This window comes from Meriones unguiculatus, chromosome 18, assembly GCF_030254825.1.
Source record: "Meriones unguiculatus strain TT.TT164.6M chromosome 18, Bangor_MerUng_6.1, whole genome shotgun sequence".
Classification (NCBI taxonomy): Eukaryota; Metazoa; Chordata; class Mammalia; order Rodentia; family Muridae; genus Meriones; species Meriones unguiculatus.
Genome location: NC_083365.1, coordinates 27,124,937 through 27,197,025, shown reverse-complemented (window position 1 = coordinate 27,197,025; position 72,089 = coordinate 27,124,937). Strand labels below are relative to the sequence as shown.

Genomic DNA, 72,089 nt, shown 5'->3' with positions numbered 1-72,089 from the left:
GCCAGAGTTTTTAGTTTTGTTGTTCTCCTTGGGGAGCTCCAAACCCTTCCAGGTCTTTCTGTTTTCCTCTTCTTTTATAAAGATTCCCTGCACTCAACCCAAAGTTTGGCAATGAGTCTCAGCATCTGTTTTAATACCCTGCTGGGTAGAGTCTTTCAGAGGCCCTCTGTGGTAGGCTCCTGTCATGTTCTTTGTTTTCACCTTCTTCCAATGTCTTTTCTGTTTGCCTTTCTGGAGAAGGATTGACCATCTTACCCAGGAGCCTTCTTATTACATAGCTTAGGCTAGGGTCAGATGGAAGGGGAGGAGGACTTCCTCTATCAGTGGGCTGGGGAAGGGGCATAGGAGGAGATGAAGGAGGGAGGACAGGAATGGGAGGGGACAAGGGTGAGCGCTACAGCTGAGATACAAAGTGAATAAATTGTAATTAAAAAAAGAAATGTAAATGAATAAAAATTTTTTAAAAAGAAGGCTCCTTTGGATTATAAAACGTATTCCAGAGAAGTGAAATCAAACAAAAAACAAACAAACAAAAAACGACTGAACACAAAAGATCTTGAGTCAAATCTGAAAGAATGGATCTAAGATTAACATGCAGTGATGGAAGAAAAGTATTTTCCATCCTCTACAAATTCAAGGATTAAGAATGTATTTTCCCTTCTTTCTTAAGTTTCCTTGCACTCTGCCCAAAGTTTGGCTATGAGTCTCAGCTTCTGCTTTGATACACTGCTGGGTAGAGTCTTTCAGAGGCCCTCTATGGTAGGCTCCTGTCCTGTGTCCTGTTTTCTCCCTCTTCCTATTTCTGTCTCTTTTGTCTTTCTGAGTGAGGATTGAGCATCTTACCCAGGATCCTTCTTCTTGCTTAGCTTCTTTAGGTGTACAGATTTTTGTAGGTTTATCCTATATTATATGTCTACTATCCACTTATAAGTGAGTATATACCATCAGCTGCCCAAACTGTGATGGAAGTGTGAGTTGGGGAAGGAACTGGGACTGCAAATTGCAGCAACACTTATTTCAGCTATGAACTTGCACATACTTTCAGAAGTGAAGTTTGTTCCCTTGTGAGTAGAATTCGGGCTCACAAGTGCAAATCTAATTCTTTTGCTGGAGATGACACAGAGAGGTCAGGCATCCGTCCTGTCAGCAGCAGGTAAGAGTCCCGAGACAGGAAAGACTTAACAATTAGTTTTAAACATTTTCCACACTACTTCAAGACAGTTTTTGTTGTTGTTGTTGTTGTTTTGTTTTGTTTTGTTTTTTTGGTATGGGAGGAAAGCTTGAAATGCAGTACAGACTTTTTTTTTAAATTATATGTATAAATATATAAATAAATAATTAGGAATCATCTTATTCTTGGTTTACTTATTCTTTCAGTTAATCACAATGAGGCTCAGACCTGACTTATGCATTTTCTCCTGAGCTGAATGGCATTGCCTTGTAAAGATAAGACCCTAACCACAGCCTTTAAAAAGAAATCTGCCTGCCTGCTGCTCTGTGAACTTCCCGTGTATCGTATGCAGGAATATGAGTGTAGCACCATTCTAAGCCCTCCTTACTGATAATTTAATGCTGCCTCTAAATTTAATGCCTATTGCCTTTGCACCAGAAAGCGGTTTTTACTGATGATAATGATGATGGTCATTAGGGCCTTAGAGACTTTTAAAAGGATCCAAGGATGAATGAATAAATAAAAACCATGATGACTCACTCTGCACCCGATGCCATTAGTGGAACGCACAGCTCAGCACTGCTCCTCTCCTGCATTACGGCACTATTTAAATGTATGTTAAATTTCTTTTTTAAACAAAATGAGGATAATTTATTCAGAGAATATTATGAGATTTCAGAATGTCAGCAATCAGGCAGGCTACAGAAAGGAAATTCATTTTACCACACTGACGATTTTTTTTTTCTCTCTAAAATTAGTCTACTGGAGTGACAACCAGCTTCTGGCAGGCTCTACGCTCACTCCTTCTCAAGCAAGAGGAACTTGTTCCTTGCCACATTTTCATTGATTTCTTTGTTTTATGTTTGAAATCTATTAAAGAATGTTCAGTTGGATTTCCTTCTAATATTGCTTTAAGTTAAATGGGTGAAAACAGCACACTGGATTTCAGAGTACTACATTAGTTAAATTAATATGGATCAATAAATATTTAATTTTCATGTTCATAAAATGTGAATGTATAAACCTTGCTCTTGAATACTGGCAGGCAGGTATAAAGAAACATATCCTGAATTATTTTTATAAAGACATGTAGTGTTTCCCTGAGATGGAAGTTGTTACAAGACAGTGTAATCAAAGCCATCACATTTCTCAAAGGATTTGACTATGGGAAACCCCCAGACTGCAAAAAAAGATTTAGTTATGCTCATTAGGCACTGTGATCATGAGGAGACTGTCTGTTTTCTTCCATATGAGGTGATTTCAAAGCTGGGGATAGGTAAGGATATGCATGCTAAATAGCCATTTCTTTTTTTCCCCCCCACACCCCTTCTTTTCCCTTGTTGATGCAAACAGTAGGATGCTGAAAGGGACATTGAACCAGGATGCACATAGTTAGGATTACATGCCTTACCATCTGTGAAGGAACCAGGTGACCACACGCACCTATGCTTTGTTCTCTTTTGTAAACAGAAAGGAAAAAGCCCACAGTGTCTGTACAACACACTTGTTGCTGTGCTATTTAGTCTGCAGAGGAGCAATCACCAAGACACGTAGAGATTACAAAGACGTTCTTGCATTAGGAAGATTCAGCATATTGAAGTTTATATTTAAAGAAAAGTGAGTGGGTAGTTATTCACTGTAGAAATGCCAAGTCAAAGAAATAATACATTTTAAAAAGCTAACTTCCACACAAGTACAAGTCAATTTGAAACTACTGGCTTTCGATGCACCTACAGCAAGGCCTGGAGTGCAACTCTGAAACCTATTGAGGGTCTTCACGCAGAATTTAGGATAATATGATAAATTAAGATTAACCACACTGAATGAATTCACCTAGCACTATTTACACAAGGCTCTCCAATGAAAACCAAAACATTTGTTTAGCCAGAAAGAACTTTCTCTTATCATTCATTTTGGAAATTAACTTATACATAAGATGAAACGTTCTAGTTCTCAAAACTGTTTGCTGTAATAAAAATGAGTCTCGAGTGTCTCACCAAAACCTTCCTTCTCTGCCCACCCATCCCAATTCTGACATTACAGGCCTTCAGGTTGCCATGTCTGGTTTTTTAGATAGGTGCTGGGATATGAACTTAGGTCCTACTGATTGTACAACAAGCCCTCTGACCCATGCACCATCTACCCAACCCAAGAAAACCATTTCACGTTGTAAACGTAACTTATGGCCATATATGAAAACTCAGCTTATAAATACCGTAAGTACTTAAGTGTGTTTTTATTGGTTGTGACAGATCCCTGAAAATTTTGATTCAGGCAATAGAAAGAATGAGATAACAACAGAAATCCAGTTTATAACAACTTGAAAGGCTGACAACTCGATACGTCCACAAGTAAACTTCTTTCTAAATGTGTCTTCTAACCTTGGGAGGTATCATTTATATGCGTCATTGACCAAGACTGAAGAGATGAATCCTGTTTTTTTTTTTCTCTTTTGTCTTTCTTTTTCTTCTTCTTCTTCTATTATTATTATTATTATTATTATTATTATTATTATTTTACAATTATTCACTTTGTATCCTGGTTGTAGCTCCCTCCCTCCCTCCCTTCCCTCTCCTTCTTCATTAGTTCACTGACAGGGAAAGTCCTCTCCCCTACTGTCTGACCTATCCTATCAGGTCCCATCAGGACTTCGTGGATCCTCTTCCTCTGTGGGCGGGCTAGGTAGCCCAACCAGGGAGAAATGATCAAGGAGCAGGCAACCAAGTTCATGTCAGAGACTGTCTCTTCTCCCCTTACTAGGGAGCCCCTGTGGAGACTGAGCTGTCTATGGGCTACATTTGAGCAGGGTGTTTAGGTCCTCTCTGTGTATGGTCTCTGCAGTCCCCCCTGGGCCCATCTTTTTTGGCTTTGTTGGTCTCCTTGTAGGGCTCCACTCTGGGTCCTTCTATTTCCCCCCTTTTCCATAAGACTTACTGTGCTCTGTCCAAAGTTTGTCTGTGAGTCTCTGCATCTGCTTTGATACCCTGTTAGGTAAGTCTTAGATAGCATCTTCAACAAATGGTGGTGCTCTAACTGGATGTCTACATGTAGAAAATGTAAATAGATCCATACTTATCACCCTGCACAAAACTAAAGTCCAAGTGGATCAAAGACCTCAACATAAAACCAGACACACTAAACCTGTTAGAAGAAAAAGTGGGGAAGAGCCTCAAACTCATTTGCACAGAAGACAACTTCCTGAACAGAACACCAACAGCACAGGCTCTAAGATCAGTGATCAACAAATGGAACCTCATAAAACTGAAATGCTTCTGTAAAGCAAAGGACAGCCTATTGCCTGGGAAAAGATCTTCGCCAACCCTACATCTGACAGAGGGCTAATATCCAGAATATATAAAGAACTCAAGAAATTAAACACCAACAAACCAAATAATCCAATTAAAAATGGGGTACAGCGCTAAACAGAGAATTCTCAACAGAGGACTACCGAATGGCAGAGAAAAACTTAAATGCTCAACATGCTTAGTCATCAGGGAAATGCAAATCAAAATGATTCTGAGATTTCATCTCATACTCCTCAGAATGGCTAAGATCAAAAATTCAAGTGACAACACATGCTGGAGAGGATGTGGAGAAAGGGGAACCCTCCTCCACTGTTGGTGGGAGTACTGGTACAACCACTCTGGAAATCAATCTGGCCTTTTCTCAATCAGGAATAGTGCTACCTCAAGACCCAGCTACACCACTCCTGCGCATATACCCAAAAGATGCTCAACCATACAACAAGAACATTTTCTCAACTATGTTCCCAATAGCTTTATTTGTAATAGTCAGAATCTGGAAACAACCTCGATGTCCCTCAGCAGAAGAATGGATACAGAAATTGTGGTACATTTACACAATGGAATACTACTCAGCAATTAAAAACAATGAAAACAGGAAATTTGCAGACAAATGGATGGAACTAAAAATGATCATCCTGCATGAGGTAACCCTGTAGCAGAAAAAACACACATGGTATATACTCACTTATAAGTAGATATTAGCCATATAATATAGGATAAACACACTAAAATCTATAGTCCTAAAGAACACAACAAGGAGGACCCTAGGGAAGATGCTTGTCTCATTAAGAAGGGAAAGCAGGACAGACACTGGAAGTGGTAGAAGAGAGGGAACAGGACAGGAGCCTTCCACAGATGCCCTCTTTTGTCTTTCTTAACTGATTTCCTGCCTCCTCTATCCCAACAGCCAAGGAAATCTTACAAATATGCCCAATTCCCGGTGTCCCTCACCTTTGCCTTGTTTTAGACGGCTGCTATCTATCTATCTATCTATCTATCTATCTATCTATCTATCTATCTATCTATCTATCTATCTATCTATCTCTCTATTTATTTTTGACCACTGCTATTTATATGCTGCTTGGATTTCTGTGAGATTCCTGGCTTGATCTGCTCAGCTCCACCCATTCTCCATCACCTGCTACATTTCAGCCTCAGTCATTATTTCTTAAAACACATCTACATGTTTTCACTGTTGAAGTGCTTACATGCTTAAATCACTCAGGAGAGTTGGTCTAAATTCCAAACTTCTGAACACGTAAAAGGCCCTGCACCAGTTTCTCCAGTTACGCCAACCTGATAAGCCAAAGGTACATTTCCCCTTTATTGGTCTCTCCTAGGTATCCCAAAGTCTCCTAACTGTCTCTATTGCAACCATTTAGCATTCAACAGATACTGCGTAGGTGTTGTGTCTGCTGTATGCCTGATACTCATTTAAATAGTTAGGCTATGTATTTGGACAAAAACAAAAGCCTTCACCTCCATGAATCTTGCATTGTTTTAACGTTTAGCTGGCTGTTTTGCCAGCTCTCTTCCTTACTCGATGAAGGAATTGTAGTACCATTGTATTTTGTTTGACGCGATGTTTAGCTAGTAAACAGTCAATGAAAAAAAGAATAAATTGAATCAATGAGAAGTGAGGAAATATGATGAGTTTTTTAAATTAGAGATCATTATGCTTTTGAGGTTATGAAAATCTTGTTTAGAATAAAGGAACGGATGGAGGGATGGCTCCATTCTCTATAATGTAAACTGCTCTTGCAGAGGACCCAAGTTTGGTTTCCTGCACCACACAGGCAGCTCACAGAGACCCATACCTCCAGCCCCAGGGTATCTAGCTCCCTTTTAAGGACTCTGTAGACACTTGCACTCAGGTTTGCAATACCCCTTCCCATATACATATAATTAAAATAAGTCTTTGTAAAAACAAATAAAACAATAATTTTTTTTCATATTTTAGTATTTGAATTTATATTATTTGGGGATTATAATTACATATAACTCTTCTCCACCATATTTTTTTTATCCTGGTAAGCTCTTTAGTTTCCAGGTATATCTGACTATTTTCTAACTATCAGAGTCTATAGAGGAAAACAGTCAGTATCAAAGGATAGAAACAACACATTGCTTCTGAAATGGAAAAAAATAAGAAAATTCAAATGTCAGGAATTCGCTCATAATTCTATGGATCCAAGATTACTTGAGAGAGAAAAGAGACAGACAGAGAGAGAGAGAGAGAGAGAGCACATTTCTTGTCAATTTAACATGACCACACTAAAATTTCCAAAGTGTTCTTCAACATGAGAAAAAAAATAATTTTGAAGTCAAGGAAGGTTTTTAATGTTCTGAAAATACTTTTTCCTGTAAGAATGAACTCAGAGAACCCAGCTTTGAAAAAGAATACATCAAGTAGACTTGAAAATCCAGGAGCTAAAAACTTTTAAGATAAGCATAGCAGGGAAGCATCGTGGTAATAGGTATAGTAGGGATTTCTGAGATTCAGTGTGGGTACCACAATTTCTTTGCAAGCAAGCGTAATTAGAACGTTCTTTCAAATGGACCTTAAGATGCATAATTTCTGCCTGCCTTTTACACATGTGAATGGGTATTTACCCAGGTTTATAATTTTCTGTCTCCTTGGAGCTTCATTCTTATACACCCACGCTATTCTTTTGCAAAGCCCTGTTGGTTATTTCATTTCTGCGGAGATCACAAGTTCTCTGGATTCTGGTGACTTATGCTTGCCTCTGCCCCATGAGTGTGGGTAATAGCCTTTTTGTATACCAATTTGCTTACACTGCAGTCTATGCTGGTAATACTGTACATTGCCTGACCCCTGAATGGAAAAATAATAACAAGTTAAAATAGTCGTTTTACCTGAAGTCGATAAGGCCATAACACTCACCCCGTTTTCAATTCACAGGCTCAATTTTCATCCACTCACTCTCGACTCTGAGAGGAAGGAATAATGACAGGCTACGGGCACTTTATTTCAAAATTCACTCACAAAGTTATTGACAAGCATTTTTCACAGAAACAGCTCTTCTCTCTGACCCTTGTGAGCTGTTTACATGAAAAATGCTCTTCCTTGTAGATTAATGAGAGTGGAGCCTAATTCCATACCAAACATGTGGCAATTGCGTTAGTGGCCCTGTTTTTGATATGGGAACAAAAATAGGGATAATTTGCCTCAAATTGCAGTCACTTCAGTCATAATAAAATCTCAGAGAGTACTGTTTGCTTTCAACTTTCATTAGGTAAGCTAGGCTGTTATTAAGGCACCAACACATAAATGTTATATTAGCACTTAACAGGAGCATAGCCGTCTCCTCTTGGAGATAAATTCTCCCCTTGTCAATATAATTCTGGTCCGCTTGCAGTAAAAGAGTTTGAAAAGATGAAATAGTAAAGCTCTGAAGTAGAGGAAAATACATGCCTGCTCATTCAAGCTTAAAGGCCATTTTGTAACCCAAGGTGCTGGGTTCTATTGAGGATATAAGACCAAGAGAAACTCTGTTAGGTCAAGCCAAACATTGAGACAAACTTTCCCACTGGGCGAGATTGCTAAATCAGGAAAGTTTACATTTCTGTACATCTTCAGCTGATGTTTTAACTGTGCAGAAGAAATGCTGGGTCTAAGGTGGAGTTCATTTCCAGAGAGCAGATGATAACTATTCTGTGTGAACCACTGTGAACCACTGTGCATATAAGCACCCATGAAATTTAGTACAGTAATGGCCCTCTAAAAATGTAAGGTATTTTGTAGCTCCACGGAAGAGCCATTTAAATTAGATATGTGTTTATCCTTATTCTCGTTCCATTATTCTTCACTCTGAGAATTGAAAATCTCTTCTATCATGCCACAAAAGACACTGTCATGCTTGGGAAAATGAATGTTTAATCAAAAGTATGGAAAAGGAAGGAGAGTTAAAAGCATGGCTTGGCCTGACTTGATCATCTTATATCTTTTCTTCTAGCCCATTATCCTACCATCGCTCAATAATTATATAGTATTTTCTGTTACTTAGCTTGCTTGGCTGCACAAAATTGCTTGTTTCATCTCCTGAATTCAGACCACAATATTTTCAGGAAGTAAATGGAATATTCACATGACTACTGTCTTTCTTTGTTTCTAAGACCTTATTGGAAACAATAAGCAGCACATGATTCTCTCTAAATGTATTGACGAAGAACTTCCTAGATTAATATTTCATTCATAGAATTGAATGACCATACATTTTGTGGAAATGCTCTGTCATTCATTTCTTTTTTTTTCCTAAAAGGATAGTCCACTTCTATCCACCCTTCCTTATATCCCTTGCAGTCTGATAATTCTCAAAATGACATGTATCTGCTAAGTGTGACATGAAACACATCTAAACCAGGATTTCAAAGTAATGGATTAGCAGGGATTCAGTAGAAACCATTTTGAAAATAATCGGATATATACATACATATACATATACATATAGATCATCTAAAATCAAACAAAAAACATTTCAACTTCAATATCAAACTAAACTAATTTTCAATGTGAAAATAATCCTTTACAAACATAACTGATGATAACAAAAATTGTTTTATTATATAAAGAAATGTTATTAGTTTCAAGAATTTCCAAGTTACTTTACAATATAATTGATTTGGGACTGTGTACGGTGAAACACATCTTTAATCTAGTACTGAGGAGGCCGAGGCGAGTGAACCTCTGTGAGTGTGAGGCCAGTCTGGGCTACATAGGGAATTCTATGCCAGCCGGTGAGAGCTTGTCTCAAATTATAAACAAAGACAACAACAAGGAAAAACACATAAGTGATTAAAAACTAGTGTATGGTCAGAGGCTATCATTTAACTAACACATGTACTCAAGCATAAGATCGGGACACGGCTGGGATACAGAGTTAATAAAATGTAACTGATAAAAAAATAAAAAATAAAAAAAAAGATCTTTCCTAGCAGATAATATAGCTGACGTAGTTTGAATCCCAGATAATTAGCATAGGCTTGCTTTCTGATGGTTATTTAAGAAATGATTTAAGCTAACATTTTTCTCCAGGTCAGTTTACCTCAAATTTTCATTTCATTTACACACCCAAATTCAAGTTTAGAAATCTATTCTAAGAAAATGATTGTTAATATTACCACAGAAAATTACTGGCTATATAGAAAATGTTTATTACAGATAACAGAACAATATTATATTCAAAATGTATCATATTATATAATAAAATACTGGTGAGAATATGTATCAACATATTTAATTGTCATTGGCTTTGGGTAGAAAGAGGTGATTTTTATTTCTCTTTTTACATCATAATGGATTTCCAAAATTTCTTTAATGAGTATACATTATAATAATTGGAAAAACATTACTTCAGAAAATAAACCAATGTCAAATATATTGACAATTTTAAAAAGTCATAAATTGGGCTGGAGAGATGGTTCAGCAGTTAAGAGCACAGGGTGCTCTTCCAGAGGACCCAGTTTCAATTCCTGCACCCACGTGGCGGCTCACAACTGTCTGTAACTCCAAGAATTAATACTTTCATACAGATATACATTCAGGCAAAACACCAATGTACATAAAATAAGGATAAATAAATTTTAAAAAGCAATGAATTAAAATGGTAATACCAAGAAAAACTTAAGTATATTGTCAGATGGCAATTACTTACATTATACTGAATATGAAACAAAGCCTCAAGCCCCAAAGCCCCCTTCCATCTTTGTTAGCCTTTTAAATTTAAGACACGTGATTTAGAATACTGAAGCATGGTCACATACATGTCTGAGTGTCTAGTGAGCTTTACAGTACCTCCTTGGTCAGATAATAAACTTGCCTGCTTTCTTGAAAGAGATGTATCTTCTCCTTTTAAATCAATTAGAGATATCAATTCAATAAAATTTTAATGTATATTACTCGTGCCTGCAGTGAAATAGGCATGTAATATTTAAAGTTCTGCTCTTATATACATATTCCCTTTGAGAGAGCATTATGAAATAGAAATGTGCTTTTGGCTGCAGCTCCTTTGTCATGTCTGAAAGATACTATCTTGGAGGAGGCATCCTGGGCCTCTGGCTCTCCCACTCTTTCCATGTCTTCCCTTGTCATGTCTCCTGAGGTAGAGGGATTGCTCTTCATATGGATCAGTTGCAGCTGGGCATTCCATAGTCACTTATTTTCTGCATTTTAATCAGTTGTGTATCTCTGTAATAGTTCCATCTGCTGAAAAGGAAGGGTGAGAGCTACATTTATGTGTGAAGATATGTATGTATGTATGTATGTATGTATGTGTGATGTATGTATGTATGTATGTATGTATGTATGTGTACAGACACACACACAGGCATGAGTGCACTTGCAAGTGACTGTCACCCCTAGTTGTGTGTTCTCTTTCACTGTTACAGCTCTGACCTGATTACTTAGACTCCAATACTGACTCCACCACACCCTGGCTTCATGATAGTCACTGGATTTGATCTTCTTGTCTGTAGCATGAGGATGACACTAATTTACTTCTCAACCTTATTATAGTAGTAACATGAGCATTTCTGATCTGTCTGGGTCATCAGCTTATGTTTGGGTACTGTCATGTGTACTTACATTCACGTGGTTCTAATACATTATTAAATGCCTTTCTACTTGGCTGATCCCTGACACACTCAGCAAAATTGTTGTCCTTCTCATTTCAGGAGTTAATGTGGCACCAATCCAGACAAATATGAGCAATGAATGGCAGCACATGCCATAGTCAGTGTCAGCGTCTTCACTTTCATCTGTCATTTACCTAAAAAAAATCTGTTTTAAGGATTAACTCAACACTAAACATAATTTTAATAAATTGTAATTACATTCAATAACGAATGTAATAAATTGAGATAATGACCTACGTGGCAAAATAATTTGGCAAAGGAATGGCATGCTATTTTAATCCTCTCACACTGGCGTGAAGAAAACTTACAGGTGCTTAACAGATAAATGATGCTCTGTGTCAGGCTGAGGCCAAATACCATCACACACTGGGCAAAAGATTTTAGATGTTCAATAAAATGGTGCAGAAATGAGTTATCATATAACATACTATGGTATAACTATGCCGAACAGAACACAAGTCAGGTCAAAGGAAACATCATTTCTTTTGTAAGGCGATGTGCCATAAAAGTCATATCTTTAAAGTATTAATTTGCAGTATCTCATTAGCAATCTGTAGAAGTAAATGCATAACAAGATACTTTGCTTAATGATGTTTATTAGTAAACATTATAAATATTAGTGCTAAATGATTGCTATTCTAAATAAAAAGTTATACATTTGCGAGTAAGCCCAAAATAATTATCATATCAACCCAATAAATCATGCTTTCATTACACTATGTTCATTTTACAGGTTTTTAAATTTTAACCTTCTGTCTATATTATTTTTTATTCATTATATTTTACTATCAGTTGTGTGTTTTAGGTAACGTATTGATAGTCTATGATTTCTTATATAGAGGGGATATTTAAATAAAAATACAGACCAAAATTAGATAGCTGTACTAACTCCTTTCTGACTCTCGAGTTGAACACTAAGAAACACTGCAGTCATGTAAGCCACTTAACTTTGCTGAGAGTCTCCAAAGGTAGTGTGAAACTTCAGCTGAAATTTTAATCCATTTAGTTTCTTTTATTTTAATTTTTTATTATTATCATTTGTTACAATTTATTCAATTTGTATCCTGGCTGTGGCCCCTTCCCTCATCTCCTCCCAATCGCACCCTCCCTCCCTCTTCTCCCCCTATGCTCCTCCCCTAGTCCACTGATAGGGGAGGTCCTCCTCCCCTTCTGTCTGACCCTAGCCTATCAGGTCTCATTAGGACTGGCCGCATTGTCTTTCTCTGTGGCCTGGCAAGGCTGCACCACCCCTGCATCCCCCCAGGGGGAAGTGATCAGAGTTAAGAAGGAGATTTGCCCATGTAAATTGACTAACTCCATGTTTTCCTCCACTTTTGAAAGTCATTTAAGGTTCTTAAATTATCTTTTTTTTTCTTTTTTTTTAATTTTTCATCAATTACACTTTATTCATTCTGCATCCCCCCATAAGCCCCTCCCTCCCTCCTCCCTCCTCCCTCTGCATGCATGCCACTCCCCAAGTCCACTGACAGGGGAGGTTCTCCTCTCCTTTCTGATCTTAGTCCATCAGTTCACATCAAAAGTGGCTGCATTGTCCTCTACTATGGCCTGGTAAAGCTGCTCCCCCCCAGGGGGAGGTGATCAAAGAGCAGGGCAATCAGATTATGACAGAGGCAGTCCCTCTTCACATTACTATGTAACCCAATTGGACTCTGAACTGCCCTGGGCTACATCTGTGCAGGGGTTGGTCTCCTTGGTTTGCCTGTGGTATATATGCAAGATTAGAGTCTCACAACAGCGTAATGCAGCCGTGACCATTCAGGCCTTTACAGCCATTGAAGCAGGACAGTCTCCCCAAGCATGGGAGCTAAAATGTTACGCTCAGGATGCGAGGCTAAGCACTGCACTCAGGGTCAGCCGCTTTCGACCCAGAGAAGAGCATGTCTGATTGCATGCAGGTTGATGCCCCAGGTCCCGCCTCTGAGAAAAAGGTATCGGACGGGTCTGATGCTCTTTGGGTGGATGACACCTAAATGAACATCTGTACAAAGTCCCAATTTATTTCTAATATCAGAGATCAGATCTCTACTCTTGCCTGATGCGTCTAAAACAAAAAGGGGGAACTGTAGAGAGCTGCGTAATGCCGCGCCTTAAAGATGGAGCTGGTTTCCGCCTTCCACCTTCCCGATGGTGAGTGCTCTCTGTCACAAACAACTCCATATTTGGCTAAGGTTGAGGATCTGGCTTGCTTCCATGTATGTGGACTTATCTGCATTGCCCACGTGGCACGCTGGGGTTGGCTACCCAGAGGCTATTTAAGCTGTGGGCTGGCTTTAACCAGGGTCAGATGATTGTTCAATGTTCCTGAATAAACTGCATTGAAAAAAAAAAAAAAAAGAAAATCCAACCCATTCCTTCTTGTAATTGCTTACCAATGTAACCTGCCTAAATAACAGGTAAGAACTTATAGACAACTATAATATTCTGAAGTGACAATAGTGAACTATTAACTACTTTGTTTTAAAATTAGAAACAGCCCTTCAGTAAAGCTAATGGGATTTTCAAAAAAAAAAAAGAAGGAGATTTGCTGTCTTGACTGTCATTGGAGAGCAGCAGCCAAGGCCCTGCGCTACGCCATGACTGTGGGCCTCAACAAGAGCCACAAGGTGATGAAGAGCGTCCACAAGACTGGGCACCTCGGATGCCTCACCAAGCATATGAAGTTCATGCAGGACATGATCAGGGCAGGTGTGCTGCTTTGCACCCTATGAGCTGGGTACCATGGAGCTGCTCCAGGCGTCCAAGGAGAAACACGTGCTCAAGTTCATCAAGAAGAGAGTGGGCATGCACATTCACACCATGAGGAAGCAGGAGGAGCAATGTGTTAGCATCTATGAGGAAAGTGGTGTCCAAGAAGGACTGATGCCCCCTTCCCCAATATTGTGCTGACAAAAAAAAAAAAAAAGGAATGAAAGAAAGAGAAAGAAAGGAAGAAAGAGTTTTGTAGGTCAACAAGATAGAAACTAGAGAAATAAGGAAACTAACTGACATGAATCAAATTAAGCTAACAGATATCTACATACCATTTTACCCAAATAGAAAAGAATATACATTCTTCTCAGCCCCACATGGAATGATACCCAAAACTGATCATATAGTCGGACACAAAGCAAGCCTCAACAGATAAAATTGAAACAATCCCTTGTAACCCATCAGATCACCATGGATTAAAGATGGACTTCAATAACAACAGAACAACGGAAAGCTTACAAACTCATGGAAACTGGCCAACTTTCTACCCAGTGACCACTGGATCAGGGAGACTTTCTAGAACTCAATGAAAATGAAAGCACAACATACTCAAGCTTATGGGACACAATGAAAGCAGTGCTAAAAGGAAAGTTCATAGCACTAAGAGCCATCATAAAGATCAGTGGACTTGGGGAGGGGCATGGGAGGAGCTGAGGAAGGGAAGGTGGGATTGGGAGGGGTGAAGGAGGGGACTAAAGCGGGGATTCAAAGTGAATAAACTGTAATTTATAAAAAATAAAAAATTATGATCAAAAATTAATTATTTAGAAAAAGGAAATCGGATAGATCTTGTACTAGCAATTTAACAGCACATCTGAAAGCTCTACAACAACAAGAAACAAATACACAAAAAGGGGAGTAGATGGCAGGAAATAAACTCAGGGCTGAATTTAATAATTTAGAAACAAAGAACAATACAAAGAATTAATGAAATCAGGAGCTGGTTGTTGGAGAAAAATGAAGATGGACAAACCCTGAGGCAAACTAAAAAAAGGCAGAGAGATAATATCCAAATTAATAAAATAAAAAACGAAAGGGGAGACATAACCATGGGCACTGAGGAAATCCAAGGAATCACTTAGTTTTACTAAGTACTCCACAAAACTGGAAAATCTAAATGAAATAGATGGTTTTCTTGATAGATTCAACTTATCAAAGTTAAATCACTATCACTAGTAACTACTTTGTTTTAAAATTAGAAACAGCCCTTCAGTAAAGCTAATGGGATTTTCAAAAATAAAAGGAGATTTGCTGTCTTGACTGTCATTGGACCAATGTAAATAGTCCTACAACCCCTAAGGAAATAGAAGCTGTCATTATAAGTCTCTCAAACAAACAAACAAACAAACAAAAAAATCCCAGGGCCAGGCAGTTTCAGCACAGGATTCTACCAGACTTTCAAAGAAGAGCTAAAATCAATACTTACTCCTTAAACTATTCCAGAAAATAGAAATAGAAGAAACATTGTCAAACTCATTCTATGAGGCCAGAGTCAACCTGATACCCAAACCATCCAAAGATCCAACAAAGAAAAAGAATTTCAGATCAATTTCCCTTATGAACATTGATGCAAAAATACTCAATAAAATACAAACCAAATCTAAGAACTCATCAAAAACATTATCTCTCATGAACAAGTAGGTTTCTTGCCAGGGATACAGGGATGATTCAATATATGAAAATTGTTTTTATGCAATCCAACATATACACAAACTGAAAGAAAGTAAAAACCACATGATTATCTCATTAGATACTAAAAATCCTTTGACAAAATCTAATACCCCTCATGATAAAAGTTTTGCTTAGGGATACCAGGCATATACCTAAATACAATAAAAGCAATACACAGCAAGCTGATAGCCAACATCAAATTAAATGGAGAGACTTAAAGCAATTCCACTAAAATCAGGGACAAGACAAGGCTGTCCACTCTTTTCTTATCTATTCAATACAGTACTTGAAGCTCTAGCAAAAGCAAGAGGACAACTAAAGGACAGTAAGAGGATATGAATTGGAAAGGAAGACTTCAAAGTATTGTGAAACAAGACGTCAAAGTATTGCGAAGACAAAAATTCCACCAGAGAACTTCTACAGCTTATAAGCAAAGTGGCTGGATGCAAAATTAACTAAAAAAATCAATAGCCATCTTTTATACAAATGATAAATGGGCTGAGAAAAAATAGAGAAACAACACCCTTTACAAAAGCCACAGATAATATAAAATATCTTGATGTAACTCTAACCAAGCAAGTGAAAGACCTGTATAACAAGAACTTCAAGTCTCTGAAGAATGGATTTGAAGAAGATATCAGAAGATGAGATCTCTCAAGCTTATGAATCAGTAGGATTAACATATTTAAGATGACCATCTTACCAAAAGCAATCCACAGATTCAATGCAATTCCCATCAAAATCCCAACACAATTCATTAAAGACCTAGAAAAAGCAATTTTCAATTTCATATGGAAAAATAAAAAACCCCCACAATAGTGAAAACAATCCTGTACAATAAAAGAACCTGTGGAGGTCTCACCATCCTTGATTTCAAGTTGTACTACAAAGCAATCATAATAAAATCTGCATGATATTAGCATTAAAACAGATAGAATCAGTGGAATTGACTCAAAGAAACAGAAATAAACCCAAACACCTATGGACACTTGAGTTTTGACAAGGAAGCTAAAGCCATATAATGGAAAAAATAAAGTATCTTTAATAAATGGTCCTGGTCTTATTGATGTCTGTATGTAGAAGAATGCAAACAGATCCATATTTATCACCCTGAACAAAACTTCAGTACAAATGGATCAAAGACACCAACATAAAACCAGACACACTAAATCTAATAGAAACAAAACAAAACAAAACAAAACAAAAAAAGAGTGGAATAGCTTCAAATTCATTGGGATAGGAGACAACTTACTGAACAGAACACCAACAGCTCAGGCTTTAAGATCAGAAATTAATAATTGGGACCTCATGAAACTGAAAAGCTTCTGTATTGCAAAGAACACTGTCAATAGAACAAAACGGCAGCCTAGAGACTGGGAAAAGATCTTCACCAACCCTGATATTAGCTCTCAGACAGAGAGCTAATATTCAGAACGTAAAAACAACTCAAGAAATTAAACACCAATAAACCAAATAATCCAATTAAAAATGGAGTTCAGAGCTAAACAGTGAATTCTCAATAGAGGAATATCTAATGGCAGATAATGTTCAGTGTCCTTAGTCATCCGAGAAATGGAAATCAAAAAGACCCTGAGATTCCATGTAACACCTGTCAGAATGACTAAGATAAAAAATTCAAGTGATAGCACATGCTGAGGAGGACATGGAGCAAGGGAACACCTCTTCGTTGTGGGTGGGAGTGCAAACTTGTATATCCATTTTGAAAATCAATCTTGTGCTTCCTCAGAAAATTAGGAATAGCTCTACCTCAAGACCCAGCTATACCACTCCTGGGCATATACCTTAAAAATGCTCTGTCAGACATTTGATCAACTATGTTCAGAGCAGCTTTATTCATAATAGCCAGAAACTAGAAACAACCCAGATGTCCCCCAGCTGAAGAACATAAAAAAAATATACATTTACACAATGGAATACTACGCAGCTTTTAAAAACAAGGACATCATGCAACAAAAAAACATGCAAATGAATGGAAGTAGGAAATATCCTGAATGGGGTAACCCAGACCCAGAAAGTACACAGTATGTACTCAATTGTAAGTGGATATTAGGCATGTAGTGATGGATAACCACACTACAATCCACAGACCCAAAGAAGCTAAGTAACAAGGGGGGCCAAGGGGATATGCTTGAATCTCACTGAGAAGGAGAAATAAAATAGACATCAGAAGTGGATAAAAAGAGAAAGAACAGAGTAGGAGAGGGGATGGGAAGAGGAATGAAGATGGGGATCAGTTGTGGAGAGAGCAGGGGAGGGAGGCAAGAGGGCTGGGAGAGAGAAGGAAAACCAATGGGGGCATCTCTGGGACAAACTGGAGACCTGACACAGGGCAGGCCCTAGGAGGATAAAGGGGTGACTAGCCGAGACTCCTGGAGAGGGCAATATGGACTTCCACAACTCTTCCACAAGACTTCCAGTAGAGACCACCCCATCCAACAAAATCTTCAACCCAAACTTTACCCTGCCTACAAGATGTGCTGGTATAAAAATGGAGCAGAGTTAGAGGAATCAATGTCCAAGCAATGACTGGCCTAACTTGAGGCCTACCTCATGGGAAGGTGAACTCCTGACACTACTAAAAATACTCTGCTGTGCTTGCAGACAAGAGGCTAGCATAACCTCTCCTCTCCAGGTCTTTCTATCTCCCTCTTCTTCCATAAGGTTTCCTGCACTCTACTAAAAATTTGGCTATGAGTCTCAGTATCTCCTTCGATATACTGGTGGGTAGAGTCTTTTCAGAGTTCCCCTGAGGAAGGCTCCTGTCCTGTTTCTTGTCTTTTCCTATTTCCGATGTCTATCCTGTTTGCTCTTATGAGTAAGGTTTCGTCTCTTCTCTAGAGTCCTCCTTGTTGTTTAACTTCTTTAGGATCATAGATTTTAGTATGCTTATCATATATGATATGAATAATATCCACTTATAAGTGAGTATATACCATATGTGTCTTTCTGCTTCTGGGTTATCTCACTAAGGATGATCTTTTCTAGTTCTCACCATTTGCCTGCAAATTTCATGATTTCCCTGTTTTTAATTGCTGAGTAGTATTCCATTATATGAATGTACCCAATTTCTGTATCCATTCCTCAGTTGAGAGACATCTGGGTTGTTTCCAGATTCTGGCTATTACAAATAAAGCTGCAATAAACATGGTTGAGAAAATGTCCTTATTGAATGGTGGGACCTCTTTTGGGTATATGCCAAAGAGTGGTATAGCTGAATCTTGAGGTAGCATTATCTGTAATTTTCTGAGAAAGCACCAGATTGATTTCCAAAGTGATTGTACAAGGTTACATTCCCACCAGCAATTGAGGAGGGTTCCCCTTTCCCCACAACCTCTCCAGCATGAATCATCACTTGAGTTTTTGATCTTAGCCATTTCTGATGGGTGTATGTTTTCTAATTATAGTTACATCATTTTCTTCTTTCCTTTCTGCCTGTTCTCTCTCTGTCTCTGACTCCAACTTTTTCTTTGTTTGTCTCTCTGTCTCTCAAATTTTCTTTCTTTAATTGTTCTTACAAACACCCCCCCACAAGTCCTAAGTAGAAACAAAATCTGTTCATTCTATTCATATCACACACACATATGTATACATACATACATATACATATATGATATATATGATTTCAGAGCTGATCATTTGGAATTGGATCACCAATTGGGAGCCTATGCTATGGTGAAGATTATTTAGTCTAATGCTCTTGGCATTCTTTCATTGTCTATAGTTCTTTGTTTAGGGTTGAGGCCTTGTGAGATTTCCCCCTGAGTGGCAATTTTTGTCATCATTGTTTTGATTCTTTAGGCAGCTCTGTTTTGGGGACTTCATTCTGACATTGCTCGGAGACGCATTCTCACAACACACTTCCTGTTTCGCTGGCTCTTGCAGTCTTTTACCCCCTTCTTCTACACTGATCCATGAGCCTTAGGTTCAGGAGTTGTTACGAACACATGTGTAATGCAAGATACAGGAAAACCAAGCTGGAACAGAGCTAGAAAATCCTCTTACTTAGCTGGTTTTCACAGCTTTGAAAGGTGAAGGTTGCTGGGAAGAAAAGGCATCAATGGCCTCTCCCAGGACTTTGAATCCATTTAGGAACTCATTGAGAACTTCAAAGTAGAACATAATTTTACACACAGACACCACACACACACACACACATACACACACACACACACACACACCAGTTCAGGTATACAATGCAGAACAAAGACAATGCCTCCTACAGCTTCAGCTCATGTCTCAGGAGGCAGGAAAGCTGAGGAAGCATCAGCTGTACCACCTGAGTTTGTGCCTTTGAATTGATACTAAGTAACCCATCACTCATTATAGGCTTTAATCTCCCTTGCTGATACCTTTTAATTTTTAAACAGACCTATTTTACAAATCATATCCTCTTTCATGTGTTCTCCCAGCTATAGAATTAATTTTGCAAGCAAAATATCTAAACAGTAAGCATAATAAGAATGAAACAGGTTAAAGCTCATTAGCAGCGGGGAGCAGATGTAGTAAAACTCTGGCAGTTCCTCTACATTTCCCTCTCAGTGGGGACATTGCACCAAGCTGTGAGTTAGTTGTGTGGCACAATGCTTGGCTGCTATTTCAGCAATTGCACCTCTCTTGCTTCAAGAGCAACACTAAGAATTCACTTTGATTTTTGATTTTTCTTTGCAATAATAACATCTACAAGGACCCTGCAGTTAAAACAGAAAGTTAAGCACTGACTGCCAGCTAATCAGGAGACTACACACACACACACACACACACACACACACACTCACTCACAAACATACTCAAACATACACACATTCACATGCACAGATAATCTATCATTATATATAGAAAATAATCTACATATATATAAAATAATCTATAATTATTTTCATATATACATAAGAAAATAATAATATATTATAAAGTCATTTTATTGTTAAAAATAGTTTCTTGAAATATAGAGACCCCAGAGTCTGGATAAAACCAGCAATTGCCCAGTTAGTCTTGCTTGGTATGTTATGCAATATTTAATGTTCAGTAGGATGAATGTTAGATAACAGATAAAAGATTACTGTGTGAGGATGATAGCAGCACACTGATTATGATGTAAAGTAAAAGCCAATGGATTCTGTTATAGGAGGATGCAAGTTCTAAAGAATGTAGTTCTAAAATAGTGGTGTGTTTGAAGAAATATAGACGTTTCAACAAGATCAAGTAGATAAAGAGGTGCGATTAGCAACATTTTATTGAATTTTCCTCTAAACATTATAATACCTTCTAGAGAGTAGAAGTACTCATTGTATGTATCAAAGTATTGTTGGGAAGATTATCCTCTGTGTGTATTCATCCAAACTGGATATCCGTGATATTTTGGGAGGTCCTTATTTTCAGACATGATTATATACTGCAGAACCAATTCATGGTGTTTTCTATAAACCAGACTGCAGCAAGAAAAAATGGAAAAAATTATACATTTACCTGCTTCACTTTACAACTTAGTATATCCCTCTCTGATTCTTGATATTTGTTGAGTCTGTAGATTTAGGTTTTATAATAGATTCGTTCAGCCAGGTCTGGTAGTCAGGACACATTTGGAAGGATGACATTAACAGCTCTCCAGGTAAACTACTCTAAAAGACTCAGAGAAATGAAAAGTAAATTTTTGAAGCACGATTATGGGGAGAGTTTGGAGCTATACTATGAGTGTTCTATTTTTCTAATAAAGTTCAAAATTCTTAGAAAAGTAATGGGATCAACCTTAAATGCCAAAGCAGAAATAAATGTTGAGATAAATCTCAAGTAGAGGTTAAACTTCTTCATTAAAATTCAAATGCCAAGGTCAAGAGTAAGAAATTGACCTACAAAAGGCTCACTTATATACTAAGTTCATTGGACTGTTCTGAATCGCTTGGCCCATAGTCCAATGTAAAAAGAAGAAAAATAGTTTTCACAGTATCTCTGAAACAAGCCCTGTGTGAACACTGAGATGTAAATGGCACCCAGAGCCTATATCACCTAAATCGTGGCTTTGGAAAGTAGTGTCAAATCTTCAAGCATAGACGTTGGTACCACTGGGAGTGATCACAACAGTAACCTGGGCCTGATACATTCTTGAGTGTCCACAGGGTGGCAGATCATGTTACGGCGCTAGCATTGCACCATGCAGGCACAGCTCTGAACACAACTGTTCTTTCTTCACTGGTTCCTGTAGATACCCTGACTCTGTAACAATTTTCGCTGTGGTTTTCTACTGGAATTATGGAGTATAAACCTTGCAGTGACTACTGCCTTTCAGTATAACTAGAAAATGAGTGGGAAGAAGATCACTGAATTAAAATAAAGAAATGTGTGCAGGTAAACTGACAGGAAGCATTGCTTCAGGGAGGTAGAAAAACATCGCATAACAAACGGCATGAAAAGCATGTTCTCTGGTAGTCCACACGTATGTAAACCTTCTGACATTATGTCTGCCTTTGTGACTAAGTCTATCAGGGCTACTGTCTTCTTAACTGAACATCAGGAAAATGATAATAATAAAAAGAAGAAGGAGAAGAAGAAGAAGGAGTAGAAGAATGAGAAGAAGAAGAAGATGAAGAAGAAGAAGAAGAAGAAGAAGAAGAAGAAGAAGACGATGACGACGACGACGACGACGAAGAAGAAGAAGAAGAAGAAGAAGAAGAAGAAGAAGAAGAAGAAGAAGAAGAAGAAAACACTTCACATCTTTGTCTATTTCTGCAACTGGATATCTACCGGAAGAGCTACTAGGAACCTGTCTCAGAAATGTCCATGGTCTGTACAACAGTGGTAGGATCACTAAACTAGAAAGAAAAAAGGGCCTTTCAGACTTGTTTATATCTTCTTAGAAAAATCTGGTGGAAGGACAGTATACAATCCCTGAAAAATATGTTAAATTCATGACCTGAGTAGTGTCTTTTAAGTTGTATTCCAGAATTATGTTTGGTTTTACAGTATGTTTCCCAAACAATGAAATGACTGTCTTTTATCAAATATGCATTTAAATTCCCTTGCATTCTCTCCATCTTCAGTTTGCATTAATTTTTGGTATTTCCATTCTGCAGTTGGAACCACAAATGTACTTTCATGCTTCCATTTCCCCCATCTTTCTCAAATCCATTTGATTCTGGGAGATAAATGGCCTAACTTAGAACAATCCAAATTACTATCCCATTGTACTGTTCGCTTTTAAGTCTTTGGACTGGTGCATTCTATGGTGTGGTAACTAAAGATGCTTGCTGCTAAGCCTGGTGATTGGAGTTCAAACCCCAGGATCCACATGGTAGGATAGGATTGACTACTCCACCCTAGTCTTTGACTCCACTCATGCACCATTTCAGAGGCATCAACACACAGACACAGTTTAGATAATAAAACAAAATACAGATGAGCTATGAGAAAGTTATGGTGCTGTATATGTGTAACCATAGCACTCAGATGCTGAGACAGGAAGAGTACCAAAAGTCCAAGGCCAGCCTGGTATACATGGTCCATTATAACTGTCTTTTGCCAGAGTGTGTAATATGACATAGCTAAAAAAAAAAAAATTGGACAATCACCTTATCATTTTAATTGTATTTGCTAAGCTCTGTCGGCCTCATGAGAAAAGAGTGAACAGTTTTTCACTTACTAAAGAAAAGTCATGCCAAAATGGATTAAATCAAAATGAACTGATAATATTTTGATATGCTTACTTTCTGCAATATCCATTTAACAAGTCCTGGTAGGTAAATTCAGTTTTATGCCTTTTGTTTTCCAATATTAGCATGTGAAGTGATATATGCTGACGGCATTTTCTTACGTATTTTTGGTTGTTCCCCCTCGCTCGTCTTTCTCATCCCTCCACCCTCATCTCTGTTTGAAACCTTCCCTTCTGCTCTCGGTGTCCTTCCCCTGCCTTCTTTAATATTACACGTGTTCTATTGCCCTCTCCACCCTATTCCTGTATTTTTTGTTATTTTTTTCTTTCACATATTACTCTAAATGGTCATGGGAATTCTCATTTCCCAGAAAGAAATTCAAGGTGTAAGAAATAAAAGGAAGAAGAAATGCATTAAGTAAGATGGTGCCGTCACTTTTGTTCTGTCTCTAATAGGCAAAGAAAGGTCAGGGTTAAAATTCTCCTAACAGTTTGGTTTTAGAAATAACACCTAGAGAACTAGCCCAGGACTTCTTAAATACACCTACAAAATTTATCTCGCCCTATGAATAACGAAGACGCTATCAGGAGAAGTTAACTAATTAGTCAATGCTAAACCATGGACTGAGGCACCCAGATGCCGGGGACTTTCGAAAGGGGATGAGAGATCACAAGAAAGCCCACTGTGAACCTGATGAGCAAGCCAAGGGGAGAAGGAAACAGACAGGAACGGTTCATAGACGCTCTCAGAAAATGCGGTACCGCAGTGCTCCCTCCACGCTCCGTTTTGATGTGGAGTCTTCGTCGGGAGTCTATTATAATTGACTTTTGCTCAGAGCCATCCAGTATGACAAGGTTCGGATGAAGACTCTGATGCCAATCAAAAAGAAGGACAAGAAAACCTTGTTAAAAACACTCATTTACTTCTTAACGGTGCTTTTTTTTTGTATACTTTTTAATGCTGCCCTCTAGGATTCATTTTTATTTCCTCCCAAAGTTTCTTATTTTTATGAGTCTTCTTATTCATGTTGCCCAGAAACAAAAATGCCTGCGGTTTCCTGACATTGGCTCTTTTAAGATGTGCTCTATTTCCCAGTTTTGAGCCAAAGTCAAAGGGAAAGATAATATATGAGCACAAGGAGACCTGAAACTTGATAGAGAATCCCCTTTTTCCAGAGGAGAGTGAAAATACCTTTTCCTCATTAAAAATAAAAGCCCAGAAGCCACTAACTGACATCCGCCCCTGGAAACCTACTCAATAGCCCTGTTGTGTATAAAGAAAAAGAAAAAAGAAAACAACCACAACAAAACACATCATACCTAACAATGAACTGTTTCTGGGTTGTGATTTTCTTCAGCTACAGTGCATGATGTTTTGTTTTGTTTTTTTTTTTTTTGTTTTGTTTTTTTAAGAATCTAAAGTAACCAGTTGGCTACATAATTGCCTACAGGATTACAAAATTTATTTGTTTCAGATTCTGTTAAAATTAGCCAAAGCCAGCACTAACTATACTCCATGTATCGTATCCAGGCATTTACTTTCTCTACTTCAGTTAGCCAGCCTCACAGCCATCTTGAACCACTGTTAATAAAATCATTTTACCCAGGAAGAAACTGATGTTTTGAAGGATAAAATCAATCGTGGTAAATCGATGGCAACAGTGTTGCAGGCATGAAACTTATCCAGTAGAGCTCAGAGTTAAGGAACAGTTAGGATGCCTGTCTGTGCCTATGAAACTGCCTGGGACTTGTGGATTCTGATTATTAAAATGGCTTTTAAGTAGATCGGGCAGTAAGCAGGGATTTATGGGTGGGACTCCACAGATTACTTAAAATAAGGACACTTATCTTGAAAGTATGTATCCAAGCAGCTGGTAAAAAAATGCCCAAGCGATGTTGTTTTCTGACCCACAATTCCCTGGAAACAGCCACTAGCAGGCTGTCAACTTCTCTAGACTCTGTTCTGACTGACTGGTTAACACTGGCCAGGTCAGCATCTCCGAGCCCAGTCTCTAAGCATTGTGTGTGGCTTCTATGGCAATGTCCTTGGGGCAGCTGGCCTTCTTCTTTGGGAACTTCAGCTTCCACGGAAATGTGATAATTTAGGAAATGTGGGGGAGGCAGAAGACCCCCCCCTCCCCACAAATGTGGACTGACAGGCAGCTCATTGGTCCGGTGCTGCAGCAGACTCAGTAACGTGATTTCAGATGGTGAGTTCCGGAAAGAATTATGAACCTTGATTTAAAGAGTATCCTTCAGTTAACAGAGTAGGACTTTCAATCATATAATGAGAGTCGCTGGCAGAAGAGAACCTGGTGTCTGAGTGCAAGCACGGTATTTATGGCAAAGGAGCCACGATGGTTCTCAAAATGCGCACTAGAATATTTCACCTTGTTAAGTAGATCACATCATAAAAATGATCACAAGCAGCAGGCATAGGCGCACCTAACCAACCTATAGTCTTTCAAATATCTTAAGTGTTAGCAATTTGGTATTTTGAATCACTGTTAGTCATTTATTTCAGTGATAAGAGAATCCCTGATAGAGCATTGTAAGCTTAATAATAAAGGAATATATAGGCACGGGGGACCATGAGATTGACAGAAAAATGTTCCCTTTTCCTAAAGAGAGAGCAAGGAAAAGCAAGAGAAAAGCCTTTCCTTGTCGAATATTAGGGCCAGGAAACTATTTGCTGAAGCTCTCTCTGCCCGAAGCCTACTTCCTGGAGCTGTGGGAGGATGTGGGTAGAGCAGCAGAGACGTTGGAAGGAGAAGAATGACAAGGGGTTGAGAGGGCGAGATATTAGCATAATCTTCCCATGTTTTGAGTAGCTAAACTACGACATACGGGTTCCGGTTCTGAAACTGAATGTTGTCTTACTTATAATGTACTTGACCACATACTAGAGGCAAGTCTGCCAAAGCCTTTATGCCCTATATACTTTTTCTCTTATCACCAGTTCCTTAAGACAAAGATAGCGTTGACACTGAGGTATCTGATTTTGTAGCACATTTAAAACCATTTAGGGCAGGGGTCTAGAGAGATAGCTCAGGGATTAAAAGTACTTGCTCCTCTCTCTGTGGATCAGAATTAGGGTCCCAGTATTAGACCCAGAATTAGGGTCTCACATTGGCTGGTGGCTCACAGCCAGCTGTAAATCCAGCTGCAGGAGAATCTGATGACTCTGGCTTCTCTGAGGGCACATAGGCTCCTTCGTGTGTGTGTTTCACACAAATTATTTAAAAAAGATTTAAAAAAACATAATTAAAATTTTTGATGGAAACACATTGCACAAAACTTTGAAGCACTGGTGGAACAGTGAAAGGAAAAAAGATCCAACTTCATCCCTTTTTCAAGCACTGGAAGTTTCGCAGGCGTATATAAGGTGTCTTGATCAAGTCCTCCCGATCCGCACTCACTTCGGGGCTTCTGTACCTCTACCCACACTCTTCCCTTCTTCCTTCACGTGCTCCTTTTGAAAGTCCGTGCTGCCAGAGTATGCACGGCTGCCGCGCCATCTACTGGAGCACAGGCCACCTACCCAGGACGCCTCCCTGAAGCAAACTGACCCTTCCTCCAGGATCCACCAACTATCTTTGAGTGCAGTTCAGCTAAAGAACAAGCAAAGTAGTTCCAGGAAGCAAATTGGGGCTTACTTGAATATGTTACCATATTCAACAGGTGCCAACCGCTTTAAAACAAAACATCGCTTTGGAATTCCTGGATGACTTCTCCATTGTTTCTGTACTCAAATTTGGATGCCTCCTGTCACCGCCATCCTAATTACACCACAAATCCAGAGCTTCGCTAGTGGAACAGGTTGAGCTAGGCAGCAATTTTCATTTAAAAAAAAAAAAAAAACTCAAACAAAGACCCCTATTCTGTCCTGTGATCAGAGGTTTCTAAAATTCAGGGAATGATTGGGCAGTAATTCACAACACAGTCGGCCATCTTAAGTGCAATAAAATGCAAGCACAGGCTCTGTGTACGGAAGGACATTTCTATGTAGTGTGGCAATGGGTCACTTTAAAATTAGAATTAAGTGCTGAACAGGGAAATCCAGGGCGAAGATGTCAGCAGTAATGGGGGAGGGCTTTCATAAATAATATCAACATTTATTTTCATGCAGGGCTGTGCTACAATATATTAATCTTGGCATTTTGATCTACTGGTTTTGCTTAATATTTACAAAAGGCCAATTATGTAGAATTTTACATCTTGTAGTGGAAATTACATGAACTCTCAGTATACCCTCTCCTCCCCCAAAAGAAAGATACTAAACATGATTGATGGTTATGGCTGGGGATATGAATGCTACAAAAATGAGCCAAGGTCGTCAGTTCTTTCGTAAAAATGTAAGCAGAGACCGAGAAGATGCTGATGACTCTTAGGAATTCATACCTGAAGATCTGGAAATCCTGCTTCAGGATTTGTAACTATTTTTGGATACTTTTCCAGTGTTTCAAATAAGAGATGCCATTCTGTAGTTGTAATATTTTTCTAAACTACTTTTGGTCATTCTGTGAGAGATGGCCATGTGCTACTCTGATATATATAAAAAAAAAAAGTGAAGATACAAAGTGGCTTCCGGTTTCCCTTTCATTTTACCCTTCTCGCCACCATTCAAAAAGAGTTATTAAGTCTCTAGAAATAGCTGGGCTTCTCCTGAGCAGCCAGCTTGCTTTTATCCCACGAACACTGCCAACTCTGTCTCGGACTGTGTTTGCTTTTTGCATAGACTGCTAAAAAAATCCTCTATTCGAAGCTGACAGGGATAGAGACCTCATATACGTATGCTATACATCTGAGCTCGGTTGGTGTCATTTTATCGCAAGCTAACCAACATGCGGTGATCATGCAACATGAACCAGGTATTGTCAGTTTCATAGCACAGAACTTTTCTTTATATTACGTACTTCTCTAAGATGTTGAACATGGATACCAGGCTCCTAATTTTTAAGCCTACAGATTGCAGCCACAGAGTCACATTTTTTTCCAAACTAGAGAATTAACTCACTTCATTTCTGGCAAGAAAGATGGTTTTCTATAAATTCCAATCACATCATATGGTTTGGTGCAAAATGAACTATCTATATGCATGAAACTAATTGCTTAATAGCCCTACTAACATATGCTTTCTGAAAAAAAAAATGTACACACACACACACACACAACAAATGTAATTGGTGAAATCCTTTGCTCCAGAGTCTTAGCAGAAAAGTTGTAAGTAAACCAAGAAACTTGCATATGAAATCAGTCATTTATTCTACCCCGGGCATCAAGAGCACTGAAGTACCATTCATCGCAGAAAGCTACATGGCTCTTCTCTCTCAGAGAACCAACTTCATTGTGCGAATAAATACGAAAAGTGTTAAGCTTTTTCTAAGAGAAACGAAGGTGTATTAAAGGCTCAGAAATCTTTATCTGAGAAACCATCGGAGAAGAAAGCTGCCCCGAGGAAAAGCTGTGTTTTGTGTCCCAGTTGGGTTTCTAGTGCTGTGATAAACAGTAGGAGCAAAAACAACTTGGGGAGAAAAAAAATTTTTTTTTCCCACTTCACAGCTAATAGTTCATCATCCAGAGAATTCAGGGCAGACATTCCATTCAGGAACGGAAGCAGAGGCCTTCAAGGAATGCTGCTTACAGACTTGCTCCTCATGGCTTGCTTAGCCTGCTTTCTTAGGCAACCGCCTGCCCAGTGGTGGCACCTCCCTCAACAGACCAGGCCCTAGCACATCTCCCATTAGTCAGGAAAACGCCTTACAGACTCTCTTGCCTACAGACAACCTGAGAAAGGCTTTTCCTCAACTGAGGATCCTCTTCACAAGTTCTTACTTGTGTCAACTTGACACCAACAGCAGGTTACCCTGAAACTGAAGGTAGGTGGTACCTCACCGTCAGGCAAATCCACCAGGGGGTGACCATGAAAATAGGAAAGTAACACTCTAATTAGCTTATGTATGTGTGGCGGACTATGCATGGGTCCATGTGGCGGTTAGGTGCTGTATAGACACGTGTGTGGGTATACCTATGTGTGTGCTCACCTGTATGCGTATGTGCTTCTGTGTGGGTGTGCCAGCATGCCTGTGTGCCTTTGTGTGTGTGTTTGTGCCGTGCACATGTGCGTCTGTGTGCTTTCATGAATTCTAGAGGAAGATGTTGTGTCCAGTTCTTTCATTCTTCGCCACGTTCCTCGGCATCAGTTTCTCACAGAACCTGGAGAGAGGCTAACACCCAGCGGCCGCCCCTCCCCCACAGTGCTGCTGTTTTCCTGTCTTTGTCCCCACAGTGCTGTGTTTACAGGTGCGGGTGTAGCACAGCCCAACTTTTTATGCGGTTCCCAGGATACAATCTCAGGTCTGCACTCGTGTGCGGGAAGTGAGAACTCTTCCATTTCTCTAGGCCCCTAGAATAGTCTAAGTACAGAAATGATTTCAAACGTACTCTGCCTCACTCCTAACTAAATGATGTATCAGCGTTTCTGAATGCTTTACTTTCAAAGGTTTCTGCCTAGGAAGCTCGGCTGAGTATAGCAAGCGTAGCAAGATTAAGAATCTCGGTTGTAGAATAACAGTTCCCTTCCATTTCTTAAAGAAAAGTGATGTGTCCTGGCATCATGGAGGCAAGGACTTAATCATTTCTTTATCCTAAATAAGCACCTTGCGCGGCTCCACAAAATTAACGATAATTTAATGAGTGACACTTGGTTTCATGAATGAATGAATGGAATAATCAAAGACTGTCAGGAATAGAAGATAATATTTATCTAATTCTTAAGAAAAGTTTGAAGACACAGCTGACTTGCCTGCCATTCATTCTCATTTCTTACTGATAGAAAAACAGTAAGGACTACAAGCCAAATTTCTCTACTTTTAGACTGATTCTTTCCACATTTATTTCATATGGAAATCACAAATGGCAAAATACCAGGTTCGTATTATGGGAAAGAACAGGGCGCATAATCAAATTGACTGAGACTAAGAACCAGAGACCTTGCTGAACACAGTAAGACAACGATAAGGAATCAAAGATGGCATCTCTCAAGGCAGGCGCAGCAGAACTCCGGAAATGAACACCCCAACATTGTGATACCAGCACCCTGTAGACCACGAGATAGTCACTCAATGCAAAATGTTTACTACAAGATAAAAGTGGATCTCCTCAGCAGACAGGGGTAGTGGAGCAGCTTGTTGTCTCTCAGAAATCATGGCCTCCACGGAAGAGAAACTATGACTACTGCACAGAGAGTGAAGCAAAACACTGGTACTTTTCATGCCTTCCCTCCCTTTTCCCCTCCCCTCCCCCACCATTCCCTCTCTCCCTTCCTCCCTTTTGTCCTTCTTCCCTTCCCTCTCTCTTTTCTCCCCCTTTTTCTTCCTCTCTCCTCCCTTTGAAGATGAAAACTAACGTTACCTTCAAGTAGTCAAGCAATTTTCTCTAGACAGCTCTATCATTTTGAGTAGTTCTTGTCCGTTGTCCAGTTGTGATTTTGTTGATATTGTTTGTAATAAATTATTCAAGATTTAGTGCACTTGCCTTTTCTACCAGTTTTTCTCAAGGTTCTGTATTATCTCCGTATGTCCTTCAGTGAATGGCCCACATAATCTATGCTATTGGCACCTCTCTCTGTCATGCTTGGTTCAATGAAATGCAAGATATAATTTTAATAGTTTTCCTGTCTCATTCTACCAATTTATGCATAGGTCTGGCTGCAATAGTTCTGTGACATTTTTAGTATTTGAGTATAGAATATATTCTAGGTTAAGTGTGTCATATTCCTTCATTCGGTATTTTAAAACTATACTTTCCTGGTATAGTTTTACTTAACTATTAAGTATATTATTTAAGTGTAACTAATAGTTATACTTAACTATTGTGCCATTTATTAATCTAGTCTATTGTTTGTTTGTGGTGGTCCTAGGACTCAACTCAAAGCTTTGTACACACTAAATAAGCACTGTTCCAATAAGCTACATTTAATGGTCCTGAACACTGCCATTTTTAAGAGAAATTTATGTCTTAAAATATTCCCACTAGACTTTTGACTGATGTGCTAAAATTATACCTAATTGTTAAAGTTATACATTAATTGCCATCTTACAATTTTTCTTTCAAAAGAGTTGTTACAGACATGTATTTATCTTCTTATATATCTCTTAGAAAAGTTTTAAGATTTTTCTACATAAAGGTTTTATGCAATTCTCACTTGGCATGTTAACAATGATTTCAAAATTGTGACTCTTACTGGGAATTTATTTTCCTATCCTCGAATCAAAATGTTACTCAGGAATGCAAAATTTAAAATATATATGTTGCCTCCTGACATGTTAATTTTTCTGCAGGTGAAGTGGTTTTTGTTGTTGTTGTTGTAGTTAATTTTCTTTCATATTAGAAGGTACTCATCACAAATACACATTTACTTAATGTGCAAGTCTGAAACAGTTTAAGAAGTCTATGATATGAGCCCGTTTCCATGACTGAATTTTACTATGTTCTTCTGAAGGTGAGAAGGTGAACTCTAGAAATGTTTAGGTAAGTTTGACGTGGATTGTATCACACGACATTGTCTGTCTCATACAAATGAAAACTTCCTCTTCTTGTTGGTGAGTCCACTGCGTTACTGAATTACTGAAGACTTTCGGAAAACCTTAAATTACAGTGTAATTACTCGGGACTCCTGCTTTGTTTCAGATGCTGCTGAGGGCTGTCTCAGCTATTTATATGCAGTGGCTGTTTGGGGCACAGGAGAAAAGCCCTTATCATCATAAACAAGGAATACTGTCCAATACATTCCCCCATAGAGTCGGGAAGAGCAAGGGCTGGAGTGATCCAACAGATGTCCCATGGAGCTTAACGGGAATTTCCTCAATGGAAGGTTTTTTCTTCCTTTGTAATTCCCAGGGTAGCAAACTCTTCCATCTCTCTTAAAGAAATTTCTAAATTTATTGGACTATTCTAACCAACCTTTCATGATAGAATATGTTCAACATAAATATATTTCCACTTAGGGCAGAACTCTATTAGAAAATGTATTATTTTAGCCTGTTACATTGAGCCAACTTACATTCTACTGAGGCAGTATAACGTAGCCCGAAGCAATCACTGGGTAAGTTTTAGCTATAAAATACCCTCTGAATATCATTTTAAACACAATATCATTTGGCACTTTTATTTATTTATTTTTAAACAGAATCTCTTGGATAGGTGATGTCATTCAATCTGACACGATTTTAAGCGGGTTTTAAGTTTCTGGTCACACAGCAGCAGACCAGATTTCACACACAGTCTATTACAGATGCGCAATTATCATCATCATCATCATCATCATCATCATCATCATCACCATCATTGATTTTTAACAAATGAGATATAAACGTAGACAGTCAGCACAAATAAATGATTTATCTCTTCTTGCCTCTAACAGAGTCAGTGTCCTGAAAGAGAGAGTGGATACAATATACCTGAGTACTTTGGTGAGAAAATGGAAAAGTCACTTACCGTTCTCAAATAAAAAAGATCCCTTCAGGGGGAAAGGGAGTCTAGAAAAATCTCTTATATGGACATGGCTCTGGTGGGCAATTCTTTCCCATGTCTAATGGAAAAATATATACAATCCCTCCTCTTTTCACTATGGTGATAAAAAGAAAGCATTAAAAATTTTTAATATGCCTATCTCTTATTTTCTCTAGGTAGAGTCTATTAAGATCATTGTAAGCATTTCAGGTGTATAATTATTTGATTCAGATGTCTTCTTATTTTCTAAGACTCATTTATTCTCTTGGTGTTCTTTTGTGTCAAAGATTTCATTAGATTCACAAATACAACAATATAGCATCCTTAAATCAGGCAAGTTGATTTTTTTTCAAATCCCTCCGTGGAACAATGTATAAAAAAAGCAAATCATTTCTAAGCCAGGGTACCACTCTTCTCCATTTGACCCACGTTAAATATTCTCATTACAATTACCTCAGATGAATACAAAATCTCAATTTAATCCTGACCCTAGGGAAATGAAATCTACTGTTTTGTAGTGAAAGGCTGTGTTACCCTCTCATTTGAATGCAATGCTTGTTCTTAGTGTGAATCATAAGTGAACTGTACTTTAATAACTCAAGTCATTGCACATTCAAAGCAATATGTAGCTATCAAATAAATGTCATAAACCTGATAATGCAGAAGTAAACAGAAACCTGTGTGTTTCCGCTTTTTCATTTATGAGTGAGTTCTGCAATGATCCATGTCAATAATTTTTCCAAAACTCTTAGCTTTCCTTTTGAAATAAAATTGATTATATTAATTAATCAGTAGGAGACCATTGACACTGAAATCTAGGGAATAGCTTTTTGGTAAAGAGACAGTCCTTTTTTTCATGTCAGCCTTTACTTTGTACATTTAAAATGCTACCCTTGAATTAATTGCCTTATTCTTGAGCTGCCTTTTGCCTGGAAATCTGACACTGTATTTTAAAAACAGAACCCCAATTTTAATTAACATTTCCTTCACGAGGTATATCAATATTGTGCACTGACATGTTTATTTATTTTCTCTTTCATTGTTTGGCAATATCCGAAGCTTGAAAACGTGGTTGCTTGGTTTCTTCCCCCGCGACTGCACATTTGGCAAACACAATCTCTCTGTGACTTCAGTGCTCTGGTGCTAATGGGCTATTTTGGTTTCAGGACATGGGTTATCCACTGCATTAGGACATCAAAGTTTATTGTTGTTATTTCTTCATTGGCCTGATGAATGGCTAGCATCTGATTTTCAAAAGTTAAGAAGGGGGCTGGAGAACTGGCTCAGTGGTTAAGAGCAGTGACTGCTTTTCAAGATGGACCTGGGTTTGATTCCCAGTACCCACATGGCAGCTCCCAACTGTCTGTCATTACACGATCTGACACCCTCACACAGATATAGGTGCAGGCAAAATACCAATGCACATAAAAGTGAAAATAGATAAATTATAAAAATATTTTTTAAAAAGTTAAGAATGGTTGGGATTTTTTTTCTGCTTAAATTTTATGATGTCACTCATTTAGAAGTCTCTGAAGTTGAGCCGTTTGCTTCATTTATAAAGAACGCACAGCTTTTGCCAGTATGTCTCGTTTCGTGTTTTTGTCCCTTCTGAGGTTTTTGTTTCATTTTATTTCTAGTTTTGGATATGGCTTACCTCCTCCGCATTCCAAAAAGCCATAAATTCCTAAAAATAAGACAGCAGGAGGACTCATATATGTTACTTCATTAACAGTTACCTTGTGTCTCAAGAATTTCATGCCACTCCAAATTTGAAGATAAATTAAAGGTATTAAAAGCGTGTCTTAAGAATTTGATACAATTTGAATAACATCAAATCTTCTTGATCTTTTAAGAGCAGTGAGATATTGACATTGTTGCTGGGGTTTCTATGGGAGACATGAAGACACTCAATTCATTTTAAAATTTATCTCAGAAGAGTTGGACTTCAGTTAAATCAAACTTCTTTAGATAAGCATTTAAACACTATAAAATATATTTATTTAAGTCTTCTATGGGTGCTGCTGATTTCTCGTGGTGTGAACATAGTTTTGGAATGTTGCCAAACATTGGGAGGGCATTGCATTGAGAATACCACGCCAGCAATAACCCTTCCTCAAATGACTTCATTTCAAAGCAAGAAAACGAAATGCAATTAGAACCTGAACCATATCATTATGTCCTTACGTCCACAATTATATAGGAACATAATTTTGGGAAGTCTACTGAGCTTAGAAAGCGAAGCAACAGGAAAATGTCAAGTCTGTTTGACTCCCCCTCCCCCTTCTGTCTTCCACAGGAAGTGATAATGGGGAGAAGTGTCAGGAAATCACTTCTTTCTCTTCTGGGATTCTATCCTCAACACACTGCCTACTCCAAATACTGTTTTAGCTTTCAAACCCTGAAGATAGAAGAATAGCTTGGCAAGAGATCAGATAAGTAAATGCGATGCCTTTCAAAGGGGAGTGCGCATCATGGAAAATAAAGTATAAACCAAAAGTGATCAGCTCTGCACCTCACATATTACCATGATTAAATGAATACCTGTCAACTGAATACATAGCCTAATTTGCCAGTTCCTGGAAGTTCATATTAAAATTAAAATTCAGAAGTCAGAGTTCCTGTGATATTATGCAATGAATGTTTGGAATATTTCCATTTATCAATAATGCCATCTGTCCTACCCAATAGAAATGGACAACAACCCATATGGCTTCCTTCCCCATTGATCACTCTGATGAATGGGATAGCAAAACCACTCATAAGGCCATCATACTATATGACAGTGTCATTGGAGAGATATGGAGAAAGGAAAACACAAGATGATACCTAATTTGAAATTGTCAACTCAATTTAGAAAAGTTTTAACAACCAACATTATGATACAGAAATGCATCAGCATGTTGAATAATGCGTGTCATTCCTGGACTCCATTAACACTTTCAAAGAAAAACACAGAAGGGGAAAAGCGTGGGAAGAGAACAATAGCTTATTCGGGTATGCTCTGGTTATGAATTATCCCAGTAAGAGTGCAGTCACTTATCATTTCAGGCACGAGTGATTAAATTAAAAGTACATTTCTTTTGCTTTATATAAAATTATAAAATGGTCATTCAACTTGCGACATTAAATCATTTTGAAAGAAAACAAACTTGTTATACCTACAATCAAGCTATACATGGCAACTCGACAAAGTGATACTTTCAAATCACCTTTTCCTCGGGTGTAACCATTTTCTTAAGACAAAACAATGACGTAGGATTTCTACGGAAAACTACTGTGTAAAGGCACCCACACTTACACGGATCAAGCAAACTAAATGAACTAACTAGATGAACTCAATGCCACTAACTGGAATGCTCAGACTTCTTGTCCGATGTGGTTATTTGCAGCACATTCAGTTATGAGACGGGTGCGGCTGGCATGCTGAAATTTAACCTGTACTTTTCAAGGTCTCATAGACGACTGACGTCTATTTTGCCCATGACCTTCACTGAGAATTGTTTGAATAGTATGAATAGTTTCCTTGGTGAAATTTGTGCTAAACTCGTATCAACAATCTGTGGATAAGTAATAAGAAATCTATCGTGAACAGATACATTTGTTCTGTGTTAAAGTGTAAGTGTACCTTATAATCTCTTTTTTTTGCGTAATTTTAATTTTACTTAAAGCTTATAGTGAATACCGAATGAAGCTACCAGTGGGTGTAGAACTGCAAATTAGCTCCAACTCAAATGTGTCAGCCACAACAGAAGAAAATTTAAGTGAAGCACAAATCCAGGAACTACACCCCTGTCCCACCCACCCTCCCCCGCCCCAGCCATTGACTACAGAAAGCAGCACTGGTGCCAGGAGCCATGAGGAGAAGAAAAGTGTCCTAAAAATTGCCAAGGTGGTTAAGAGGATAAGAGGCCACCTTTGCGCCTAACTCACTATGCTAGCAGATGCGACGTCACAGAAGCTCATTCATGAGAACCAGGAATCTCCGAGTGACTTTGCCAGCGCAGCACCAGGCTGTGTGGCCTCATGATCTGGTTTGATCTAAAGAAACACTAACAACCATACGTACACAAACACACTAAGTTCAATAATTGAACCGCAGGCTCCTGTTGGTTATTTGGCTGATGATGGATGATTTTAATTGCATTATTATAATCTATTTTCATGTCTGGCATTCTGTTCTTCCTCTTCTGTTTCTCTTCCTTTCATAAGGTTTTCGGGCTAGTGTTTGCCTCTCCTCTCCTTTGGCATTGCTGTGTCAACTCCACCCAGAAAGTTTGCTTCTAATAAAGAAAACCTTTTAAAGAGTAATTGTAGAAACTAGCTAATTTTGAAGTCATTTCTGATCAGGAAGCTAAGTCTGATGGTGCAGGCCTGTACCTTAACTCCCTGGGAGACTGGCACAGGAGGATTGTTAGTTCACAGATTAACAGGGATACAGAATGAGTTCAAGGTCAGGATGAGTAAACCAGCTGAATTCTTTTTTCAAAATAAACAGGAAGAACATAAGGGCAGGAGCTGTATTCAGCAGCAGAGAGGACCTGGGTTGGGATCTCAGCAGCCATGAAAGAAAAATAATCATTTCTGATTGGGAACATGTCATATCTTTCCCTGTTTTTCAAGACAGTTTCTTTCTTTGGCTATCCTGGAACTCGATCCTGCTTGCCTTGAACTCACAGAGGTCCACTTGCCTCTGCCAAATGCTAGATTTAAAGGTATGTGCCACTTTGCCCGGCATATTTTTTCTGTTTTGCAATTGTGCCATTCTTTCATGAGAACTATGATCTCTGTTTCTGCTCTCTGTGTCTGTCTCTCTCTCTCTCTTGCCTTACACTCCCACCTTCTCTCTTCTCTCTCTCTCTCTCTCCCTCTCTTCTTCTCTCCCTCTCCATCCATTGTCTGTCTCACTTCTATGCCTTCTTCTACTTCCTTTCATCCCTCACACCCTCTCTCTCTTTCCTCCCTTTGTCACTTTGAAATCTATACAGAACCTTTATTTTTTTTTCCTGCATATAGTGGCTCACGCCTGTCACCTCAGCCCGTTGGTGGGAGAGGCAAGGAGAGAGCCACCCTTTTGATGCCAGCCTGAGCCACACAGTAAAAAGGATTTATTGGTTGTCTTTCTAGTTTTTCTTAGAGTTATGATGGTATTCTGGGTATTTTATCCACTGATTATCTTTTTTAATCAAATATTTAAAAAAATGGTTTATGGGTGTTGGTGTGTTGCCATATATATATCTGTGTACCGCATTGTGAATCAACATATGCTTGGGAGCCACCACGTGGGCACTGGGAATTGAACCCTGGTGTTCTGGAATAGCAGCCAGTATTCTTAACTGCTGAGTCATCTCTATAGCTCCTTTCCCATTATCTTTTTAAACTGGTTACTGTCAGAACTAGAAATTAACAGAATTTTTTTTTCATATTTCTACCTAGCGGTCATATTAAACTTGACTTTGCTAATTTTTCATGTCTCATAGGACCACGAAGTAGTTAGTAATACCCAAATTATTATTTCGTTAGCAGTACAATTAAAAAATTATTTACTTTTACTCGTATCAGTGTTTTTCCTGTTTTTATGAGCGCTCCAGGTGTGTGCAGTGCTTGTGGAGGCCAGAGGAGGACACTGGGTCCTCTACCCTGGAGTGACAAACAGTTGGGGCTGCCATGTGGCTTCTGGGAACTGAACCCAGGCCTTTTGCAAGAGCAGCAAGTGCTCTTAATCACTGAGCCATCTGTCCAGCCCCGTGGATACAATGCTTAACATCAGCAACATACAGTCTTTTTCTCGTTGGAATATATGCCGATCAGCATGGTAATTTATTCTTTAAAAAAAACTCCTTTCACTTTATGATAATCTACTAATATAAATAAGAGCACAATTTAAATTAAATGCATCTTTAACTAGTTCAAATGTTTGTGAAATAACTGAACGTTTTTATAAGTTTGTGTAAAATATCACATTTAAACACAATGCACACACACACACACACACACACATACACACCCACACATACACAGTCCCCTATTGTATATTTTAGAGAATGTAACGACATGGCCTTTTTTGAAATGTTCTTGAAGAAATAAAATAAAATTTGTAAATAAAAAAAAAATCAACAAAAAGTATAACTTTCTCCCTATGCCTAAACAGTATTTTCAAACATTTCCTGAGAACTCCACACTGCTAAGGACTCTGCAGTCCTGCTAGAGAAGTCTGAACTTCCTTCTTTGGAAGGAAAGTAAGATAAAGTCAGCAATGAGTAAATGAGTGAGCAATTTTTATTCGTAATTGTGCACAACCACTTACAAGGTAGAACATAACAGCTCAATCAAAACTGATTATGATGCCAGATTTGGTTCAAACCCATGTGGAAAGTACTAGGGACAACTTGGTATTTTCTGAGGAAAATCTTTTCATATCTCACTATGTTATAGGTGAGAAATAAGACACCACACACACTCACTGTAGTAACCTTCTTATTAAGATTGTCTGGCAGGCCCACAGAGCGGTGACAATGAACCTGCTGTTTTTGATGTTTTGAGGTCCATAGATAATGTGGTGAAGTCTGGTGCCTCGGAAGCATCACCTCTAGAATTCTGGGATTAGGGCCTGAAGGCCGTGCAGCATCTGTTTAGAGTCTACTACTCACAGGCTTGTGTGCACCTTATGGGTGACCCCACAGTTTAGTGGGGTGAGTGGCTGCGTGGCATTACAGTGCAAATGAGTTACATAAAATATTTGCTGAAAGTTGGAAGTAATAATGCCTTATATGGCAGAATTTTGGGCTCCTAAGAACAGGTATAGACGCATTTTCCTGAAAATGCTTTCCATAGTTGCACAGAAGTGACGGGACCTCTGTACAAAACATCTCCTTTTTTCTTTTTCTGTTTTTTTTTTTTTTTTTTTTTTTTGTCAAGTCAGTTGTTAAATATTGCTCAAAAATGAGTAAGAAGAGTAATAATTCTTACAAATCTTTATTTTCATAAAAATTCTGCGATAACATAGTGACCTGTTTTTCCCATTTGGGGAAACTGTCCAGGCTGAAAAGGCAGAGTGATGAACACTAACATCTTTCTGGGCCAGGGTGTGCAAATTCTTTAATAGACGCTTTGTTGAACCTTCATCACAACTGAAAATTCCTCAGTATTCAAGCAATGTGAAAAGAAATCTCAGTGCCGGGAAGACAAGGCACTCAAACCATGTGACAGTCCCATATGCAGCTCCAAATCTGTCCTCATAACTGTCTGTGGGGCTCACAAAAGAGTCACACATGTAGCTATTGGAAGAATATCTTAGACAATTTGGCACACAAGTTCTAAGATTAGCAGCCGAAAAGGGGGAGGGAGGAGAAAAGGAACATAATAGATTAAGTGACACCCATCCACTATCTTCCTAAATTTGTTTGGAATGTTAAAAATATTGTTTTGATCAATCTATATATACACCCTCAATTTTAAAGAGAAATTCAAAGTGTGTTGTGGTTGATAGAACAAATGGTTTTAAAAAACACTACGGAATCTATGTCGCTGAACAAGGGAGTCCAGCCAGCTCCCAAGTGGCATGCTAACATGATGGAAAGTAAAGCCAGGATGCTGTGAATCAAAGAGGCACGGGTCTATTTTTACAGAGGTCTATGTCTCCCCATTCTGTTTGCCAAGTGTAAATTTTTTTTTGAAACACTTGGCCTGTCAAAATAGGTAAGCATTTAAATGTTGTGGGAGTCGCCCATCCAACACTTGACCACCCCTTCCCCTTGTGAGGCCTTCCGTTCCACACGCATCATCCATGTTAATTACTAAACAAACAGAAGAGCTGTTCCACTGGTTCCCTTCCCCTGTTCTTGAACAGATTGTTTGAGACATAATATGAATACTAATTAATGATAAAATATCTCTGAGTGTTTTTGACATAGGGACGAAATAGCAGTTTTAGAGAAAGGCCCAGAACAGCCTTGTGTAAATGCACCCACTGGTCCCAGGAAGGGTCAGGCTCCAGCTCAGAGGCAAGAGAGCAAAGCTGGCAGAGCTTGTGGCTCCATTTCAGTGGGAGGTTGTGGGTCACTTGTTTTCTTGAGACGAATTTGACATTCTTTCTGTTTCCTGTGTTAAATTGGAAGAGTATAAAATTAAAGCTCTCTTCACATGAAAGTGGTGAGAAAAGTGGTCAGAATTTTGCTAGGGGTCGGCTCAGAGATAGGGAGGAGAGAAACTCTGACAGATTTTGTTCTGAATTATGTAGAAAAAGCGGTATAGCTGATCTAATTTGATCAGATGTTATGTGCCTGAGTTGACTAGGGATCTCTGAGGCATGATGCTTGTGAAAGAGGATTTAAAAGAGCAAGGTCCTGGGCTGGAGATTTCCCTAGGGTGTGAGAAGCTTTGAGTTTGAGTCTCAGAACTGGAAAACAACTCTCGCTGGTTCAGTTTTGCTTTGACAAGGAGTTTGCTTAATCTCAGAGAGGTGTACCCACACAGACACAAAGAGGGAGGGAAGGCAGTTCAGAGGGAGGAAAGGACTGGGGAGAGGGAGAGAAAGAAACTCAGATTCAGAGCTAGAGGAAGTCAGGAAGTCAGGTAGAGATTCAAAGAAAGGAAGATAGAGAACCAGAGAGATAGTGATCTTCTAAGCGTGACAGCTACAATGGCATGTGATTTACTGTGCTGAATTTACCCAGAGAAATCAATCGGTGAGAACAGGTTTGATTGCAACAGTTCTATGGGGCAGTGTACTGTGTAGTCTTGGTGGAGTTGGCAGAGTCATTACAAGTACAAGGTATTCAGGAAAGAAATTTTATCTTATTTTCTGCATTATTTATTTATTTATTTATTTATTACAATTTATTCAACTTGTATCCCAGCTGTAGCCCCCTCCCTTTTCTCCTTGCCATCCCACCCTCCCTTCCTCTCCTCCTCCCATGCCCCTCACCCAGTCCATCTGACCCTGGCCTATGAGGTCTCATCAGGAATGGCTGCACTGTCTTCCTCTGTGGCCAGGTACGGCTGCTCCCCACTCAGAGGGAAGGGATCAAAGAGCCGGCTACTGAGTTCATGTCAAAGACAGCCCCTGTGTTACCCTTACTAGGGCACCCAAATGGGTGGAACTAGAAAAGATCATCCTGAGTGAGGTATCCCAGATGCAGAAAGACACCATATACTCACTTATAAGTGGATATTAGACAATCTAATATAGAATAAACATACTAAAATCTGTACACCTAAAGAAGCTAAACAAGAAGGAGGACCCTGAGTAAGATGCTCAGTCCTCATTCAAAGAGCCAGCCACTGAGCTCATGTCAGAGACAGGCCCTGTTCCCCTTACTAGGAAACCCACTTGGAGACTGAGCTGCCATGGGCAACATCTGTGCAGGGGTTCTAGGTTATCTCCATGAATGGTCCTTGGTTGGAGTATCAGTCTCAGAAAATATCCCTGGGCTCAGATTTTTGGTTCTGTTGCTTTCCTTGTGGAGCTCCTGTTCCTTCGAGGTCTTTCTATCTTCCCCTTCTTTCATAAGATTCCCTGCGCTCTGCCCAAAGTCTGGCTATGAGTCTCAGCGTCTGCTTCCATACTCTGCTGGGTAGAGCCTTTTAGAGGCCCTCTGTGGTAGGCTCCTGTCCTGTTCCCTGTTTGCTCCCTCTTCACACCTGTAGTCCCAGCTACTCAGGAGGCTGAGACAGGAGGATGGCTTGAGTGCCGATCGGGTGTGTGTGCACTAAGTCCGGTATCAATATGGTGACCTCCCAGGAGCTGGGACCACCAAGTTGCCAAGAACGTGTGAACCAGCCCAGGTCGGAAATGGAGCAGGTTGCCCTATATGTTTATATTGCTCACATGCCAAGCTTTTCATATTATTCTTATATTGCTGTGATGAAACGCTGAGACCAAAGACATCTGAAGGAAGAAAGGGTTTATTTTGGACTTACTTATCGAGGGAGCTAGAGTTTCCTCCTTGGCCTGGAGGCACAGAAGCGAGCAGCAGTCATTGCAGTTGCAGCAGGAAGCTGATTGTTCATATCCTCCACTGCAGCTAGAAGCAAAGACAGAAAACGCAAGTATGACAAGGCTATGAACTCTCAGAAGAGGCCAGAAGAGGACATCAAATCCCCTGGATCTGGAGTTACTGGCAGTTATTGGTTGCTTAGAGTAGTAGGATCCAAACTCAGGTTTTCTGGAAGAACATTATTCCGTGCACTTAACTACTGAGCCATCTCTCCAGAGCCACATCAAAGAATTTTGTTTCAAGGGATTTCCTTAACACTAGGCTAAACCTCTCATGTTTCTGTTAAAATGAAGTGAAAACACTTCATGGATCTTGGCAGTTAATCAGACAAAACCTACAAAGTTAACTTGTGAGTTATTGTAACACCAGTGTATATGGCTATTGACCAAAGAGGTTGATGTCACTGCTGTTGAATTTAGAGAAGCATCCAAAGGGATTGCTATAGCTCTCTGTACATGAAAACCGGTGCCATTTGCCAGGTTGGCAGAGACTATACAAAACTATGGGTCCCTACTACATTTAAGTATTTAAATATTTTTAGCCAGCTTTATGAGCAGATGATTATCTGTGTGTCAGAGCAGCATAGGAGTTTTATGACACTTTCCTGCCATTCCAGAGTATCTGGATTCAACAAAGTGTCAGTACAGCTAACGCAAACCATTTATCTTAATGGAGAATGTTTTTTCACTTACAACTACAAGCATTTACTCGGCCCCCGTGATGTGCCCATTCTTCTGTTAGGTATCCTGTGTTCTCCTACTAGACTCTGTCATAGTATTTATCTTACATGTAGGGACTTTGGAATTTAAAGTAATCAAGTGACTTAGCATGGCTACATAAGGAGCAAACAGCAGACCTGGGCTCTGAACACAAGACAAGGTGGTGTTACAGCAGACGCAGTCTTTACTAAATTGTATCACCTTTCTGTTTCCATGTTATTTTCTCATTGTTGGTTGTACTTGCTTTCCCCAGCCACATCATAATCTCAGATATGAAAGAACTGCACCCATTTAGTGAAGTTTCAGAACCACTTAAGGTAGCTTTAACAAGACATTAAGGAAGAACACAAATTCAGATTAAGAGGGCAGATAGAGTTTGTGGTTTGAAGTTAGCAAGATCAGTGTCATCTGTTTTTGGCCAAGTTATCCTGTGAAGCTAGTTCTTTACTTTTGTGGGAGTTGTGGTGAGTAGGGTGTTTGCTGGCTTTATCCAAGGACTTGGCATTTATATCCCCAGCTGCCACACATGCCTGCAATCTCAGCACTGGGTGTGGTAGAGAAGAGTGGATCCCAGGGTCTCACTGCCAGCCAGCCCAGCTAAAACCTCAAGTTCTAGGTTCAATGAGATACAGTATTTAAAAAAAATATGGAAAGGCAATAGAAAAAGTCACCTATTGTTGACCTTTGCTTCTGCTAGTGCATGCAAACCAATGCCCACTAGCATACACACACACAAACACACACACACACACACACAGACACACACAGACACACACACAGACACACAGACACACACAGACACACACACACAGACACCCACACACAGACACACACACACACACAGACACACACACACAGACACACACATACACACTCTCACTGAAACTTTTCATGAAAGTAAGTGAAGAATTTTAAGCCAGCACACAAAGTAATGGGATTTGTTATGACAAATTTTCATATATATATATATATATATATGTCCCTGTATTTTATTTTTATTTATTCTTGCCTCCACTTTCCTCTATTTCTCCACCCTTGTTCTTATTGGGATCCTTTCTGTTCTTAAATTGTCCCCTTTTGCCTTCATGACACATGCGTTCTATCATCCTCTCTTCTTTATCCCCTTTCAAATGCAGTAAGGTCTTTTATGCTCCTCTCAGTCTTCTTTTAAGATTCATCACACACACATAAACACACACACACACACACACACACACAGAAAGAGAGAGATTTATTTAAATCTACATTTCACACATAAGAGAAAAGACACTGTTTTTCTTATTCTAAACAAGCTTGTTAATCTATAAAATTATAATTATGGCACATATGTTATTTACTTCTCAGTAGGACTGTAGGTGATGTATATACAATACATTTTACCCACAAGATAATCTGGACATATTAACTACTGAGCTGTAATGCTGAGTGATCTGAAAATCACAAACTCCTCAAATAAAGCAGATGTTTTATTAGTATACGTATTTATATTTTTTTGCACAGTTGGTAGCTTAATTCCTCGAAATTAACAATTAAAAGTATTTTTTTTCAATTCTCATTCTACTTTCATATTTAGCACAATTGACTAAGTTACACTGCTGGATTAAATGATTATTATGTCTCCTAAGTCTGAGGAAGTATCAATTCATAGTTGAACAGTAGTGAAAAGGCTAATTCAATCACTTCTAAAGTAATAAGAAATTATCATTATATCAAAGACTATATTTAGGTAAGGCATAAACCTAATTATAGTCATTCATTTATTTATTCAATATTTCATTTACTTACTCATTCAGTAATTTGTTTTTTTTTTTTACTAAGTGCTTAAGTGTGTCAAGGACCGAACCAAACCAGTGAGTCCTGTGTCTATACATGACACTTATCAGTAGAAGCAGTGAACTGTGACTTGTAATGGGTTCCCTTTTGTAGCAAGGCGGAGTGTCCTTGAAAGACTCTGGTTTGACTAGGTTGTTTTCTACTTTGAGATATAGGCACAACTTGTAAAAAGGATGTGCTCAACAAAAGTAGTTTTTTTATGAAAATCAAATTCATGTAATCACCAGTGATAGTTAAACAAAAATTGAAAGGGAAAGTGATGTTAAATTCATGTAGAAGAAAATAGAAAAAAAAAATGTTGATAGACAGAACTAGTTAAACCACTACCATTTAAATTGGGGGTGGTGCTTCCTGATGATGAAATAATCTCAGGAACTAGGTAGACATTTGAGGTGACTTCTTTATGAGTGACTAAATTACTCTCTTTCTTTCTTTTTCTTTCTTTCTTTCTTTCTTTCTTTCTTTCTTTCTTTCTCTCTCTCCCTCTCTCTCTTTCTCTCTCTCTCTCTCTCTCTCTCTCTCTCTCTCTCTCTCACACACACACACACACACACTCTCTCTCCTTGTTCTACAGCAAATATGCAATCCTCCATATCAACCTAAGTGGTCAGAAGGCCATCACAATCTCCTGACTCGGGTGAAGCTCAGATCTGCTTCTAACCTTACATTGTGGACCACTTTACCTCAGCTTCAGAGAAGCCACAGCAGGAGGAAAAGGCTCTCACAGTATCAGTTTGATCTTTAAGCAGCTACTTAGAGTTTTAAGTGTAAACTGCTCCTTGAACAAACATCCCGGGATACAATTAACTCCAGGATTTCAACTGGACCTCAAGCATTTTACAAAGAAATGATATATTTGTCAAAAGAGAATGAAACACCTGTTTTCCAAGAGTGACTTAAGTCAATAAGTTATAAAGCTAAATCTTTATTATAAATGCATTCTGGTGCCCGAGTGACTGCTGCCCTTTTGGAGGGCAAAGTGCATGACAGATTCAGTGACCTTCTGACTTGACAGTCCGATAACCACCATTATGTTCAGTCAATGTAAATAAGCATGGCTGACAATCTGCTAATTGGCTGCCTCTGGTCAGCCAAGTGTACTTTTGACCTTAATGAGAACCTAATCAATTAGTACTTTGAGAAATAAAGACCTCTTGCTGATTGAGTTAGACAGGAATTATCTTTTTCTAATGGGATTAATGCTGCAAAGTGGCAAACTTTTCGTTTAATGTATGATAATCCTCTCTTATTTAGTTAACATTGTGAAATTGAACTGCAAATGTTAGACCCGTGCTTCAGCTATGTTTATGAGCTTTTTAAGAAAGAAAGGGAATGGAGTAGAAGGTATAAGGGAAATACCCTCAGCATACAGTATACTTGCATGGAAAAGTGCTTATGTGGTGCAATGCTGTGCAGGAAGATTATACGTCATGAAAATATAAAAAGTGAACAGGCAAAGAGACCCGAAAAATTAAAATGATAACTTGAGGTCACTTGAAGGGCATGGTAATCAGCCACATGCAATAGAATCACTGAGCTAAAAAGAAAACATCTTTCTAAAAACCAAAAGAAACATTATGATTCTAGACACACTGAAATTTAATATAAATGATTTTAAAGTTTTGGTCTCTTTCCTGACAACTGCTAAGATAACGCATCTAACATTGTGGAGGAATAAAGTTTCCCTGATGATTAAAAATAATTACTACGATTCTATTAGCAGTAATGAAGACAGGAAATGTTTCAGGCTAGGGAAATGGCTCTTTGGATAACGTGTTCGTCAGGGCAAAAAGAGTTCAGATCCCCATCTGCACAAAAGCTGGACTGCAGGAGGCTTCTAATCCCAGCACTTGAAAACAGGGATTCCCCAGAAAAAAAACCTGGCTCCCAAGTCATGAGCTCTGGATTCTGCTAGAGACCCTACCTAAGATAGAGTCATGAGGGAAGGCATGTAACATCACCCTTTGGTCACCATACATGCAAGGGCATGGCCACATGCCTCCATACATGTAGACACACATACAAACATGCACACACCATACATACATACGTGAGCACGAAGGAAAGGATTATTCCAAAAGGAATTGGCATGTGAAGTCACAAAGCAGGCTGTTCGGTAGGGTATTTGAAATAGGGCAATGTTCTTTTATGTGCTCTGCAATGTAGGTAAACCTTCTCTATAAAAATATACGCACCCATAATTCGTAGGCACTCCCAGAATTACTTTCTGTTTACAATGTATAATATCTGACTTGGCAAAGAAACAAGTTTATCATTCTAGGTTTTAAAAAAATTGCCATTTGGACAGAGTGACTAAAAATTTATATTCCTTTGAGAACCCTGCAACTCCTCTGACCCAGACTGAACACCTGTGTATTTTACATCGGGGAGGAGACACAGCTCCTTTCAAATTACTTGAAAAGTAACAGCTGTGTATCTGCAGTAACTGTTCCGTGAGGCTTCTAATACTGATAAATATGCAAATATGTCATACTATTTTTAATACACCATTTCACACAGTGTGGTGACTGAAAACAGAGCAAACATTCTGTGTATTTAGATTCATAATGAGAAATATGCACCATTCAAAACTGGAATTATCACCATGTTGCGGCAAGTAATTAAAAAATATGTTTGGGGATGGTAAATAAAACAGTTCTGAATCGTAGAAAGAACATTGATGCAGCCCAGGGCTATAGGTAGTTCGGCTCTCCCAATGTGTCATTGGATTGTTGCAAAGCCATAAATACTGTTCATATTCTGCTAGTGAGAAATCACAGTTACTATCCACTGCTTTGCTGAAACAATCAGGCAGTTGTATCTAGATCTTTGAGTTTTGAAGACAGGACGAATTGGATTTCCTAATTCAGACTAACAAATAAGGCACTTAAATCAATTTGCCCATTCCCTTACAGAATCTATAAGAACTCCACAGTGGAGTTAAAATTAAACTTCGTAGGTTCTCTTGGACCTCACTATGCTGTACTTTTCTCTGTTATTGTGTTGGTAATTTTGAATTGTCAACTTGACATAATCTAGAATCATCAGGGAAAAAAGTAAGATTGATTTTTATTTGTGTGTGTTTGCTACGTATGTGTGAGTTCCTGGAGATGACCCCAAAAAAGCATCATGATGCTGTCCTGGAACTGCAGTTACAGACAGCTGTGAATCATCATATGTGGGGCCTAGGAACCAAACAAAGTCGGGCTCTCAGAAAGAGCAGCCATCACTCTCAGCCACTGAGCTACCTCGACAGCCACTCGGAAGAAACTCTTAATGAGAAATTATCTAGATCAGGTTGATCCATGAAAGCCTGTGGGGAATTGTCTTGATGGCTGATGTAGGAAGACTCAGATCATCATGGGGAGCCCGTTCCCTACGCAGGGGATCCTGAACAGGATCAGAGAGAAGAAAACTGGCTGAGAATTAGGCTGGCAGGCAAGGCTCCATGTGTTTAGCCTCTTTTAGCTCTTGCCCAAGGATGTGACTGATACTTTAAGTTTCTGCCTTGGCTTCCTGAAATAGCAGACTGTATCCTGAAACTGTGAGACCCCCTATTTCCCATGTTGCTTTTGGTCAAGGTATTTTATCACAGCAACAGAAGTGAAAGTAGGACAGGTACAGTGATGGCTCTTTCCATGTGTGGGGAAGAAAATTCTCTGAAACCCGGATATCCAGAGATAGCCACACCCACACACGAGAGGAACTATTTGAATTATACTCTTCTACTATATGTATTGTTCATTGATGGTGGATTGGTTCTAGAGATATGCCCTTGCCAATAAACATGAATATACACACATCACAGCCTTCATTGTTACATAATAGCCCAAAGCACTATTAAGTTATGATTTATGATTTATTTCCTGTGTTCCTGCCATCTCTAGTTAGATTGTCTGTCAAATGTTGTTGTAACATATATAGAAATTAAAACCAGTGTTATAGGATTGTCTTCTAAGAATAAAGTAGCAATAGGATTACAAGGTGCAAGGATATGGGCATTTAAATTAGGATAAATGTGGCAAAATTATCATCTGGAAAGCTTGATCAATACAATCTCCTCAGAAAGCCTTCTTTTAAAGGCTTCTTGTTATCTTTGGGGTTGATTAAAATAACATATGTGTAACTGTGAATTTGTTTGTTCTACATAAAAATTACTGTACTTAGTTCTAGGATTATCTCTTTAAGAACTGCTTTAGATTTTATGCTCTTTCGTATTTTTTCCACAGCACCGATCTCGTATCCTGTATCAGAAATCCCCATTTCTTATATTTCCCATTACTTTCTCTTATAGTGCTTCAGTCTGGATAATTTCCTTAACTCTGTCTTTCTATTTACTAGTTCTCTCTTTCAATGGTGTCTACTCCTCTGCTCAGTCTTCCCGAGTCTCAAAAACTGACCTCAAACTTGTCATGCTCCTGTGTCTGTTTCCCAAACATCTGGGATTACAGGCCTACTCCACTGTACCCAGTCATTCTTAGAATTTCTACTACATTTTTAACCGTTTGGTCACAATATTCGTTGCACTTCTAAAACTGTCTTTTAAATAACTATTATTTACTCTCTAAAACGACTTTCTTTTAAGAAGTTAAAACATTTTTCAGGAAAGCTGATGTCATTGCTGCTAGTTAACAAAATAGCTCAGACTCAGAGAGATGAGATTCCACGTTTACTCTCACTTGTGGGCTTAGATTTTTATCTAAATATAAAAATTAATTTTAACTTATGAGAAGAAACTAGAAATGAGGTTGCCCAAGAGAAGAGGATGGACTGACAGGAGTGAGGGAGGAAGAATGGGAGGCCCGGAAGCAGTGAACAAATTTAATGTTCACAATATCCTCGAATGAGAGTGTGTTTATGAAACCAATCGCTATTTAGAATGAATACACATCGATTAAAAAAATTAAGTGAAAGGAAAAAAAAGACGTTCCTGGGCTTCTAATTCTGCAGCTCTGCTCTTCTTGGCATTATCTTTATGTGTTCATTGACTGTTTTATAACTGATGGCTGCTTCCCCACGCATTCTGTTATTTTGGGGAGTGAACTAATGGCAGGCATGGCTCTCTCTGCACATTTCTTGGGAGGGAATTTATGTTTGTCTTCTCTGGCTGTTTCACACCATCAATTTACTAATTTAGAATGACTTTAATTTGTCGATTTTCAGTTTCCCAGGATCAGAAGTCCAAATTTGTTTTGGGGAGAGCTCCTGTGTTACCATAACTCAGAGAAATTGTTTTGTTTTGATTTTTACTCGGGGCTTAAACCAGAGCGGACATGTTTCTTGTTTTCAAGTTTCTTAATTCTTACCTTTTGGAAAAATAGTGAGCATATTTTATCAGCCCATCTTTTCACGAACGATATAATCCTTCAAGAGTCCTCACTTGCGGAGACATTTCCACTCCTACTCTCTGCTACACTGAATTTCACAGCTTTGTTTTCTGCACTTGACTTTCACCCATGCCTTCCCTGGTGGGATGGACCACACCCTCAAACCATAAACCAAACCAAACCCTTTCTTACAGTGCATTTGTCAGATAGTACACTGAGACCAGTGACTAACAATGTTGTGCATTTTAAAGGCTACTTATTTCTTTTTTAAAAAGTGTTTTGTCATTTTATGTTGGAAGTTGTTTCTTCTATTACATGGGGTTTCAGCAAATTCAGGATGTCCAGTTACATGTGTATTTCAGGAGAGGAATACTTTCTTAGTATGCATTTATTCTCAATAGTTTATGTACCATATGTTTATTAAAATATTATTCCTTATTTATTTTAATTTTTAACTGAACTGAATCCTTTTTTCGTGTGTTATCTTACAGCCCTACCATCTAATATGTTATTTTGAAAGTGGAAGTTTAAGATATGAATAAATTAAATGTTATGAAATTAGATGTTGATGATTCATTTACATTTATATAGCTTAATTTTCCTTCAAGAAAATTCACCTAATATTCATGGTTCTATAGTTTTAACTTAAATATTCTACAAAAAATGCTCACTTGTCTTTACATGTATAATGTGAAAAAAAAAACTCAACTCCTAAATGCCTCTCTTTTAAGTGATCTGCTTTTTTTCTAGTCTCTCTGTCATTTCTATCTGTCTCTGTTTCTCTGTGTGTGTGGGGGTGGGGGTGTGTGTGTGCGCATGTTTCTGAAAGTATGTGCATGTGCTTATGGAGAACCAAGGTTGACACCAGGTATCTTTTCTTAATCACTCTCCACTTTGATTTTTTAGAGACAGAATCTCTCCCTGAACCCACAGCTCACAATTCAGGTAGCCTAGCCGGACCATAAGCACCACCTAGCCTCCTGGTCCTGGCTTCCCAGCTCTAGAACTATAGGCATGCAATCCCAGACCCAGCTTTTTAAGTGGAACCATGACTAAGCCATTTTCTTTGACCTTTTGACTTTTTAAAAAATTCTTGAAGTTTAATAACTTAAAGAAATTTTATTATTTCTAAACTTTTTCTAACATGGGCAAAATTTTATTTGAGTCTTTTTTTACACCTTGAGGTTATTCTGTAAATTTTTGTGACCATTCATTCTGTTTCCCAATTCCTACCTTTAGCATATAATGCAAATACATTAATTTTTCATTGTGCTCATATATGCTTCTATTTTTAAATTTCAGAATCTTCTTGGTCTTGTATTTTTTGTCTGGGTTTTCACAGTCCTGTCTTCTACTGCAGCCTGGGATTTCCACATTGCTGCATTTCTCTCCCGTTTTTAAAAACAAATGTATTATCTTTTGTGGTTATGTCTTCCCTTAGTTTCTCTCTTTGGTGTTTTTTATAAAATCATATTCCTTGTCTTATATTTTATGAATTATTTCATAAAGTTCAATGTTCATCAATCTCCTAAAGCGTCAGTAGAAAAAAATTCATGCCTCCTTTAATGTGTATTTTATTCCAAAGTATCTTCTGTGTAGAGGTTGCTTTGGATTTCTGGTTTTATTTGTTTTTCAGGTATATGGGTCTTCATGTTTGTCTGTGCACCATCTGTATGTATGCCTGGTACATGTGGAGACCAGAAGAGGGTGCAGGATCCCCTGAAACTGGAGTTAGTAAGTTACCCTGTGTGTGTTGGGAATTGCACCTGGGGCCACTGGAAGATTAGCCAATGCTTCTAACCACTGGGCCATCTCTCTAAGCCATCCAATTTCATGTTCTATTTCTCTACTTTTGGCAAAAACAAAATACCACTTGCTAATTTTGTTTCTAAACAGGGTCAGCTTTTCCAAACTACCCTAGTTTCAGTTTAATGTATCTATATTCCTACTAGGTTTTCTTCCCTGATAGCCTATGTCCCTCAAATTCCAGAGGGACATCTGATTTCTACTTTTGATAATGCCCCCTGAGCCCACCTGCCATATAAGTAGTATTTGTGAGTAATTTTCTCTGGGCTTTATTGTCTATTTCAGAGAACCACAGATGTTTCCCATCCTTGTTTATGGTTTAAACACATGTGTGTGTCACTGAGTTTACTGGCTGCTGCTTGCTGCTTACCATCAAGCCAGCGTGTACACAGATTGTTCTCTGTTTTTTTCCTTCACCCCTACTGAGCCCAGAATGGAAACGACTGATACCGATGGGTCTTCGAACTAGGGGCTTTGAGTTATTATATTATACAATAAGGGACAGGTGCTCCCCAAAGCAACAATCAGCATCTTTTCCTTGTTTTTACCATCATCTCTTAATCTCCAAATTGAAGAGAAAAATATTTTCTCCTCAATAAATATTAAAAAATTACATTAATAACAGCAAATTAAAATATTTTTGAAACATTTAAAAATAATCTTTACGTTGCAATATTTTCTGAAAAAGAAAGCTTACTGGAGTCCTACTATTTATTTCAATTTAACTTATTACATATATTTTTATTCTTCTCTAGTTACAGCATTGGTCACATTTTTCAAAAACAACTTTCTGTAATTAGAAATAGAACTATCATGTGGTCCAGGCATAGCACTCCTTAGCATACACCGAGAGGATACTATATACTATTCAGAGATACCTACTCATCAGTGGTCATTGTTGCTTCACAGTAGCCAGGAAATGGATCGGCCCCTTTGTCTATCAAGTGATGAATAGAAAATGAAGATGTGGTTTATATACACAAGGGATTTTTTTTCAGCTGTAAAGCAAAGTTAAATTGTGACACTTGTAGTTAAGTGGACAGAACTGGAAAAAATTATAACAATTGAAGTTGTTATCAAATCTAGAAATACACACTCTATATGTTCCCTCTCATATATGGATCCTAGGTTTTGAACCTTAGATTTGTATGCTTAAACCTGGGTAGCTGTAGAAGGAAACTAGTAAGGGATTATAGGGTGTAGGAAAATAGGTAGTTAGCAGTGGAGGAGTGTGGAACGCATATAGGATGAAAGGGATAAAGACAATGATGGGAAGAATGTTTAAGCTGGGAAGGGGGCTGGAGGTATAAAAAAGAGAATGGGGACAGGCAACAATGACTAACACTATGTTAGAAACCTACTATTTCATAAACCTAATAAAAAGCATAATAAAAAAAAAAGAAGAGCTTGAATGAAGATACCTTACATGGTAGTAATGTTTTCCTCAGAAGCCAGAGATTGTTAAATAATATCCCATGGCCAAGTGTGAACTCCCTTCTCTAAGCTGTTGGCTGAGGGCTCTCTAGAGACCCCCTGCCAGAGGCTCTTATCATTATCCTTGGTTGCCCACCAGAACTTGATAGTAAGGTATTATTACTAAAGATGTCACATGCTTTGGTCAAAGAATGTGGCTTAATCAAGTGAGTATTGATCTGGCACTTACAGTGCCAGAAGGCTCTATGTAGGCCACTGAAGGAGAAAAGCCAATAACAGTATTACACAGCCATGAGCCCCGTGTGCTAGAATAATGGTCAACCTGGTAAGATATGCTTACTGGTATAACATTGACTTGGATGTTTATAGGAATAACCAAAGGCTTTCTGATTAGATTCAAGACCCACTCCAAAGACGGGAAATAATTCTGAAAACTACCAGGCCAGGGACTCATGGCTTTGGAGCTTTTAGGTGGTAAAGATGAACTTACCATTTGCTAAACGTACATAGTATTAAGCTGACTTCTAAATACTTATCTTTAGACATGTAGATAAGTATATATATCAAACTTCATCAGAAAAGATGTTTTCAATGCATGCCAGTTAAGACAGAAATTTGAACTAGTCAAAATAAGTGTTTATGGAAGGCTAAGTCCTAAATAGGATACCTGCTACCATGCTCCATCCCCAAGACTCAGGGAAGTTCACAGAAGAGGAAGTAGAAAAATTGTAAGAGCCAGATGTTGAGAAAAACAGCTATAAAACACTATCTTCTGTACTTGACCCCAGTGATGTCCCCATGAACTCACTTCAGATGTGGTTACATGGACAAGACCTGCAGAGATGTGGGTCCTTCTATAGTTCATCATGGATAGGAAAGGGTTTGTGAAACCCAGCCTATCCCCAAAGGTGTATTGGCAGCTAATGTTGACTGGAGGAAGGGGTATCACTTTCTTCACTGTTTGACAATTAATAATTTGTCTATGTCCAGTACATAACCTTCCACCTTGCTCAGCCAAACAATACTATTAAACTCAGTGGTCTACACAGAAAAAAAGGCATGAAAGTAAGGGGATTTTTTTTTTCTGAACAAAAGGTTTCCCTGGAGAAGGAGGCTAACCCTGGGTCAGATGAAGTAGAATTCATTGCATACAAGCATGAAACTGTCAAAATAAAATTAAATAAAGTTTTAAAACCCAAACGCATTTTTATTAATTTTTTGTTAATTTTATATGAAAAACGAGGTCTTGTGAAACTACTGATACACTGTTTTCCATCTTTTCTCTGACTGTCAGTGTTTTTTAAAAGAATGTACTTGTCTTTTGGAAAGCCATTTTACTTTGTAAGGTCTCAACTTTGTGATGCGGTCTATGGGCCCTGAATATTCCCAAGATGACATGAGGCCTTAGATCCTGTTGATGTCAGTGTGTGAGCGAACCGATGTCAGATCTGTCACTCCATACTCTGCCCAGCCCATGTGCAAGCTTGAGCTACTCCCAAGTCAGTATCCCTATTTATGACTCCAAGTTCACTTGACTGAAAATTGGCCTAGGATCAGTGCAGAGACAGTTCATCTGCGGGAACAGGAGGAAGACACAGAGAGTATTAAATGTGGGTGACAAGAATAAGCTTCCCTCTGTTGTTTCTATTATTTTAGTGAATCAGGACATCAGCTCAGACTGAAAGGAAAAGAAAGCATTGGGCATCAAGGAGAAACTGTGGGCTAGTCATGAAGGAGGGTCAGAGAGTGAAGTGTCTAGGGCACACAGTCAGATTCTGAGACCGTACAGGGTACTGTTTAAGGTCAATGCTCTTAAAAACAAAGTGAAGACAGGTAGCATGACAGGGTTTGTTGTTTGTGTGTTTGTCTGGTTGGTTTTTGCTATTTCTACATGTCTGGACACAGATAAAAAAAGGACAGTGCATTGGTGTTAGCTGGGGTCGGGTTCTGTTGGTGAGTATGAAGGAGTGGGAGAAGGAAAGATGTACATGGAGTGATCATAGCCATGTATGTTGAGACATGTCCTGGAAAAGGTTGAACCAGGAAAGAAGGCTAAGAATTATCAGAACAGGGTTGATGTTAGGCTTGGGATAGGGGCTTCCCAGGTCATGTTTTCCAAGGACATGTCTTTTCTTTGTCCATCCTCATAGCTAACTCTTTACTTCCTACTGAAGCAAGATAATTATAGGCACCTTGTTAGGAGTGTCTCAGGGTTCTCAGTTATCCAAAGGAGGCATGCCAAGTGTGCTAAGCAACAAGTGCCTACCTATTCCATATCCATTGTGTTGGATACACATTAACTGAGGGAGCAATCCTTTGCCCCTCCCCCTGCCACCAAGAATTCAGAGACGACCTGAGCACAAAGATGTACAGTGGGCTGCTCATCAACCGCATGGCATGGGGCATCCCTTAAAACCTACAAGAGGTGTTCTCCCTATGCCGTGTAGGTCTAAACACTCCTCAAAACCCCAAGCCATGCTGTCTCTCCAGGACATCCATAATTCACCTAATCAATTCCTTACCACCAAAGACAGTCTCCCTTTGTGTCACTATTGAGCCCCCAAATATGGGGACATGCAGTAGCGGTAATGATGATAGTTTTCAGCATGAATGATACAGGAAGTGAAGAAATTAGGAGGTGGCAAAGGGAATGGGATGCTTGAAAGTAGGCTGAGGGGACTCACGGTGATTGCAGATGACAATGTTATAAGCATTAGAGATAGTGATCTAGGGTGAAGAAAAGTTAAGGCAAGTTTTAGAAAGATGATCCTGTCTACCTTGGGAGAATATTGATTTACCAGGAATTGGCAATGAACCTGGAGATGAAGCATTCAAGGAATAAAGAAGAATGATCCAAGTCTGTGGATGAATAAAATAAGAACTTCTGTTTTTTTTTTTCTCTCTCTCTATCACATTTGCAAATATAAAAGAAGATTGACAGGTTTCAGCACTGGCCAAGTGTGGGAGGAGGATGGTACAACATTTTCATAGGCAGTTAACAATATTTATCCTAACTTTCATATTTTCTCCATAATGGGAAATTCATCCTACATAAATTGTTGAACAGGAATGCAAAGACATTTGTTTTAACTGGGACTGTCGGGGTTTTGTTGGTGAGTGAGATGGAAGAAGGGAAGAAGAAACGAGGATGTGTGGAATATTGCAGAAATGCTTACAACGCTAAAGAACAATCCAGTTATCTTTCAGAAGACAGCAGATGAATTATCACAGACCTACCACCAGAAACATGACGCAACCCTTAAAAGAATTAAGGGGTATCGTGTGTATTGACATGTAGACGTGCCCGTGTTGTTTTATTAAGTCAGCAGAGATGACACAAAATTTTACGGTTTCTTTTTGTGAAAATAAAATCTAAAAGCACTCATTTTATAAGTCTGCACAATAAATATGCTTTAAAAAAAGTGAGGACAGAGTTAAGACCTTTTAATGCCAAACTTATAAAGAGAAGAAATAAGCGGTGTGCAAAACAAACCATCAAGATTCATCAGATTTGTGGATGCTCCAGTACTTCAAAAGCCTCTTTCTCAAGAGCAGAATTAGAGCTGGAGGAGAGCAGAAACTGACATGGGGCTCATGTCAGGGTCTGGCCCAGTGCCCTGACTGTGCCTGCCTTGCCCATCACTTACCCCACCCTCACCCTTGTTCTCTTTTTATGTGTTGCCTTTACTCCTGTTTCTATCCTTGTCATGATATCCCCACTGCCTTGCCCTGGGTCTTTGTGTTGCTGGCTTCCTCTTGTCAATCAAATGTCATATCAGACATCCTTCACATGAATGCTCTGCTTTCTCAACCTCAAGTTCATTTCTAGTTTTGTTTTATTCATGATACATATTGTTTTTCTAAGGGAATCTTGCTAATCTGTCTGTCCATTTGTTACTGTGCACAACCTTCCATTGACAACAAGCACCCACTGTTTTATCACTGTACTTAATTTTTAAAGATTTATTTATTTTATGTGTATGTGTGTATCTGCACCGAGTTTGTTTGCAGTACCTGAAAATGTATTACCATGTAATATCCCTGGTTCTGAAGTTATACGCTGTTGTAATCCACCACGTGGATACTGGGAATACAACTGGGTCCTCTGCAAGAACAACAAATTCGCTTAACTATTTAGCTCTCTCTTGAGTCCCAACCACTGTACTTCAGTGTACAGAGGAGGGCCTACTATACTTTGCATTTATTGAGTGAATAAAAGAAACGATGGCTGGGAATAGTCATATGACTGCTAGACTAAATCTCAGTCTAGCCCTGGATTAAACCCAAGGAAATTCTAAGTAATAGAAATAAGTGTCTTGTAGGATAAAGCGAAGAGGTGCCAGTAGTGGAGGCATACCCCATGTTTAATGTACCATCATCTAAGCTCTAGGCATTCCTTGCCTCTCTTTCCACTCTAATTCTAATTGGGTTTAACTTCACTGAAACACTGCTATATATGTAGCCTGAAATGAATTAGGTTCAGAATATAAACAATTGAAGCTTGTGATAAGAATGAGAAAGTGGCTGGTTTCTTTTCTAGCACCCTAGCATGTATCTTCCTCTTCCTTTATGACATCATCTAGTTTAAACAATGGCATTTGAAAAATATTAATTATGCGCACAGACAGGAGCAAGATTGGTGATCAGCATATAGTAGGTTTAAGCTTATGCCAATGAACACACAGCATTTTCATGACCCTGTCTATTGGAATACAATTGCCCACATGTTCTCAAGTGGATCTGTGCAACCAGTTGAGTGTTTTTGTTGGGAGAATTTGGATGTGGGTTCCTTCTTTTCTGCTTGGGTTTGGCAGTATGTGTACATGATGCTTGGACTGTCATGGACATGAGGAGAGTTACTGGAACTGCTGGAACTAAACCCAAGAAACAAGCAGAGGTGGGACATTGGTATTGTGTGAACGCTGGATCAAGCCACATTGGGTGAAAGACTTATCAGTTTCTTAATTCTGAAATCAAAATATTCTCAATTGATATAAAAGAAAAAAAAACCTAACTCATATGTCAAGCTCTACCTCTAGATTCCAGAAGACAAGCTGGAATAGTCAATGAAAGTGCTGTCTTTTCAAGGAGAAGGTTTTTGTTTCATTGTTGTTACTGAGACTGTCTTGTTATGAAGTCCAGAGCAGCTTTATACTTGTTACACACCCCTGCCTGGCCTTGATCTTGTGACCCTCCTGCCTCTCACTCTCAAGTGCTTGGGTTACTGTCATGAGCCCCCACATCCTGCTCCAGGCCCAATTCTTACCAAGTTCATGCTTTTGTCTCTCTTTAGTGTAACAAAACAAAATGTGCTGATGCTCAGAGGTGACATTCCCTGATCCGTAGGTAGGAATGCCTGGTTCCTTTGCCTTGGTTGGGGACTTTTCAGTATAGCATTTCTGAGCTCCCTTCCCTATCTGGTCATGAACATCTCCTTCATGACTTTTGATGCAAATCTGCATCTCAAAGCCTGATTCCAAGGTGGAGCCTCCTCCATCTGCTTGCAAGGGTCAGCCAATTAGCAGAAAAGGTCCAAGAGAAACAGTAGACCTAGGAGGAGAGGTTTATCCCTTGCCTAATTTGAGTTAGCTCCAGAGAAAACAGACTGTACTGAAATCTCACAGACTTTCTATAAAAAATTCAGTTCTGAGTCTGCGAATGTTCTCCAAAATATTCAATGTTTTAAAACCTCAAAATTATAAAACTTACTGGTGTCTAGATTTTAACTTTTTAAAATAGAGATTATTTCTTAAATGCTTGAACTTGTATACACCAGGCCTCCACTTAAAGCATTCTTCTTCTTCTTATTATTATTATTTATAGCATGCGGTACACAGCAATGGATTTGCTTTCTGGGTCACGGAAAATATATATATTTTTTCAGGGTATTCAGCCTAAGAACTACTGGGTGTGCCTTCAAAGTGTAGTTTGTGGTATATTTCTTAGTTAAAAAAAAAACATTTTTAAAACTGCAACTAATTGTGTACTGAAATAACACTACCATTATATGCTTAGTTTAGTGTCTGATAAAATAAAAATAAAGAAGTTAAGTGCTGGATGTCCAGTTGGTGTGCTCTTCTCTTGGGAAGACCTACTCTCAGCATTCCCTAGCTGCCTGAAGTTTTTGTGCAGGGTTGAGGCCTAGTGAGCTCTCCCATAATCACTGTAGTATGTCTATTGCTGTCCTTCTTTAGCTCATGTTTAGACAGTCATGCTGGTAACCTCTGAGATTCCTTAGTAACACATCCTCACAGCAAACTCCCTGTTCCGTTGGCTCCTTATAATCTTTCTATCCCCTCTGCCACAATGATCCCTGAGCCTTGGGTACATCTATGAAAGCATAGACCTACAAGTAATGTATTGATTAAGTGGGTTATATTTGTGTTTTTAGGAATGTGTGTGTGTAAAACAATAACTAAAAAGACTATACACTGTCTGGTTTTTGGTCTCAGTTTATATATGATGTGATGCAACATATGAAGTCAGAATCATTATACTCAGTATAAAATAATTCATTTTATAAAGGAGATATCTAGGCTAACATAAGTGGTGGAAAAGTGTCAAGGTTGAAATTGTATTTTGCTGACATTTGTCACACAGGAATAGAATAACAATGTTGGCCCTGGAATCCCATAAGGAATCTGCCATATTTTGATTATACATTAGGAAAACTGTTATAGGTAGGTAGCAACTAATTCTGTTTTACATTAGGAATGTATGTATGACTTTGATGTCCTATCTGGAGGCATATAATATGATATAATTTGATGGGAGTAGTATAATTTGATAGGAGTAGTTGCTTGACTTCAAGAATGTCCTTTGGAAGATGTTTAGTTATTTATTGTCTTCAAGGTTGGAACAGTTTTATACACCATTTGTAATGATACCCTTGATGTGTCCTGTTGACAATAAATCTCACCATGTATAGTTTATGGTGAAAAAAATTAGATATTCAGCAGCTCACCCAAATTATATCATTTGTTCAGTTGTTAAAGAATCTGAACCTGAGCATTGCAAAGCTACATGATTAAGAGGTCAAGAATGCCTGAAGAAATACAACATTGTACCATTTAAAATTTTCATCATTAGACACTATTTTTCTGATAAAATATGATTATGAATGTTTTCATTGTAAGCCTGTAATGCTTCAAATATAGCATGAATCATAAAACATGTGGGCCCTTAGAGTAAGACCTGAGTTAAGATCCAAACATTTTCTACTTAAAAGCAATGCAACCCTAATCTGTCAGTCATCTGGTTAACATTTTTTTCTGTGTTGTTTTCATGATATACAATGTGGTTTCTAAAATAGAAATGGCCCTATAGGCTCATTTATATTACTGCTCATAGGGAGTCGTGCCTCTTGACAGGTATTAGGAGATGTGGCCTTGTAGGTGTCGGTGTGGCCTTGACAGAGGAAGTATGTTACTGGGAGTGGGCCATGGGTTTTCAAGTGTTCAAGCCTGGCCCAGCATCTCCCTCTCTGCTTGCTGCCTACAGATCCAGACGTAACTCAGTAACTCTTCCAGCCCCATGTCTGCCTGTATGTTGCCATACTTCTTACCATGATGATAATGGGCTAAACCTCTGAAATTGTAAGCCAGCCCCAATTAAACGTTTTCCTTTATGAGAGTTGTTGTGGTCATAGTGTCTCTTCACAGTAGTAGAACATTGACTAAGACAGAAGTCGGTACCAGTGGGATGGGGACTGGGGTACTACTGTTAGAGGTCCGACCATGTTTCCTGTTGACAGAATATGGATTTTGGGACTTTGGATTAGGAAAGTAGTTGAATGCTTTAAGTTGGGCTTCATAGGTCATACTAAAAGGAGCAGAGAAGACAGTGGTGCTGAGAGCAATGCAGAGTCTGTTTAAGAGGTTTCAGAGGAGAAGAATACTCCTAAGTGGCCTAGAGATCATTCTTGTAATATTTTGGTGAAGAATATGGCTGCCTTTTTGCCCTTGTCTGAAAAGTCTGCCTGAGGCTAAACAGAAGAGTTTTTAGATTAATGACATTGGCAAATGAGATTTCAAGGAAGCCTAGTATTAACTCTGTTGTTTGGCTATTAGTGGTTACCTTTAGCAAATCTATAATGGAACTGAGCAAGCTGAGCAAGGAAAGTGACAAAATGTACAGTTTGAGGAGAAAGGGAGCCCCAGGAAGTGTAATGGAGCTAAATCCCGTATTTAAGGTGATAAAAAGTTTAAAAAAGAGCCTGATGCTAAATGGAATAAAGGAAGTGGTTACCTCAGGGCAAGACACCACCCAGCTAAGCTTCTAACTTGTAAAAAGAATTAAAGAAAAGCGTAAGACTAAGAGCATCCTCTCCCACTGAGGCCAGACTAGCCAGGGTGGGTTGGTACCCCTTAGAAAAGGGAGGAATGGGAGGAGGGGCATGAGGGCAGGACTGGGAAAATAAGGAGGAGGGGGCTGGGATCAGGCTATAATGTGCTTATATATGTGTATATATATTTTAAGTAATATACTTTGAAAAAAAAAGAAAAGAAAAGCTTAGGGTGGAGCATGGTGCTGCATGCCTTTGATCCCAGGACTTGGGAAGTAGAGGCTTGCATACCTCTGAGTTTGAGATCAGTCTGGTCTACAGAGTGTATTGCAAGGCAGCTAGACTTAGACTGTGAAGGAAACCATTGCAAACATAAATCTGGTAGACATGTGTTTGAGCAAAGGGACCACGTTGCAGCCCTAGCAAGAAGTGGACCTGGGCAGTTTTGGCCACATGGTTTTGACGTTAGAGTCAAGGATACAAGAAAGGGGTTATGGAGTCTCCCTCCATTCCTAAGGAAGTCTCTGAGACCAGGTATTTCTGCATGGAGGCCCAGAGGGCCCACAGCAAGAAGCTGTGGAGGTGAAGCCTGGATTGCCTTGGAGCAAAGATGCCAGAGCCATGGAGTATCTGTAAGGAAAGCTGCAGATTGGGTATGGAACCAGCCCAAGATAGAAAAGCTTGTTGCATTCAACAAAGCTGGTGGAGATCTGAAGAGCATTTTGACATCAGACATGGCAGTTTTACAGTTTGGCGTATTCTGAAATGGTTTGGGGCCTTGTTTTGGTCCAGTATTTCATCACTATATTCTCCCCTTTAAGATGGTAATGTATATTCTGTGACATTGTACGCTGAAAGTATGTGATCTGTTTTTTTTTTTTATTTTGATTTCTCAGTGTTCTAATTAAGAGATTGTCGTAAGTCTCAAAAGAGACCTTGAACTTGAACTTTGGACTTTTAAACAGTGTTGAAACTGTTATGGACTACAGTAGGTAGGAGGTAGACTGAAAACATTTTGCATCGTGGTATGTCTGTAAGCCAATGGCAGCCAGGAAGCAGCATGGATGGTTTGAATAGGAAATGGCCCTCATAGACTCAAATATTCAAATGCTTGATCACTACTTGAGAGAGGGCGTGGCACTACTTGAGTGAGGTTAGAAAGTGTGGCTTTGTTGGAAATATGTCAATGGGGGTGGGCTTGATTTCTGTCTCTGTCTCTGATTCCCCTCTCTCTCTCTCTTTCTCTCTCTCTCCTGCCTGGTGATTAGAATGTAGAACTTTCTGCTTCTTCTCCCATGCCTGCCTGCAGGCTGCCTTGCTTCCCACCATGATGACAATGAAATAAATCCCTGAGCTGTAAGGATTCCCCAGTTAGACACTTCCCTTTATAAGAGTTGCCTTGGTTTCGGTGTCTCTTCATGGCAAGAGAACACTGACTAAGTCAATGGGAATGGGCTTCAAGGATATAAAATTTCATGATAGGCCCAGTCTCTCTCCTTTCTGTCTTTGTCTCTGTCTGCCTGTCTCTCTCTTTTTCTCTGTCTTTCTCTCTCTCTCTCTCTCTCTCTCTCTCTCTCTCTCTCTCTCTCTCTCTCTCTCTCTCCTCTCTTTCTCCTTGCCTGCACATCAGGATTCTCAACTAGTTTTCTAGCACCATGCCAGCCTTCCTGCTGCCATGCTCCCCACCATCATAATAACAGAATAAGCTTGTAAAACCATAAGCTAGTCTCCAGCTAATATATATTTTTCCTTTGTAAGCATTGCCCTGGTCATGGTGACTTTTCCCAGTACCAGAACAGTGACTAAGATAACCTTGAAATTTTAAATCAAGTCACTTTTAAATGTGTGCACGGTACTATTTAGGTCTTAAGAGAATTTGAAAGATCCATGCTCCAAAATGGTTTATAAGCCAGTGGGGCAACAGTTGAGTTTGTAGCAAATTACAAGAAATCAGATTTTTTTTTTTAAAGAAAAAGTTGTTTTCCATCTCAAGAGTGGTAAAGGAACACCGAAGGGAAGTAAAAATTGACATTGTCTTTTATGGTGACATTAGCTAATATTCAGATGACAGAGATTTTTGGCTACATAGCTAACAGATAACAAAGGCAAAAGTGAAACATTCTCTGCTCAGCTCTCAAGTTCATGATTTCAAGTACAGTACCTAACACCTCACCCTAACTTCAGTGCCAAAGACCATATGTCATGAATGATACCGCTGTCTGCTGTCCTTAGCTTGGAATGGATACCTCTTAGTATGAGCTGGTTGTCCTCTGCAACGCCCCTTGGAAGGTTCGCCACACCTACCTACTGTTTCATTTTCTTGAATTGAAAATCCAGCATGAAATGACCATTAAGCTATGACACCTTGTAGAGATTTTACAGAAAGTAATATTCCTGCTTATGATAGGAGTTTACCAGTAGCAGCTGCTTTTCTTCACTACTGGGCAACATTTTATTATGGCATTTCAATGTGCCTCTTGCTTTAATTAGTTATGCAAATGATACAGCACCTTCAAAGAGCCAGTGCTATTGAGAACTGGGTGACTGGTGGAATTACTTCCCGGATCTGGCCCCTCAGCACTGATAGTGTCGGGACTAACTTTTCCTCCTGTTTCTGTGATTCTCTCTCCTTATCTCCTTAGTAATGTTAGATAAACAATGTTTCCTAAATAATACTGTCATTTAACTCCACTTAATTTATATTATAATTATTTATAAGCTATTTTTATTTGTCTTAACAGTTTATGAACTACTTCAAGACAGTAATATATCATCTTACAAGAGACCAATAATTATTTGATGAATGATTCATAAAACTAAAATATTTTCAGTTAATGCTTGGATGTTTAATGCTCAAGAAAAACAACAGCATTGGGTTATAAGTCAGCACAGTGGCAAAAGCTTTGAAGCATAAATATGTTTAGCTTTTAAACTCCTTGAAGACGGAAGCTATATACAAATGTTAATATTTCATGTTCAGGTAAGGCTAGGATATACAGAATAATATTAATTAATGCTTTGGAATCAATATAAAATGGTAAAGATTCATAAGCAGCCAATATTTTCAAATGCTAAGCTACAGCTTTCTCAGACATTTCGTACCCTTCCCTTACCTCCTTTCTGGAAGTCAGGAGAGTCCCTTGAATGACCTCTTTAAAAGCTAGGCTTGCTCTATCACACTTTTGGGTCGACTCTCTTTTTTTTTTTCCCTCCTGAAAGCTAGAGCAAAGCTTTCTGAATGATTGATTGGTGAGCTGTCCCCTGGACACACTGGTGCAAACGCCATGCAGCCGCTGATTGATGTGCTCGCTCTTTCACAAGCACATTCATTTTCTCTTCTCTAACTCACACAATTTATTCATCCCATGATGCATTTTTACCCCATCATCACTGTCTTTCAGTCTTTGAGCAGGTGAACAGATAAAAAGTTAATGCCTACATGGTGCTAAGGCAAGCCTGTCTTAAGGAAAAGCAGGGAGCGCTCATATCCATTCTTATATTGCTTCTCCTACGGTTTCCTTTACTCTCATTAATGGCAAATTAAAAACAGCTTTGGAGCCTGAACCAAGATAGTTTGGGATGGCAGAAGGAAGGGACAAGAGCTGTCTCAAGTCAACTGTTAATCCCAGGGATGCTAAAAGGGGGCAGGGAACTAAAATTCTAAATAGGGTCCTATGAACCTAGTAAAGTCTGTTAAAGTTTTGAAATTCAAAAGTCAAGTGTGGCATTTAATTCGATGGCTTTGAAGGCTCCCTCCTGCTACAGGGGTCTATAACCTTGTAACTCCTATTGACAGTCACATGAAGAACTCTGACATGCCTGAAAAATTCAAGTGCTTAATAATTTGGTAGAAGGTTAGTCACAATTCATATTATTAATGTGATTTAAATGGTGGACAATTTGTAAAAGTAATTAGTCATATAACTCACAATTTTGTAAAACTAGAAATAGTAACCTAATGTGAATACCATTTGGAAGCAAATATTATTCTTATGAATATTTTGGAGTTGTCTACATTGAGGTCAGGAGAGAAAATTGACAAAGAAAGTACGAACTCCATCTAAAAACTTGTTTCCCTCTGCAGTTACAAAGCAAGGAGGTGTTGTCTAGTGTAGAAGCTCTTTGTCTTCCCAAGGACAATCTCACACACCAGAGAGCAGTAGAACCAAACTCTCACACCACCCAATACCAGACACTGTAACTTTCTCACCAATTTAAAGCATTTAAAAATCTCTCTCTCTCTCTCTCTCTCTCTCTCTCTCTCTCTCTCTCTCCCTCTCTCTCTCTCTCTCTCTCTTTACATTTCCCTACAATAAAGGTGTTATTTGGCTCTTACAGTTTCAGAGTACAACCAAGGAATATGATCCAGAAAATTCTCAGACAAATTCCGAGAATCCTTACCAGTCTGAGAATCAAGCATTCCTCAGCAGGCTAACATTTATTAAAACATATGGGTGGACATTTACTCCTTCACTTATCCATCCTAATATTTATTGAGCACTATTTTCCAGCTACACTGTTGCTGGAAATGGTATATATTTTACACTATTATTGGAAATAGTATATATTCAGATAATTACCTGGGCATCCCCTTAGCCCCTCCGCATTCCTTTTCCCCACCCGCCCCAACCTTTCCCTGTCAGACTCTCTCTTTTTCCACCCCTATCACCCTTTCCAGTTTTATATTTTTCTTCAAAGCTCTGCCTGCCTTTTACTGAGCAATAGGATTAGCGCCAGACTGCAGCGAGCAATTTGTTCATCCTTGGAGAGCACATTTGCACTCCCCCATGATACAGGCATTTAAATGATTTTATTCGTTCACCTGTGTTGAACATTAAGGGGGTAAATTTTCAGCCTAGGGATTTGGCTTTAAAACTCCAATTGATGTTAATGAGAATTGGTAATGAGCCCCTTCTTCTTAATTAGTGGCCCCATACCTGTGACGGTAGGAGGCACAGCCTTGACTCTGGGAGCTTAACGAGGTGATAACAAGGAGAGAGTGTTTAAGCCTGGATTTGGGCCTGGTCCATGCTTCCCTGTGCAAACACACTTTAGGAGCCAGTGCCTTAAAGTAAATGTACAAAGAGCTGGCCTCTGAGTCCATGTCAGAGACAGCCCCTGCTCCCTTTACTAGGGAACCCACATGGAGTCTTAGCTGCCTACGGTCTACATCTGAGCAGAGAGTCTAGGTCCTCTCCATGTATGGTGCTTGGTTGGAGCATCATTCTCTGCAGGCCCTGCTGGGCCCAGGTTTGGGGGCTCTGTTGATCTCCTTGTGGAGCTCCTGTCCCCTCCTGGTCTTTCTATCTTCCCCTTCAGGGGATCCTTGCCAGGCCATAGAGGAAGAGGAACCAGGCAGTCCTAACGAGACCTATAGACAAGTGTCAGATAGTTAGGGGAGGAGGACTCCCCATCTCAGTGGACTAGGGGAGGGGCATAAGGGGAGAAGAAGAAAGGAGGATGGGACTAGAAGGAGATGAGGGAGGGGGCTATAGCTAGGATATAAGGTGAATAATTTTTATTCAAAGTGAATATATACAATGAATAAGCATATATGAATATACAGTGAATATGGCTGTGTGGCCCTTCACTAGGAACAATTCCTCTTTTCTACAAAATTACTCTAGTTCCATTAAAAATAAAAAAGGGGTAGCAGGGGTAGCGAAATCAAAAGAGCAAAAAGGTGCTCAGAGTTTCTTCTGGTCCTTCAAGGTTTTACATTGATATAAACTACCCCTTGCCAATTCCGTTCATCTTGATTAAGGAACACTACAGTTTACAAATTTAGTTCTTCAATGTGGTCAATTGAACTTCTCAACATTATTCAGCGTAGGAATGGTTCAGGTAATAAGGCTCTGGCTTTTAGAAGCATCTCTCCTTGAACATCAGGGTACAGAGTAAGTTGGTAAATACAGGTTTGATCTTGCACATTTTCTCTACTTGAGACGACTTTTGCTGCCGCAGTACACAGCCTAATCCAGCAAGGCCCAAATGGTCGTAGAATAATGAAATTCCACTGTAGTGAGCACGGGACATAAAAGTTGGATTACTGACTTTGCGTGAATGATGTGCCGCAATTTCAGATGCCAACGGAGTGTAGCAAGAGTCCTGCCTGACAGCTTTCATTAGGGAGACTCACTTTCTTGTCTCCGAGTAACTTTTACCAAGTCACAGGTAAATCTGGATTTCTTAGCTTACTGAGAATGAATCTTTTTTTGGCTTCAAGCCGTTAATAGGAACTTAAGGACTGGAGGTCTGCTTCAGCAGGGATGGGAGGGACAGCTCCTCAGAGGAGACCTAGTCACTTCTCAACTTTGCAATTATCCTTCCCTCAAAGACTATGTGCACACAAGTTTTCAGTCTTTAATGCATCTCTTTACCTCCATGAATATTTTTGGTACCTTCAATTGACCTTACTATGCTAGTTTTAAAATAATAATATGTTATTTTAAAGATGTGGGGAAAAACTTTAAACAAAAAATAAGAATAAGGAAAAATCAATTTCTCCAAGGAAAATGTGTCCAACATATCAAAATTGACAATGAGCAATGATGGAGACATTGCAGGATTAGAGGAAGCCAGGATTGAAGCACCAGGCTCTTAGAATGTTTCATTTTATTTCATTTAAAATCTTATGTTTATTATTTCTATGTGCATTAATGTTTTGTCTACATGTGTGTCTGTGTGAGGTTTCAGACGCCCTAGATCTGGAGATACAGGCAGTTTTGAGTTGCCATGTGGGTGCTGGGAATTGAACCCAAGTCCTCTGGAAGAGTAGCCAGTGCTCTTAACCACTGAGCCACCCTCTCCAGCCCCTAGAATGTTTCATAATTACTTGTTAATATTTTGTAAGATGTTAGAAATTTGTTTCCTTTACTGAAGAGTGGGCTGAGTTTCATACTTTCTGGGACTGTACTCCTTAGTCTGACCTTCAAAATGGTCTTTTTAAATGCTGTGTGTGTGTGCACGTGCGTGCATGTATCTGTGTTCATGCATGTGCGCATGTAAGTGTGTGTGAATAACATTATTAAGTCACTATTAATTTCCTGAATATTATTGAAAAGTAGGAGGCTTATGATTAGAGGAAAATATTCAGATTGAAAAGTTGAGTAGTTAAATAAAAAAGTTATATATGAAGAGAATTTTAATGATTACATTCCTTACCAAAGCATAAATTCCTTTTATAAAAATAAAAGAAAAATTTGAGTGAGAGATACTGAAGAAGATACATAGTATAATTCTACATTCCCAGGCGTAACATGGTCATGGATACATTATTTTAGATAAAATTTCTTTATGGTAAAATGAATAATTGTTAAAGCTTTTAAGACTTTCTGTAGTCTTTATAGTGGTTATTTTTTTATTTCTTGTCTCTCTATATGGGATTTATAATCCTCGAATTGCTTAAGTAGAATGAATACTAGAAAATAATACTCTGCTCCAATTTAAGAGTTAAAGAAGAACTTTAAAAATAGCATGTTAGTTATGAATTTGGAGCTGATAGTGTCTTTTCTGTTATCACTTAAGTTTGTGTGATATGTGAAGGGATGAAAAACTGACAGAACATAAACGTAAATTTAACTACTTATAAGCACAGCATGAGGTAACGAGAAGAGCAGTCAGTCAACTTCTGATAAAATTGTATAAGATAAAGCCTAATAGCTTGCCATCCCCCCAAACTAGAGCTTTCTGTGTTCAAAGAGAAGGGCATGCCAATGCAGAGTCCCACAACAGGGAAAAGAACAGAGGTTTATTATTAAAATAAATGATTAAAATCATTCCTGCATCACTGAGAGAAACTGTCATTTAATAAACATCAAAAGAAGAATTTGGTTTTGTGTTTTTCATTAGTGCTCACATGACGTGGCAGATCAAATATCTGTTGCACAGCAGTAAAATCTCCAGCTTTCTGGGCTGGGGGAAACAGAGCTCAGCAGTTAGGAGCACGTGCTGTTCTTCCAGCGGACACGAGCTTGATTCTCAGTACACAGGTCAGGTGGCTCACAACCCTAGCTCTGTGGAATCACTGCACCCTTATGACCTCCTTAAGCACCTGCACATATGTGTATAAGTGCATGCACATGCACAGACATGCACACAGACTCACACACACATACACATAACAAAAATAAATCTACAATTTTCATCTCAAGGTTTGAAAGGTACAAGAAATGCATTATGCAAAAGTTGATATTTTGTAACGAATGTTCAAGGTGAAATCAACGGAATGTCCTTTCACATATGAGTCCTTCCATTAAGCACACATACTCGGAAACGATTGTGGATGGATCTGGAAACAAAAAGACAAAGATTCATGATCCCAAGAACTCAAAAAGGAAAAGGAATAAAGAGGGAAGGGAAGGCACGTAAAACAGTAAATGTATTGGACATGTTAGAAATGTCATGAACCAGAAAAGAACAGGCAGATGTAGCAGGTCTTTTGTTTGCTGGCAGCCTAGAATTAAAAGAGCTGAGGAAGCAAACCTGGTAGGAGGAGGGATGGTTTCTCTGAAGTTCCAGCTTCCAGAAGAAATTCAATTGCAAGTCCGTTTCACAGATAACCTGTTAATCCAGATAGGAAGAGATTGATTATTAGCACAAGAAAGAAGTCAGGAGTTGGTCCCCAATAGATTTTGTTCTTTGGTCCTCATCAATGAAATTATTTTTACTACTTTGTGATTGGTCAGTTTACATATATGTTTTCCCTCATTCACACCTTATCTCATTAACTAATAAAACCTCAGACTCTAATGTAAGGCCTTGTAGAGTATAAAATTTACTCTACCTGTATATTCAATTCACTCAAATAAATGGTCCCGGCCACATAGAGTAAGAACATCACCAACAATATTATTTTTGATAAATAATGCTTAACAGTAAATACTTATGTAAAACGATGGGATTAACACTATTCTAAGTGCTTTACAAACATTAACTCGTTTGCTCTTCATTCAGCAAGTCCTCTTACGGTTGCCGCTTAGAGATGAAGAAATTAACGCTCGGAAGCCAAGCATCTTTTAGGGTAATCGCTGTCAGAAGAGAAGTTAAAGAAACACAGTAAAACCCATCATCAATTAAATGCTTGCACGCCTACTACTTTCTTCCACCTTGCCCATGTGGAGGTAAGTTGTGAGCGCTATGGTTTTTGCCCAAGAGCACACATTGTGGGGTAAAAAAAGCTATCTAAAATGACACATTATTTTCTTTCTTTTTTTTCTTTTTTCTATTTACAGGTTTCTTTTTGCTACAGGACACATTAAGAAATACATAGTCTATATAACTTAATTTTACTAGGATAGAAAAAATCTATCTAGTGTAGTTCTTAATCATAAATGGTAGGTCTAGGCTTTTTACACTATAATACTGGGAACCTCAACAGTTTTTTTTTTAATGCAGTTGAGAAATGTGCATTAGAATTGTGTCCTTCAAAAGAACTCCCATACTGTTTGTAAGGCAGCAAGCAGAGTATGCACAGACTTTGGGAATAAAGACAGTAGAATCCGGAACTGTATTAAAAGGTCTTGCCATTTGCCTCAGTTTCCTTATTGGTATACCAGAAGCATTTGAACAGTCATCTTCTGAGAACTATGTAATTTTAATATTCAGATCCATGCAAATAACACTGTCCAAATTCACGGAAGCCACAGAACAGAAAAGTATTAACTAAATTTCTAAACTGCTTTGGAGGGGGGTTCTCCCTGTCACCCCTTTATCATAAAGAAACATCTGCCAATGAAGCAAAATATAAACAGTGGGTTGTGGAAAACATCATCAAGGGGAGTGAAGAATGCAGGAGAGGGAATAAAAATTTTACTGCTTCCTTGGTATAGACAATTTTTTTTTTCAGGCTAGAGAAATGGCAGATTCTTATATTCTGGTGTAGGAGAACCACATGAATAAAACATGGCTGTGCAAATGCACTCACTACCTTCTTCCAAAGCACCA

The 72,089-nt window shown here is 38.8% G+C and overlaps 1 long non-coding RNA gene and 1 pseudogene across 1 annotated transcript; both read left to right on the top strand.

Annotated features, from left to right (window-relative positions):
- Positions 1–13,640: 13,640 nt before the first annotated feature.
- On the top strand, positions 13,641–14,011 carry LOC110566326 (large ribosomal subunit protein eL36-like; annotated as a pseudogene).
- A 23,268-nt stretch (positions 14,012–37,279) lies between these two features.
- Positions 37,280–71,765, top strand: LOC132648975 (uncharacterized). Its single transcript, XR_009587366.1, has 4 exons — positions 37,280–37,458; positions 52,257–52,354; positions 71,100–71,266; positions 71,378–71,765. It is a non-coding gene; the product is annotated as an uncharacterized LOC132648975 (long non-coding RNA).
- The last annotated feature ends 324 nt before the right edge of the window (positions 71,766–72,089 follow it).